Source organism: Rhinolophus hipposideros, assembly GCF_964194185.1.
Source record: "Rhinolophus hipposideros genome assembly, chromosome: 26".
Taxonomy (NCBI): Eukaryota; Metazoa; Chordata; class Mammalia; order Chiroptera; family Rhinolophidae; genus Rhinolophus; species Rhinolophus hipposideros.
Window position 1 is genome coordinate 25,917,433 of NC_138072.1, and position 70,797 is coordinate 25,988,229.

General features: G+C 52.7%; 1 protein-coding gene across 3 annotated transcripts; it reads right to left on the bottom strand.

Annotated features, from left to right (window-relative positions):
• Window positions 1-16,621: 16,621 nt before the first annotated feature.
• Window positions 16,622-57,456, bottom strand: CAPN9 (calpain 9; the record flags this gene model as incomplete). 3 transcript variants are annotated; one of them, XM_081039247.1, is made up of 20 exons in its annotated part: window positions 16,622-16,648; window positions 20,246-20,304; window positions 22,654-22,770; window positions 24,620-24,698; window positions 25,010-25,078; window positions 25,548-25,612; window positions 27,092-27,149; window positions 28,792-28,872; window positions 29,906-29,942; window positions 31,899-32,107; window positions 32,272-32,429; window positions 33,417-33,577; window positions 35,179-35,256; window positions 37,203-37,288; window positions 41,216-41,299; window positions 42,239-42,407; window positions 46,970-47,103; window positions 48,579-48,697; window positions 51,497-51,566; window positions 57,244-57,456. In XM_081039247.1, 20 exons carry the CDS (start codon window positions 57,454-57,456, stop codon window positions 16,622-16,624), a joined length of 2,073 nt encoding a protein of 690 aa, XP_080895373.1. The 3 variants fall into 3 exon arrangements, with proteins under 3 accessions (XP_080895373.1, XP_080895374.1, XP_080895375.1); XM_081039248.1 differs by lacking the exon at window positions 35,179-35,256; XM_081039249.1 differs by lacking the exons at window positions 48,579-48,697; window positions 51,497-51,566.
• Between the last annotated feature and the right edge of the window lie 13,341 nt (window positions 57,457-70,797).

Here is a 70,797-nt window from a genome sequence, read left to right on the forward strand (position 1 = left end):
TGATCTCACTTATATGTGGAAACTTAAAAATAAACTCGTAGTTACAGAGAGCAGATTGGTGGTTGCCAGAGGTGGGGTTGGGGTTTGGGCGAATTGGAGCATACTTCCAGGTATGAGATTTAAAGGAACAATTACATCTGAGGCTCACATTAAATTCCCGATGGGCAGCGTAGTGTAGCGTGAGCATCCCGCCATCCAGAGGGCCTCCTGGACGTTATTCTGGTCTCTCTGCACAACAGCTCACAGCTGTTATGTACGGGGCGCCCAGCAGCCACGGAGATGGAAGGCCGAGATCTCACCCGCTTATGATCCCTGTGACTTTGACCAAGTCTGCTTACTTCTCTGTAATGGGGATCCCTTGCAACCCCCACGTGGGTCTTGGGAAGCTCAGACTAGACAATGGACGAGACCCTAGGGTGTAGAATGGGTGTCATTCCCTGATCACGAGGTAAGAAGACCCACGCGGGCCTGAGCCCTACAGGGTTAAGTGTTCTTGCCTGTCTCCAGCAGGGAGCCCACTCAAGGCCACAGGCTTCCTCCGTACCCACTGGTCCAGCGAGTTGTCAGATTAATTTGACAGGAAAGGCCCCTGCAAAGGGCAGGTTTGCCTTTTGGCCCATCCTGACCTTTTGGGATTTTGTCAGGAAAATTAACAACACTGACCTCAAACAATTGTACCAAATGGGCCCTGTGTCAAGCAGCTCGTTTATGCAGCAGCGTTCCTTGCAAGTAAGCAAAGGGTTTTGACTTTATACCAGGTCATTCTTTCCAGTGAGCTCTTCACATCCCGAGGAAGGTGGTGATCGTTCTCTTTGTTTTCCAGTTGAAGAAATAGGACAACTTGGAGTTTGAGTGTCCAGTTCAAAGGCATCAACCAAACGAGGGCAGAGCTCAGAGCAGAATCCAGGGGCTGAAGGAGTAGGGAGAGCGAGGAAAGAAGCAGGGCTGTGTGTGGGGGGGTGGGGGAGAGGCAGCCTGTGGGGAGGGTGGCCGTGACATTCGTATTCTCTGAATGAGTTGTCTCTTAAGCACAAATAGGCTGGACAATTCTCTCTTGCAGACAAGAGTCAGTGGTTCTTTTCCTGGGTGACAGCGCTTCAGGCTTGGTGACAGGACAGCCCATGGTGGGGCCTGGGGGACCCGTCCAGGTGGCCTTCCCGGAGCTTCTGTGGCTTTTATTGGTGCTGGATAGCAGGGTGGAGCAACCCAGGGAGCAGCCACATTCTCTAAAACACAGCTTCTAAAGCATTCTTGGGTGTCAGTGTTGGGTGGGGGACATCCATGGATCACAGGAGAGGCCACCAGCCTGGGACAGTCGCATCCTGAATCTTAGAATTGAGCTCCAGCGACCTAGGGTACAGGATGTGCTCGCCCCACTCACTTTAGCTTTCCTTCCTTCTGGAGCACAAGGCTGACACCATGGTGTCTCTGACTTTAGTTCCTGGGGGCCCTACCCGATAGCACCTCTAGTCGGCATGGGGAGCTCCAGGTGAACAGAGACGGAACGGACTCGGGAGTCACAGCCCAGAGTCCTTCCCACTGTGTGAGCTGGTAGGTGACAGGACCCCCCACACGGCTGACATAGTACCTGTTCTGGTGTGCGGTAAGCTCTCTGCACATGGCGGCCCCCCCAGGACTCAGGGAGGCGCTGGAGGGAAGGGGCAGAGGAACTGGCTCCCCCTCCTGGTGCCTAAAAAGACTTGTGAGCAGCTAACCTTGTGCTTGTCCCTTCTCCTGGCCACCACCTCAAGGTGACGCCTATCGCCTCAACAGGGCATGATGCTATTTTGTGACTTTGTCCCGAATTCAGGCTCCTCTTGATGAGTGCTGACCTTCCGGGCAGGCTCCCTACTCTGCAGCGTTCCGACTCCCCAGGGCTGACTCCACAGGGGTGTCAGGTGCCCTGGGCCATGCGGGAGAGCCCAGGGCCAGGTGCCCCCTCCAGCCCCGCGCCCAGCTCTGCCCTCAGGTGCCTCCGTGTACAGCAGGCCCCGGGCCAGGCTGCTGGATGGGATGGTGGTAAGAAGCCTTGGGCTGCTGGCGGGTCCGCGCTGGCGATGGTGCCAGCGACTGGACCTGCAGACTCTGGTTTCTGTCTTCCAGCCCTTGGCTCTCCTCCCACTCGGGGTCTGCAGCAGTCGTGCACTGAGACAGACCACGCAGCTCCGAGGCCCTCTGAGGACACGGAGGACCGCGACTCCGGGAATTGCTCACCTTGCATCAGCCTGTGCCCCAAACCAGCTGAAGCAGACGCAGCGCGCCGGGCACCCGTGGGGCTTGGGAGGCCTGCTGGTCCTCACTGCAGGCACCCCCAGGCCCATGGGGCTCTGGTCCCAGCCACTCTGCAGTGCCATTCCGCAAATTACCTGCTTCCTACAACCAGACCACTCCGCAAAGGCCTGTTCCGTCCTGGGTTCTCCCGTCAGGCGCACAATGATGAACCGCCCCCGTGTGCTGTGCCAGTTTCTCAGCCGCCTTCTTGTTAGTACTCACATAAGACACGTTACCGCCTTTCGTACTCTCCAGCTTCCTCAGCTGTGACACGGGTAGGATGACAGTTCTCCAAGGACGACACGAGTGAAGGCGTAAAGCCCAGGGCCTGGCACACGGAAACACAGAGCACGCGGGGTTCATTACTACTAGTGAACTCATGGTTAAAGCACCTGACATCAGCTCTCCTACACTTCTGATGTCTGCTTTCTGTAGCTTCCGCAATTGCTCAATGTGGCTTCACTGAGTCAACACTGATCTTATCAGCAAATGCAAACGGGAACTAGAGGTCAGGTGTGATGCGCTCCTGGCACTAAGTGTCCTGTCGTGTCCTTCCTTTCTTCACAGCTGCCGCTCTTCACTCAGCTACCTGCCATCTCCCCTGAAACACGGTTCCAAAGGGAGCCTCGTTTTCGAATTTTCTGTATTCAATTTGAACAGTCTTTGCTCTCTGTGGCCTTAATAATCCAGTCACATTACAGAGCAAATTCACCTCCTGCTCCCAGTTGGCAGCACCCTTGACCTGCATGTCCCCTGGACCATGAGCTCCTGGGGCAGGGACTCTCGGTCTCGCTGAGTCTCCAGCCTCCAGAGCAGTGTCTGCAGGCAGCATGTCTGTTCTCCCTCTCTCTCTCTCTCTGCTGACGAGTCACTGCAGCTTTCACCGCTGCAGCTTTCCCCCCACTCAGTCCCCACAATGGTGGCATGCTGGCTGGGTGGCCTCTGCAGCAGGACCGAACGAGAGAGTAGCAGGAGCGGCCTCACCAGGGAAGCGCAAAGGGGCTTCCCCGGGCCCAGCGGGCCCTCAGGAGGCCCTCCGCTTCAGCTGGGATTAGTGCCGGAAAAGGATAACTACCTTAAGCAGGCCAGCCTCCAGTCTATTCAATGCGGAAGAGAGATTTGACATAGGAGGTAGCATTGAAGTTGAGAGTTAGAGAAAAGGCATCGTCTGGATTTGGGCTTGAGAACCATCCCTTCCCTCTCCCTGTGACTTCCGTGGGCCCCCAGGCCTGGGTGGGGAAGCCTGCTGCTCGCCAAGCCCAGCAGCAACCGGACAAGTGCTGACATGAAGCCCTGACCACCCCGAGTGCCCACCAGGGGCTTGGGACCTCAAGCCATGAATGCAAATCCTAAAGGTGGGAGGGGTGGCGGGGCCAACTGGACTTCCTGAGACAGGTGTGGTCAGCACAGGGACAGGGAAACTTCCAGTCCTCCGAGGAAGGACCACTGGACCTCAGAGGGCTCTGGGCCTTGAGTGCTGGGTCCAGCTGTGCTCCACAAGCGACCAGCTTCAACCTACAGCCCGAGAGAGACGCGGGGCGCCCCGGGAGACTTCTGAGAAGCTGAGAACCTTCAAAATAACGGGCATTTTGTGTGCACATGCGTCTTCCAGAGAAAAGGGCCCATGACTTGTTTTCTCAGATTCTCAGTGGGTTCCTGACCCAGAAAACTAATCAGCACTATACAGGTGATCCCGGGTTCTTTTCATCACATGCATTCCAGATGTCTAAATGACAGGCTTCTCAGTCCCCTCTGTGGGTCTCTAACACCACAGAGGTGTTGATAGAATCCAGCCCTGGGGTGTGACTCTGAAGGGAAGCGGGGCTGGGAGGGTCTGTTACATCGACTTGAGTTTCTTCCCTGTCTGTGGAAGAAAAGGCACTCTCCAAAGTGCTGTGTTCTTCCTGGGTAATTGGACACAGATGCCCTTGTTGGAACCATTTCCCTCTGTCCCTCATCCACAGACTCCGGGCGTCTCCTCAGGCAGGCAGCTGGCCCCGGCTCCCCTCCATCTCCTGCTTCGGAATGTGAGCTGGTGTGGGTGAGGGGGTGGTGGCTGCGCCCTGAGCCCCAGGCCCATTGCTGAAAGAAGAAAATGCCACCTGTGATATTTCACAGCCCCCCAAGTCACTCTGGCTTCTAGGTGTCCAAATATAGTTTTGTCGGTTTTCTCTACAAAACCCTATTTTCCCTGCTGTCTTTAGAACAGGACAGACATTCATAAATGGAGGCAGTGGGGCCTGAGGAATTTAGCAGCACAAAGTGGATGAGGTGTACGAGCAGTCTCTGAGGATGTGACACTTTTACTTCTCAGACTCTCTTGCCCTGCACCTCCAACCCTCTGTGGGGGGGACCCCTGGCCAGACCTCAATGCCCACTCAGCCACCAGGATATGGCGGCAGAAAAAGGAATTCCTGAATCTCTAGAGGCAAATGGTGTGAAGGGCGAGCTCCCCAGGCTTTTTCGGAGAGAATGTTCCTGCCTCACCACAGGCTGTTTCGGAGAGAAGGTCCAGGCCTCACCACAGGCTGTTTCTGGAAATCCAGGCCAAACCAGCCCTTAGGCCCCCGGCCCTTGGCCAGGCCCCCAGAACCTGCAGCTTCTGTTCACGTTCCTGCTATGGCAGCTCATTTGTTTTGGGGACACACTTTGCTTTTCCCGGCCAACTGTTCGCTTCCTTTTCAAACAGGCCTGCCAGTTTGCATGTCCTTTCGGCAGGAAAGGTGGGGACTTTTCTTTTTCCACCCAAAAAAGAAAGTTTCACGGTTAATACCCTGCCGAATGCTGGGCGGCCTCACCGGCTGGCCGGAACCCAGTTCTCCCGGAGAACAGGGTCAGACTCCTCCTTGGACAAGGTGAGCAAGAGGCTTTACCAGTGAGGCCCAAGCTCCTGAGCTTCCTGCCATGAGCGTCCCCTGTGTCTTGACACTGGCCATCCTGTCAGGCCGGCCTGGCCGGTGGCAGGGACACGAGGAGGAGAAGCCAGGCTTCAGAGGAAAAGCAGGGGGAGGGAGTCCTCCCACCACAAGGACACTATTAAGTTGGGCTGCTTTTTCTCATCTCCCTCCCTGCAAGAGCCCTTGTAAAGGTGTTGCCGAAACAAATCGCTAGTGTCCTGCTGCCCGGGTTCACCTGGCCCAGGGGAGTCATCAGCCAACTGCTGGTGGGGAGCCTTACAATGGGGAGCCTCACAGTGGGGGGGCTCACAGTGGGGTGCCTCACAGTGGGGAGCCTCACCGTGAGAGCACAGGTCCCTGTGACCTACACAGGGCTGACAGTGGGCGGGGCTTATCACTGCCCTCGGTGCAGGTGTCCCTTCCTTGTGGCCACATCCTCCTGGGTGGAGCTCACCCACTCAGCTCTGTGTGGGACTGTCTGGTTCACCGGTTTTCAGTGTGCCAGGTCCTCGGCTCTCTGCTGGATTTCCTGGTCTCCCCTCCCAGCATGTGTCTTCCCTTCACCTTCTATTTCTTGGCTGCCGGGTCTCCTGCAAAAGCCCCGGGCCCTGAATCTCCCCCGGCTTCCTGGCTCCTGCCACTGGGCTGCTGAGCAGAGCTGGAGCAGCCCCCTGCTCCTGTGAGGACAGACAGGGTCTGGCCAATAGTCACCTCTCTGTGAACCTTCGGGAGGGAGGCGTCTGTTCCAAGCATGTCTTCCCCTTCGTCTCAGCTTCTCCTGCCCACCCCTGAGAACTCCTTCTCCCCATCCCCACAGGCCCTTTTGCCGGCATGTCAGGCCCTTCACAGACACCCCCAGCCTCCTGCCTGAGCTCTGCCGCCCAAGAAGCTCCCTACCTCCACTCGATGTGCTTTTTGTCACCCATGTCACCACTTGTCACCATTTTGTCACCACTTGTGTGGCCTTGCATCCTTTCTCTTTTTTTTAATTCTTTTTTTTTTGTCATTCCCGCTATCCCAAACTAACCGAAATAATGCTCCGTTATTATCTGTTCAAATAGAGTATCAGTCACCTATTGCCACAAAAACTGCTGAAAACGCTCCCAGAATCCTGTGACTTAGAACAGTAGCTGTTTATTTCGCTCCTAAGTCTGTGGGCCAGGAAGTTGGGGGTCTCAGCAGGACGGCTCTGCTACCGAACTAGCTCACATGTCTGCAGTTGGTAGCTTTGGGGCGTCAGCGTGACGTGGCCACGTGTCTCTCCTATATCCCAGGTTAGCCCGGTTAGTCTTATGGTGGGTGGGGCAGAAAGCAAGCCCAAAGTGCCAGGCTTTTCAATCCTGTGGTTTCATCCCACTGACCAACACAAAGCAAGTGTCATGGCTGGTCCCAGAGTTAAAGGAGAGGCACTCTAAAACGACAGGGCTGAGAGCCTGGGTCAGGAGGGGTAGAGAGTGGGGCTGTGAGGCCATCGCTCCTCCCCAGGTAGCCTGTTTTGCCCATGGCCAGGAGAGCACTCACCTCTCTGTACCACAGTTGTTCGTTAGTGCACCGGCCCTCCCCCCACTGCCCCCCCTCCGCTGGTCCTGCCCCCTCCCCCGCAGCCCTCCCCTGCCTGCCCCCGCCCTCCAGCTCCTGAGAACCACATCTCAGTTGCGACTCCAGCACTTAGTACTGTGCTGGCCCACAGCAGGTACTCACAGGGGTGACTGAACTATTTGTCCTCCTGTGTCAATCTCAGTCTCACAGAGCTCATTAGGCTCCATTTTTAAGCAAATGTCCCCCCACCTTTAATCAAATGCCTGCTTTTGTCTCTGCTGCATACTCTGAGCTGCCCGCTGACCAATTTCACGCCCCTTGCGGTCCAGTTGCGTGATCATGGGGTCTGTGCCGTCATCGTTTCCCGCCCTCACCCACACAGCACAGGCAGAATCTTTAGCAGCATTTCAAAGCCTCTCTCACCTTTGAGTACGAAATGGTCTTCTCTTCTTCAAAACGTCTCCCTCTGGTGGCACAGGACTGTGGACCGAGCCTGGCCTCTCCCTCTGGAGACACCAGGGTGAACCCCAAATTCACACCTCCAGCTGTGCGACCTTGACCCGGGAGTGGAGTAGCTGCCAGCCTCGGAGCCTTAACTATTGGCCTGCGCCCCTTCTTGCTGTGACGCTGTGACCTGGACTCCAACTCTCTTTCTGAAGACCTGGAGGTTTGCTCCACTTCTAGAAGACTTTAGACCCCAGGAGGAGGAGAGGTTACATTTTGATCTGGAAGTTATGGTGGGGAAAGCACAGACTTTAGATTCGAACAGACCCGGATTCAAATCCCTCCCGTCTTCACCCCCAAGAACCTCATTTCTCTCTAACCGGCTCCTCTCTCTCTCTCTCTCTCTCTCTCTCTCTCTCTCTCTCTCTCTCTCTCTCTCTCTCTCTCTCTCTCTCATTTCTCTAGGCATTCTCTTTTTACACTCATCTCCTTATAAGTGCTTGACTTTTCAGTGGCTTGTGGGAATTGGTACCTCCGAAATTCAGGCCACCAGCTCTGTAATCTCACTGTGGATCCACTCCCACATTCCCATTTCCTGTCGGGTGTTTCCACATTTATATCCCATGATTACCTCAAATCGCAGAGGGAAACAAGCTCCTCATCCCAATGTACCCATTGTGTCAGCGGCACCACGTCCCTCTGACGTGCTGCTCGCACGTCAGCCACCTCTGCCCCCTCTGTCCTGTGATGACATGTACCGTTTTCCCATCTCCACCAAGCTCCAGGCTGGCCTGCCATGTTATTCCACATAGTTGTGGAGACACTAATAAGCCGTCCTTCTCTGGACGTTTCCCCCCGTTCCCAAAGACAGCATCCCGGTTCCTGGATGTAGGCAGTGGGACAATGGGGCATCGGTTGGTTTTCCTTCATCTGGGCTACATCATCAGCAAGACCCTGGGCAGTGGCCGGAGTGTCAGAATGCGAGAGGAGAGAGAGACGGAGGAATAAAGTCCCCTATGCTTCGCTTTCTTCCTCCCTGATGACGAAAAGCAACCCCACACCCTGGAGAATGTACTAGGAAACCTTGGCCTTGGCTTTTTAACATCTTCATGTGTTACTTTTAACTCCTCCACTCCTAGAGCTCTTTCCAAGAAAATGATCTCATTTATCTTGGTGAAAGGCTTATTTTTCAAGCGCACATTTCATTTTCCATGATTTAATAGACACATAATGTCTTGTAGCTTCTTTCTAACTTCTTTCACCGTGATTTCATACACGGTGGCTATAGTTATTGTTCCAATTCATATATGAGCCTCCACAAATCTCCACGTATTTCTTTCATCACCATGGCAACAAAAATACACTGGACAATGTGTGTCTGTGGTTCAGTTTGTTTTAGAAAATTTTTAGTCTGAAAAATAAATGCCCTGTGACTTAGGAGCAGGGGATGAAAGGCAGGGGGGAATCATGTTAAAGAGAAGTTACTTGTGACACTTGGTGATGACGCCCAGGCAGACCTTATTCAGGCCCATGGTGATAGGTGTACAGACACTACAGTAGGGGAGAGGGAATGGCTCAACTGAATACAACCAGAAAAGTGGGGATTTACAGCCAAGGAGCAGGTGGGGATCAGTGGATGGGACCTTCTAAGAGGAAACATCAGGGGGCAGGAAGGATTCTGGTTCAACTGACCCAACGGGATTCTTGCCTAAGGCAGGTGAGGTGATCAGACATCACCTGGCGGGTGGTAGGGGCTGAAATACCCAATCAGGTCTCAAAGGTGGGGAATTCTGGCTAAACTGACTTAGCAAGATTCTTGCTAAAATTGGACAATGCTGAGAAGAACACAGAAACCTGAAGCCAAAGCCTGGTTGGGAAGACCCAAGGAGCCTGATTAGAGTTTGGTCAAGGAGAGACTCTTGGTTAATAATGCCTCTCTGTGGCTCTGTTATTGACATTGTGGAAAGGATGTTTGCCAAAGCGTCAGAACCTTCGTCCAAAGTCCGAGACTTATTTCTAAGATGTCCTGGGATGCTTTCAGTCCCTGCATTCAGGGAAAAACACTGACAATTCTTAGAAGGAGTCTAAACAGTGAACCTCAGGAGGGTTTGGGAAAAAAACTCTACTCAGACTTGGTCTTGATTTCTAAAGGTTTGCAAATCTAGTGACATTCTTGCTGAAGTGCAAATGTTAGCCAGTTCCAGCTGTGTTTAAGCAAAGAAAGCCTGAGGGCTGGTGGCTTCTCAGCCTCCAAAATTTCTCAGTGACAGCGTGGGCACCTTCAAGAACAAAGGAGGCAAGAGCTGTTTGGAGAATCCCAATGGAGCTGCCATAGTGGGAAATCGAAGACTCCAGAAAACAGTGGTGGCAATTGTCTTGGAAATGGATTTCAATTTAAAAAGCAACAGGAAAAAAGTTGCAAGTAAGCTTTTATAAATACGAGAAAAATTGTTGATTAATTAAATTCCCTTGACTCAATCTCTCAGCAATTGTCCCTAAATCTTCACATCAGCTGGGATCGCTATCTTTAAAAAAATAAAAAAGGAACATCACAAGTGTTGGTGAGGACATGCAGAAATTGGAACCGTTGTGTGTTGGGAATGTAAATGGTGCAGCCGCTGTGGAAAACAGAACCCAGCGATTCCTCTCTGGGGACATACCCAACAGACCTGAAGGCAGGGAGCCAATCAGATATTTATGAGCATTTACAAAGGCCACAGATGGAAACAATCCAAGTCTCTGTCAACAGGAGAATGGATAAAGAAGATGTGGCACAATGGCATCTTGAACCACAAAAAGGAAAGACATTCTGACCCAGGACCACTTGGATGAACCTTGCAAACACAGTGCTAAGTGAAATAAGCCAGACACAAAAGCACAAAACTTATGTCGTTCCACTTCTCTGAGGTGCCTAGAACAAGGCAGTTCACAAAGACAGGAAGTGTAAGAGAGCATCCCGCGGCCGGGGCAAGGGCAGGGAGCCAGTGTTTAACGAGTGCCCCATTTCTGGTGGGGTGCTAGAGGAGCCCTGGAGGAGGTGGTGGGGGGGGGCCCTGCCCAACAGTGAGAATGCACTTAATGTCCTGACCTGCACACTTAGGAATGGTTAAAATGCTGAATTTTGTGTTTCATACATTTTATGTATGAAACACAGCTCTGCAAGGGCTGTGTGGATTACTGCTATGTGTACACTCGGTGACATGACGCCATCCACAGTCCTATGTAGCTCTGATTTCAGCTGAGGGAAGGTCTGTTTTTGCAGAAAAGTTTGTTTTTGTGACCAATTACCAGCAAAAAAAAATATTAGTTTTGCAAAAAATGAATTGATTTTTACGTATTCCTACAAAATGCACTAATACATGAATGTAAACATGATATAGGATTCCTGTGGGACTCTCAACCCCAGTTTCTGACTTTTCCAGCGACCTTCAACCAACCGAATGCTGCTTAGACAGGGTGATCTTTAATAAGTTCTGATTACTGAGTACAGTGGGCCTTTCCATGAACTGCTCTGAGACTCTTTTGTTTAGAATTCTTTGTTTCGTGCTGTTTTCTATCAGAGGTCCTCACCGTAGTGCTCTTACTTCTGAGAAGGAGGTGCATGCTCAGACCTTCCAGTGTGGGAGGCGTACGTCATCCTGGTGCCCAGTGAGCTGTGGCAGAGCCGTGTGGCCAGTCAGCAAACAGGGGTTCTGTGTGTGGCCTCCACGGATCCAACATAAGCCAAGCCTATTCTGACCCTTCCAGAGACCAAGCGCTCAGAAGGATGCGTGTCTGGGTCTGCTTCCTCATTCTCCACGCTCGTGCTCCACAGACATCAACTGGGCCTCTGCCCTGGGCCAAAAGCTGTGTGGGCACTTGGGACACACAGAGGTGGGTGTGACGACCTCGTCCTGCCATCAAGTTGCTCCCAGTCTACAGGGGACACCTGCAGTGGGGCAGGAGTAGAGCCCAGGGGAGGCAGTGCTGCGATTCCACAGGCCAACCGCTCTGGGCTACATTCTGAAGGGCAACAGACACACAGCCAAGAGCACGCTCAGGGCTGACCAGGGCTGCATGGAGCTCTGGGCATCTTCCTGGGAGCAGTGATGTGGCAGCACGGTGACATTTTAGCGGGAGGGTTACAGAGCACCCATCGCAGTGTGGCTGGGTGAGTGGTAATATTCGTAGATAGCAAAAAGGGAGGCGCTTGTGGGAGGCATGGGGCCGTGCACAGGCGGAGGCAGACAGTTCTCCACCATGTTGTCACGGAGCCCAGGAGGCCGGGAGCACAGGCAGGGAGTCAGTGACATAGAGGTGGCAACTGAAGCCACGAGTACGCAAATACAGGAGTGAATAGAGTGAGATGAGGGCCAGCAGAGGGAGAAGAGCATGAGAATGAGGCTGTGCAGGGTGGCAGGAAGGCAGGGGAAGAGCGCAGGAGGCCGGAGGGGGTGGGGGGCCAGGGCTGCAGAGACCTCCCGCTCCCGCGGGATGAGTGTCCCCGGGAGCTGGCACCTCCCCACAGAGGTGTCAGCACAGCAGTGGGGCGGGCGGGGGGCGGGGGGAGGATGCCAGTTCCTGTCGTGTGAGAAGTGTGTGGGGAGACTGTCTAGGTGGCCTTTTTTGAACCTAGCAGATCAAGAGTGAGGGATAAGAGAGAAAGCAAGGAGCATGTGTGTAAGCTGAGTTCTGGTGGGTGGAGCAGGAGGCGCAGCTGAGCTGTTGAGACGCTGAAAGGGGCGGAGAACCATTTCCTAGAGGCCAGGTCCTGGCGGCATCCAGAGAACCCGCTGGATGGCCTCATCCTCAGGACCCAGAGCTCAGGCAGGGCATCAGATCATGACTTCCCAGGTTGGCCGGCGCACGTCGGTCACCTGCCTAGTCCCTGCATCCAGCCCAGGGGAAACACCCGCGCCACACTTGACTGCCTTCTGGTCTCAGCGGTAGAGAAGGAATCCTAACTGCACAGCACAACACAGGCCAGAGAGGTCACGTGATATGGGTCAGGTCACACAGCTGGCCGGAAGTGAATTCCAAACCAGAATACAGGTCTCCAGACTCTAAGTCCAATGCCATTTCTGGTGAGTGATCAGTCATTTGCTCCATGTGGAGAGGGAGTGGCTACAGCAGAGTTCTGCTGTGATGAACAGCAAACTTCCCTCCTCAGGAGTGTCACTGGGCCCTGTCCTCCCATCCAGAGGTGACATTCGGGTACCAAGGAGAATCGCCTTTCCCCCTCTCAGTCCTGTCCCCTCTCCCTCATCTCTCCTCCCGCTCCCTTCCTCTCTTTCTCTCCCCTTTCTCCCCCAGCCCCTCCCCTTTCAGAAGGCCCTCTGGCACTGGGAAAGTGCCCCAGGTGGGTTTCAGTAGCAGCACAGCCTACTGTCACTTCACAGCTGCGGTACCACGACACTGGCACTTGGCAGTGGCTTGGCTCTCAGTAGAATGGTGCTTTGTTACTACCAACGATCCAGTGCACTGAACTGAACTAAGCTGGCACCAAGGACCTCGGAAACCTTGCCAGCCAGTCACATGCTCTGGTGCTTTCTGAAGTCCTGGGCCTCAGTGCACTGCATGGCTCTGCATAGGACAGGCGGGGAGGAGGGGGTGGGGCTGTGGGAAGGGGGAGGGGGTGTGGGGAGGGGGGTGGGGGAACAGAGGAAGGTGGGGACAAAGGGGGGTTGGGGGTGAAAAGGAGGGGGTGGGGGCTGTGGGGAGGGGGTGGGGGCTGTGGGGAAGGGGTGGGGGCTGTGGGGAGGGGGTGGGGGGAGGGGGTGTGGGGAGGAGGGTGGGCGCTGAGGGGAGGGGGGTGGGGGAACAGAGGAAGGTGGGGACAAAGGGGGGTTGGGGGTGAAAAGGAGGGGGTGGGGGCTGTGGGGAGGGGGTGGGGGCTGTGGGGAGGAGGGTGGGCGCTGAGGGGAGGGGGGTGGGGGAACAGAGGAGGGTGGGGACAAAGGGGGGTTGGGGGTGAAAAGGAGGGGGTGGGGGCTGTGGGGAGGGGGTGGGGGAAACGGAGGAGGGTGGGAACAAAGAGGGGTTGGGGGGTGAAAAGGAGGGGGTGGGGGCTGTGGGGAAGGGGTGGGGGCTGTGGGGAGGAGGGTGGGGGCTGAGGGGAGGGGGTGAGGGGAACAGAGGAGGGTGGGGACAAAGGGGGGTTGGGGGTGAATGGGAGGGGTGGGGGGCATGGAGGAGGGGAGTCAGGGGTCTCCACAGTTCAGATAAAGGTGCCTGTCAGCCTGTGGCCCCTCCTGGTAAGGCCTGGGGATTTGGTCTGAGGACTTGTGGGGAAGGTGGCCACTCCCTGGGTTGGGTGCAGGCTCTTAGATGTGACCACAGGGCTGTGACTGATGTCAGGCTCTAGATAGCCCTATGGGGAGAGATAGCGAAGGTGGGTCGTCTCTGCTGCCTGAGGTGATGGGGCTGGAGGAGTGGCTACTCCTGGCCCACAGGCTGCCCCACCCCGTTAGAGCTCAGGGCTCATGGATGTCTTCATTTAGAGAACTTTTCCCCTTTATATTGTCCTTCATTGAGGACTTACAATGTTACGTGTCAAAGCTGCCATCACATACACAAATTTCAATTGATCATTTATTGTACAGTTTGCATCTAGGAAAATTAGGAAAGTTAAGATACACAGATAGCTAATGGCCGCCCTTTGTTGCTAAGCTGGCTGGGCGAACAGTCAACCGCTGACCAAAAAGGACGTCCACACAGCACAATAATGTCCGTCCACTCCTCAGAACCTGAAGCCCACATAGGAACACCATTCCTTAAGCTCAAAGCTTTCCTCTCCCTTCAAAATGTATAGGGGAGGAGATTTTTTAAATGTGTCATTAGTTACCTAGACTATTGTAAGACTAGTTTTCAGTTCATTTTGCAGCATGATCGAATCTCAAATCGGGAAGGACGCCACTTCCTGGCTCTGTCCAGCTTTTGCTCCAACAGGAAGCAGCTGGCATTGTGTTCAAATCGCCTCAGTCTGGGTTGTTTTAAAATGTGTTTTATAGGAACTTGAAAGATTATCTGAATATCAAACAAACTATTTATAAAGTATAACTGATATTTTGAACAAGTAGGATAAAATCAGGAAGTGACCTTGTCTTCACTGTAATTCCCAGGAGAAGTTCTTGGCTGGGCCTGGATGAGAAGTCAGGTCTCTGGCCTCTGCTGGCCCTCCCTAGGTACAGACCCTGGAGGTCAAGAACATACTCTCAGTTCAGTAATTTCAATGTCCAGTCGCAGGTCAGGTGGGCAAATGAGGCTGGATCCACTGAACACAGTGGCCGGACCGAATGTCCACGTGGTTGTTAAATGTTTGAGTATCACCCCTGTGGTCAGGGACGGAGCACGGCCTGTCTAGTATGTACGTGTTCCACCCAATCAAGCTGATGTTTTTATTAGAAAATAATTGAAAATTGATAGAGCTACTTAGATGTTCTGAATCTCAGCTCAAATTGTGCTTTGTTGAATTGATGGCTCCCCCCTTAAATAAGAACTCTTGGCCCATAAGAAAGGTGGGAAGATAGCAATTAACTTTGAAACTAAGAAAAAACCATAAATGTGGATTATCAATTTGACTGATTTAACAAAAACCAGTTGCTAAGGTAGACATTGATTAATTCACTATTAGTTATCTACTTATTTTCTCTCTCATATTTCTACTTCTGCCTCTTATCTCATAGATCATGAGATCATGTACTTATTAATGGCTTTATTAAGGTATAATTTAAATACTCAAAACACACCCACTGTAAGTGTACAAATGCTTTTCATACCTTTTAGTAAATTTACAGAGTTGTGTAATCATCACCACAATCTATTTTTAGAACTTTCTATCCCCCCAAAAAGTTCCCTCATGCTGTTGGCAGGGAATCCCCACTCCTACTTCCATCCTAGGCAATCGCTGGTCTGCTTTTGGTTCTCTGTAGATTTCCCTTTTCTAGGAGTTTTATGTAAATTGAAAATGGAGTAAGCATATATCAGCAGTTTATTTTAGAATGTTTACAAAAAGGCCACTGGGAGGAATTTTGTTTATCCATTCCCCTAGAGGAGGGGGTATGCCACACCACACAAGGCCACAGGGGAGGCACCAGGGCAGGGTGGGTGGGGAGCCAGGGGACAATGTGGGCTAGAGCCTTTAGTGTGGTTTCCATGGTGAGGATAGGCGAGGCCGGCCGGCAGGCTGAGGGCAGGCTGGTGTGAATTACTTCAGGGCTCTGGGCCACAGGGCTGCCCTGGCTGTCTGGTATCTGCCCTGGTGACTTGGGTGGGGAGAGAGAAGCCCAGAGGTTGGGGACGATGGCAGAGGTGGTGTGAAAGTTGCACTTGCAAGCAAGGTGTTTCCTATCTCTAGGAATTGACAAGCCTGAGCGGGGCAGTTCCCCCAGGGTCAGCAAGGCCCCCAGATATCAATACAGAAATAGGCAAACTAGAAAACATGGTCATCACACAGAGCTACTATCATGCACCCATTGCTGAGTGAGCTCAGAGAAGGGCTGGGAAGTGAGGGAGGAGACCATGCTGCAGCGGCACCTTAGCTACGAGTCAGGGGACAGCGTTCTGGCGCAGCTCCACCTCTAACTTGACCTTCGTGACCACCATGGGCCCTCCTTCGCTCTCTGCACACCCCTCCCCGCCACTCATCTGTCACAGTATATTAATAAAAAAACGGGGCAGAGCAGTCATGGAGCCGACATCTTATGTTATTTCCCATCGTTCCAGTTGGGTGGGATTTCCTGTTCAGTGTCCGGGGGTGAGTGCACGGCCTCTCCCTGACCTCCGTTCCCATCGTGGTGGAGAGAAATGACATACGTCTGACCGGGATCTGGACTCCCTGGGGAGAACTAACCTTGCCTTGGCTTTTCTGTCCCCAACACTGGGCACAAAGACTGTCTGCGCTGGACAGAGACTGTCTGAGTTGCCAGCTCTCAGAGGAGGGAGTGGACAGTTTCATGCTTTCCCACTCTTACCAGTGAGCATCTGGGATTCCCTGATGTTTGTTCCAGTAAGGAGACATCCCACTGATGGAGAAAATGCTTTAATTATGACCCCCCACCCTTCCCTTATCATCTTGGGTCACAGCCACATTTATAAAACCACTGTTCTGTACAGGACGCTGGAGTACAACAATGGAAGCTACACAAGCCACAGTTCTGTGCACTAGAACTTGGAATAATAACTTGGAGTAATAGGAGGAGGTGGGGGAAGAAGAAGGACTTGCTCGAGATGCCTGGACCTAGACGTAAGACACAGGTGGTGGTATCAGCCATCTCAGGGCAGTGACTTGACAAAAAGTAGCGTAAAATCAGAGAGCACAGCTGAGCCCATTTCATTCTTCCAAGATCAGTGCGATGTGGGGGCTGGAGGGAGGAGAGGGCAGCAGAAGGGGCGAGAGCCTTGGGCATGCCGGCTCCACTCCAGGGGATGCTCTGAAGTTCACGGTCAGAAGTCAGCTCTCAGCTGGGCAGGCTGTGTCCCATCCGGAAACCTCAAATGTTCATTGTCAGGCTGATGAACTGGGAAGGGAGAGACAGAGAGAGAGAGAGAGGCTGATTTCCCCTCTACTTCCCTACTGACCTCAGGAATGGTCCCGGTTTATGTCTCAGGACTTATGCCATCTGATCATTTTGCCTGAAAACATGGACTTCTGCCTCAACATAAAATATTTTTAAAAAAATTCTCGACACTTGAAGTTTTCCGGACTTCCTGAACCCTTCCTGAGCAAGCACAAGTCAAGTGCGGATGGCAGAGAGAGAGAGGAAATGTGCTTTCTCCCTGCGGAAGTAGACAGCCTTCCCAAGGCACCACAGGCAGGGCGGCATACAGCGCCTTCTCCTCTTGATGAGGGGTCCCCTGGCCTTAAGGAAAGAGGTGACCCTCCATCACGCAGAGGCTGCTGGAGACAGAAACATGGAGAAGCAGCACAGAGCTCGTCCGGCTCTCGTCCGTCCTGTGCCCTCCTCCCTCAACACTCTCATCACATGGTGACTTCGGAGACCATGGTGATGGGAGATGGTTTTTCCTCTCCTCTCTGCCCTCCTGAGCACAGCCTAAGCCAAGGCCAGAGTTATGGCAGGCAGTTGGATGGAGGAAGACACACGGACTTGGAGTGTTTCCTACGTGGGGCTGGGGGGTGTTTAAAATAGTGGCTCTTGAACTTGGCCGCACACTGGACTTATGAGGGGAATTTTAAAAATATCAGTGTTTGGCTCCCTTTCCCCCCAAGATTTGGATTTAATTGGTCTGGGGCATGGCCAAGCCATTGGCGCTTAAAATCCCCCGAGGAGATGCTAACATGCAGCTGGAGTTAGGATGTCAGCAGGTTAAAGGGGAGAGGACTCATGTGTCCTGTTGTCTTAGGGGTGTTAGCCATGGGCCGGGGGCAAGCGCTTACACTGAGTGACTTGGATCTGTTGAGGCAAGGGGGGCAGGAGAAAACGCTCATTCCAGCCTCCACACCTGTGCACACTTGGGTGGGAAGTAACGCCTTGAACCAGAAGCAATGGGATGCTGTCTCCGGTTTCTGGTATTTTCGGCCTTTGGTGCAGAGTCTATTGACTACCAAGCCCACCCACTCTCCCCTTGCACTGTGGACAGACAGGTGGCACTGTCACACTTTTTTTCATTATTAGTGGCACAACCTTGAAGTAAATGAGAAATAAAGGTGGGTCCAGGGGTTCCTCTTGTTTCTGTAAGAAACTAGTTTGAATAGGCACGTCTTTCTTTGGAATCCTGGGGTGTTTTAGACAGTTACCAATCAGAGAAGTTATGTTAATGGGATGTGTGATCCATGCTAAAGGTGAAAGAGAATACTAGAAAAGGAATATGCCCAGTGTTGTTCTCAGTGTGATTATAATACACCCAGGGATCTGGGATACGCACATGGGAACATTAGTGATGACTCAACATAATAAATTGCCAAATTATATGATATTACTATAAACCAAACTTTTGATATAAGATTAAGACTTAGATCTCTATCTGCAAATGGTGAAACTGAGGCACAGAGCAGGTGGATTGACCAAACCAGAACACGGGGGGTGGAGGGAGCAGGGCCATTTGCTGTCTAAGACATGCTGTTATCAACCTCTTTATTTCAGAATAGTCAATAAGTGGTACCCAAATCCTAAGCTACTAATGACTGGAAATGAGACGTCGTGTGTGCTGTGAGCGTGGAAATGGGTGGGAGGTCAAAGAGCTCAGAGGTGGGGAAGGAGACGCTGTCCACCGGACTCTGTACCGCTGGGTCCCGGGAGAGCAGAGCTGGACAGAAAGACATATGGACAGAAAGGGAAACATGGGAAATAGAAATCACAGGAACTGTGAAAGGAAAGCGTCCCAAGTGACCACCTGCCTTCGGGCAGGACTCTGTCTCACCAGAGTCCTCAACCTTTAGGTGTTTAGGAACCACTGGGGATCCTGCTAACGTGAGACAGGACTCAGCAGGTCTGGAGTGGGCCTGGTACTCTGCACTTCTTTGTTCCTGTTTATTGAGAGAGATTGATATGTAACTGCTGAAGGTGGAGGTGCAGCCGGTTCATTTGATACATTTATATCCCGCAATGGGATTACCACTGTGGCACTAGCTAATATCATGTCACATGATTATCCATCATGTCACATGATTATCCATCATGTCACATGATTATCATTTCCTTTTTGTAGCAAGAGCAGTTAAGATCTAGTTTCTTAACTTTGAAATTTATCACAGTATTATTGCCTATAACCACCACAGGGCACTGCATTTCTAATGAACTCCCCTAGGTGGTGCCCATGTGCTGGTCCTGGGAACAGGCTGGGCAGGGGAGGGGGCTGTCCACACCTGGGCAGGAGAGGGGGCTGTCCACACCTGGGCACGGGAGGGGGCTGTCCACACCTGGGCAGGAGAGGGGGCTGTCCACACCTGGGCACGGGAGGGGGGCTGTCCTCACCTGGGCAGGGGAGGGGGCTGTCCACACCTGGGCAGGGGAGGGGGCTGTCCACACCTGGGCAGGGGAGGGGGCTGTCCACACCTGGGCAGGGGAGGGGGGCTGTCCACACCTGGGCAGGGGAGGGGGCTGTCCACACCTGGGCAGGGGAGGGGGCTGTCCACACCTGGGCAGGGGAGGGGGGCTGTCCACACCTGGGCAGGGGAGGGGGCTGTCCACACCTGGGCAGGGGAGGGGGCTGTCCACACCTGGGCAGGGGAGGGGGCTGTCCACACCTGGGCAGGGGAGGGGGGCTGTCCACACCTGGGCAGGGGAGGGGGCTGTCCACACCTGGGCAGGGGAGGGGGCTGTCCACACCTGGGCAGGGGAGGGGGCTGTCCACACCTGGGCAGGGGAGGGGGGCTGTCCACACCTGGGCAGGGGAGGGGGCTGTCCACACCTGGGCAGGGGAGGGGGGCTGTCCACACCTGGGCAGGGGAGGGGGCTGTCCACACCTGGGCAGGGGAGGGGGGCTGTCCACACCTGGGCAGGGGAGGGGGCTGTCCTCACCTGGGCAGGGGAGGGGGCTGTCCTCACCTGGGCAGGGGAGGGGGCTGTCCACACCTGAGTAGCCTCTTCCAAGCCTCTGGAACTTGGACCATACTCTCCCCTCCATCAATTTTGCTGTGATCAGCTAGCTCTCTGTTAAAAGTTGTGTATTTCTCAGGATTTTTGAGGTGTGTGCATGGATATGTGCACATACGCGTGCGCGCACGCACGCGCGCGTACCCCCCCCCACACACACACACCAAGAATCTTGAGTTCCAGAGGACAGCGTGAGCGAGAGGCAGTGAACAAATTAGAACCCAGCAGGCAGGTAGGTTGAGGAGCCCATATGGCAGAAAGAGAAGGAGAAGAAGGCAAGGTTTGCTTGCTCTCTCAGTTCCAGGTGGTTAATCTGCCTGTGCCTCAGTTTTCACCTCTGCAAGATGGGGATACTGTTAGTCCCCAGCTCATAAGATGATTATAAGGATTATATACTGACTGCTAGTGCATGCTACACAAAAAATATTAGCAATTTTACTGTTGTCAGCCCACGGCTAAATGTTAGCCTCGCATGTAGTCATGTGTTCAGTAGACGTTCATGGGCGTGGATTCGCCTAGCCCTGGCTGGGTCCCTGCGGGGAGGGTCTGGCTTGGTCATACCTCGTTTATGTTGAGATGAATGAACTCCTTGTTCTTCGTACTGAGAGCCTGGAACACCCCTGAGAGGAGACACAAGACAATGGCGTCACTGCAGAGACAGCTCCTCCACAGGCTCAGCTAGTTCCCCACGACCCAGGGGCCTTCCTTGAGGCCTGTGGGGGTGCTGCTCCACCTGGTGGCCAGCAAGGACCTTCTGGGGCACCGGCCACATTCACTGGGGTTCCCCGCAATGGGTGGAAGCTCTTAAATTCCTGTGATGGTGGAAGCCAGTGTCCTGAGCACAGGGTGGCACATGTCATCGACAATATCCAGCCAGCTCCTGGATCCAAAACATCTCCCCACCTTAGCTCTTTTGGTCTATAGGTCCCTTGCAACCCACGGCCCTGCTTCCCAGAGGAAAAGCACAGGTGCATAGCCTCTGTGTGAGTCTTGAAAGCGTACTGGTCCCTTATGAGGAGGTGAGCACTGCTGGTGACTGAGAGGGACGCAGGGTCTACGCCCCGAATAACCTGAGAAAGTGACCATTCTCTCCAATCTCAGTCGAATGGTCAAGCCAGTCAACCCTGGCTTCCCCTGAACGCCCCTGTGCCAGCGTTAGCAATACAACAGAAGGGGGGAGGGGCTGCCATAGAACAAAGGAGACAGAACCAGCAGTGAAGCCCAGAGGGATCTGACCCAGCCAATGTGGGAAGAGGGCCTGCAGGTCCTGGCCTGGGCCAGGGCTTAGACGAAATGGAGGACCTGCCGAGGATTCTGTGTGCTGTGGAAAGGGATGATGATTATGCGAAAAACAAGTCTATCTGTTAGAGGTGTTTACAGACGAAAGGACTGAATTTCTGAGATCTCTTACTAAATAATTCAGGGGGAAAATGTGTCTGTCAGGGGAACATATGAAAAAAATTACAAGTCGTAATTGTGGAGGCTGGAGCTACCTGGGAATGTTTCTCACTACTGACGCTGTGTGGCCCCCTCTCCCCTTGGTTCTAATTTAGTCATCTATTGAGCAGCCTGGTCATCAAATTTTGAAGCTCCCCCAGGGATTGTAAGATGTGGCAAAGTTTGAGATGCACTGGCGAAGGGCGCGTGGGGACGGATTATTATTCTTCATGCTTCAGAATATGACTACAACTTTCTGGAAGAAAAAGTTAAAACAATCCTGGGGCAAAGCCCTAGCCCTGGTATTTTTAAAAGTTCTCCAGGTGGTGAATCTAACATGAGGATCCCAGGTAAGTGAAGCCTAAAGCACCTTCTCCCCAGTGTTCCTGGGTTATGAGAACAAGCTGAATGCCCCAGGAAAGCTTGCGCCTCAGGGGATTTAGAAAGGAAAAGGGCAGTTGGGAGAGAAGCTGTCACATCTCCTAATTTCTAGGCCAGCTTTGACCACGGTAGGTCTCATAACTTTCCGGAGGGTCTTTGTAAAACGCGTGTCTAACTGCTGGCAACCCCTGGAGGAAGCCCAGCCTCCCGGCTGGACACCCAGGGCCCTTCAGGCCTGCTGGCTTCTCCCAGATCAGCAGTGGCAGTGGACATGTGTGGCCCACTGCCCACTAAGGATGGCTCTCCCGGAGCTTCCAGTCCATGAAGACCTGCTGCCAGGAAATGACGACATGGGTCCCTAGGGAACGCTAGCACCTCGGAACCCCAAAGCACAGACCCTGCCTGGGCTTAGCAAGTGCCAGAGGTTCCCCAGCCAACATACCTGAGGAAATGCCCACAGGACTGGCTCCATAATTTGCAGGGCCCCATACAAAATGGAATACAGGCCCCTTATTCAAAAGTTATGAAGACTCCAGGTGGTGACACCAAGGTGTTACAGCAAGCACGGGCCCCCTCAGGGGCATGGGGCACTGTCTCCTGCACAGACAGTACCCCATGGTGCTGAGTGACAGGCCCCCCGGACACACTTCATTCAGTTTCAGCTTTGGGACAATATGACAGTAAACTTCAAACTCTAAGGACCACCTACACATAATCTCTCTGCTTTGTCAGGGTAACAAATCTTGCTCAAGGTAACCAGGTCAGTGTCCAGGGCTTACAGGACACACATAGGCGGGTGCAGAGGGCGTGGGGAGAGACCCCTCTGACTCTGAGTGCTGTGAGGGGATTTGACTGGCAATCCATCCTATCTCAGATATGAGGCAGGGGCTCTGTCACCCTCCCACCAAGACACTGGGTGTCTGTGTAGAGAACGACTATTATAACTGAGGCAGTGCTGAGAAGATGCACACATTCCCGCCCCTCAGCTACCCACACTCATCACACACATCTGACGACGGCTCTCCGTGGCCTGCCTTTGCCAAAACTTTGGCAGGTTGTTTCTTACACACTCCCGGAAGGTGGCTGGGGGAGGAGGATTCTCCCCCGGGGCTGAGGGCATGCACCCCACCGCAGCCCCACCCAGCACTCACTGCTGGCGTTCTCCAGCCGGACCAGGCAGTTGAGGAAGTCATCAAAGCACAGTTGGAGCTCCTCGTCTGCAAACCTGAGGACGACCAGCTGCAGGAGGTGCCTGCTCAGCTGAAAGCCTGGGGGGAAGCGAGAGGAGACAGCATGGCTGAGTCCCAAGGGGCCCCTCGGGAGAGCACCAGCCAGCTGAGGGGCAAAGCAATGAAAAGGAGCTCCCAGACCCAGAGGGGGCTCTGTCCTCAGTTTGAATGAGGTGTGACAGTGTGTCTGTGTTGGGCGTGGTGGTGCAGGTAAATTCACAGCTGTGGCTGCTGCGTTTAATGAGCTCACTCATGACCTTGGTTGTGACGCCCACATCACCCGTCGCGTGTCAGGGACTTTTCAGGGAGCCTCACTTGGGGGAACTTAACAGTGGACACTGTCCGAGTGCCACTCCTTTCCTCACTAGCCTCCCCTTTACTTCCATGTCCGAGCCCACTTTCGGCTCCTGCCGGGCCCGGGAGGGCTCCAGCCTTGACACCTGCAGTAAGTGGATATGTCTCAAGGGTGTTTCAATCTAAAGGTGTTGGGGGCTCTAGAAGCCGTGCTTCTCAGCAGGCGTGCTGCTGCCCACAGTGGGTGACAGAGACCGAGAACGCCAGGCCAGGGTGGGATCTGGGTTTGAGCCTGGAGCTGCTCGGGCCACATGCGGTTTTCTTCCCTTCTCCAGCCTTCGGTTTCCCCATCGGTTGAATGAAGGTTGAGATGAGGTACAGTTCCTTTCTGATCCAATATTTAATGCTTTGCGTTCTAACCAGCATCCTCAGGATGACTTTGCTCCCCTTTCATTCAGGCTACATGCTCACTTTCCAGAGAATGTTGGAAGTATTGCTACCAAGTCCACTAGGGTCTTCCCGCCTCCTCAGCCCTGCTCCAGATAGGAGGCCAACCAGAGGCAGAGCAGCTTCTGGAGCCTGCACGGAATGGTGTGGGGGGGCAGGGGGCTGGCTGCTGGCGATGCCCAGGATCTTGGCACCAGCTCTCCTCCCCTTTTCCCCAAGTTAGGATGGAAAAGACTTGGTCACACCCCTTCCCCCAAAGGGCTCCCTTTGTCCCCTGCTCTGTCCTCCTGGCCTGGAAACAAGGTCTCCAGCCCCTAAGAAAATATCATCTGTGGCACTCATTTATAGCTAGTCTGGTTTCCTCCTCCCTCACATCAGACCCCAGATAGTCCTGATTTTATGTACTTTGTTCCTTTATGAGACCATGAAGCTGACAGTGTCTCCACATACTTGCTTTCCCTGGGAGGGAACCAGATTACAACCCTTGGCAGGGCCTGGGCATGTTTATGAAGCTACAGTGGCCGTCCAATCCACAGCTACATGTAGAGTGCAGCTGAGCCCCAGAGACTCGGCTTGCCACGGCAATGACTGCTGGGGAGCTCGGAACGCCACCTGGAACCTACCCTTCGTGCAGGGAGACAGGTATAAACATGACTGAATCATCTGGTTTGGATTGAGCCTGGTAGTGACAAAGCCAGTGACAAAGCCACAGGTAGCAGAGGGGACGAGAGCTCTGGGAGCTCCTCCCAACCGAGAACCCAGGATGGGCTTGCTCTGCCCGGTCGGTGAGCATCGCCACCTGAAAGCAGAAGCTGCAGGTTGGAAGCGCAGCGGCTCTTGCCACCACGGGCTCTCACGTAACTCTGCTTGGCCAGAGGCTGGGAAGACTCAGGGTCGGGCTAGTTTCATCCTTGGTGGATGTGTTCTGAGGATTCCTGCCAATATTGCTCCATGGTTCAAAACGGGCCTGGCATGCGTGAGAGTCCTGAGTCTGAGGCCTGGCTCTGTCACTAAAGGTTCTGGGCCCTGAAGAAGACTCAAGTCAAAGACCCACCACCAACTTGGGCATGAGAAGCGAGGGGAGGGCCGCCCAGACAGCAGCTGGCACACAGTCGGCCCGAGCCTGACATTCCAGGCTCTTCTTTACCTGCGGCTTTCAGTGCGGACCGCAGCTCGTAGGAAGACATGGTGCCAGATTTGTCGACATCGAACTTCCGGAAAAGGTCCTGTGGGAGGAGAGCCAAGGAAGTGGGGACCAGCAGCTCACCGACAGACATAACTGGGGGACCACCAGCATGGGGGTGGGGGAGGGGAGGAGGGGACCAGAGATTCCCCCAAGTCGTCCCAAGGGCCCAGAGGCAGTGCTTGGGGCAGGCCCTCCGTAAGCACCAGAAGTGAGTTCCCGGATTCCACCATGACCCCCCTGCTTTGCCCTTCCTAAACAAATCCTCCAGCTGGCAGCACTTGGGCCTTTTAAAGCCCCTTCTGTCCTGGGCTTGTCCGAGCCCCCAGAGGCATGCGCTGGCCAGGTACATACTATCCACGTCTTCAGTTTGTCCCAGAACACTTTGAATTCATCAAACTCTAGCTTCCCGTTGCCACTGGTCTGTGCCCAGCGCATTAAGGAAGATATGAGTACGTTTCAGCCAAAGGCTCCTCACGGGACCTCCTGCCTGGGACTTGGGAGGGGAGAGGCAGTGGGCTGGCGTGGGGTCATGGGGAACAAGTTCTGGGCTCCGAGGGAGGGGTTTCATTATTGGCCCGTGAATCTCTGAAGAGGGGCCGTGGCAGAGGTGAGATGGCGGTGGCACCAAAAGGTTAAAAAAAAATGCACAACTTCTTCATTCTCTTGGACAGGACCCCAGAGTTCCCCAAGTCCCTTCAGAAATATTCCCCAAGCCACCCCGGACAGTCCGGGCCTCTTGCCTCTGTTCCAATCCCAGAGGCAGGTGTCTCCCAGGCTTTGTTTATTCCCCGAGAAAAAGACCTTCTGCTGGGTAAGAGTGCCACGTTCTAGGAAGGTGTGCACTACAAACACTTAGCAGCTATTTCTGCCCATGTATTTGGAAGGATACGTCCATTAGAGAAATGATGTTTTTACAGGAAATCAGGCTCAGCTTCTCGAATTTGATGTCCTTTTCTGAAATCACACATGAATGCAGAATTCAGTTGACCCTGACAAAGTAAGCCTACTCCCATCTGCTAAAAGCCCCACAGTGTGGTTAGATCTGGGCTGGTGAGGGTGGTGACGTGGTCACTCTCTTAGGAGGCTGATGAGAGTAGAAATTGACATGGCCTTTTGGGAGGAAAATTTGCAAAGTAGGAAAAAAAGCCTTAAAAATGAGAATATCCTTCCATCCATTTGTCCTAATTTATGAATCCTAACCAAAGAATTACCAATTAAGATTTTTTATCATCAGATTATTTATAATGGCAAAAACTTAGAAATGATATAAATGACCAGTGGAAGGGTATGGACACTAAGCTAGGTTACGTTATGTCATAATCCTTAAGGATCATGGTTTTGAAGCATATTTAATGATCTGGGGAAATGCTCATAAAAACTGAGTTTAAAAGGGAGGATTTAAAATCATCGGAGAATTTGAACACTCAGACACTGGGAGTGGAAATGCAAAAGTGACTTGGGAAAGTAGTCGGGAAGCTCTTTAAAACATTAGATGTACAGTTACCATGTAGCCCAGCAGTTCTCTTGGCTATATACCCAAGAGAAATGAAAACATGTCCACACAGATAACTCTGCTCCAATGCTCACGGCAGCATTATTCATAACGGCCCGCACCGACGCCCCCCAGCGGAGGAGTGGAAGGGCAAAGCGTGCTGTGTTCATACAATGGACTATCATCCAGCCAGAAAGAGACGTGAAGCAGCACTGACAGGCTGCCCCGTTAGTGAACCTTGAACACATTCTGCGAAGTCAAAGAAGCCAATCACAAAGGGACCACATCTTATGTGGTCCCTTTTGTATGAAAAGTTGAGAACAAGGAAACCTATACAGACAGAAAATAGATGAGTGGTGGCCAAGGGCCGGGGGAAACGGGGAGCGACTGGGCACAGAGTTTCCTTCTGTAGAGATAAAATGTCCTAAAGTTGGTTGTGGTGATGGTTGCACACCTCTGTGAACATACGAGAACCCACTGAATTCTGTACTTTAAACGAGTGAATTGTATCGTATGTGAATTACATCTCAAAGTTGTATTTAAACATAAAATTGTATCTCTAATTTAATACCGATTATGTGTGGGTACATACACACATATACACACAGATGACACATACTACACGCATACATGAAGACACACACACGTTAGCAGAGGTTACTCATGGGTAGTGGGTCATTTTTCTCTTTGTCACTAGGTTTTTCTGCAGTTTTTACTATTTCCTACCACAGACCTGCCTCATTTTTGTGACCGGGAAAGAAGTAACGGAAGCTATTTTAAAGTCTACCTAATGTCAGTCCTGGGAAGCAGGTCTGCGACTCTGAGGAGCAGGGAGGGGGAGGCAGGGAGCTGGAGGGGACCCAGGCGGGGAGCGTCCCTGTCAGGTGCCCGTCCTGGGAGCCCTGGGGTCCCTGACAGCGGCCGGGCGGGTGAGCACTTACTCTTTCGAAGCACTGCATTTAAAACATATTCAAGTTCCTCTGCGGCCACCTCCATGTCCTGTGCAAATGGAGACAATTGCTTTGTATGGCCCCCAGCACCTTCTTGGTGAGTTTTTTTCAGTTCTGAGGTTGATTTGACTCAAGTCACACATGGGCCCTCAGGAGCCTGCTACAGCCCCACTCGCATGTCAGGGACTTGGCCAAGAAAACTGGGCGGCCAGGCATGCTTCCCAGCCCCCGAGCTAAAACACCCCGATGATTCTTGGGACCTTAGGGTCCAAGTCCCCCAGCCCCTGCACAGCAGCACCACCTGGAGAACTTTAAAAATGCCACAAGGGGTTTACCTTGGGCACCATCTCAGTCAGAAGACCTGGGAGTATGGCTCTTATTTTCAAAATCTCTAGGGGTGAATTTCAGAACCATTAGCCTAAGAATTTCCACTAAACCTCACTAACTCCCACCATCCACTGCACTTAGATGCCTATTAAAAATGCAGTCTCAGGCCCCAACCCAGGCCTCTCGATGAGGAAATTTGCATTTTCCTGGATGCCTGAACAAGCAAACCGGCAGATAGCCTGTGGAGGTATTTTCACATATGTCTGTCCAGGTCCCACCCCTGGGGCTTCTGAGGCCTGGGGGTTGGGGTTTGGGGTGTTTGGCCCCAGTGAAGAATCACTGACACAGCATGCCCCCACTGAACGGAGGAAGCAAGAGAGATGGGGCCAAATGTGCAAGCCGCCCAGCTGGTCGGAAGAAGAGCAGGACTGGACTGGAGCTATTAACAAAGGCTGAATGACTTTCACCTTCCAAACCCAGATCTCCATTTCCAGCAACGTCTACTCCCTCCACCCCCCATGTCCCTCGTGACCCAGGCCAGCCCTCCAGGTGGCCCCCGAGGCTGGGAGCCAACTTTTCTCTTCCACCGCCACCTGCTTGCCTGCCCAAGGCTGCAGTCGGCCACTGCTAGTTGGGACAAAGCCCCATGGGTCCACACTTTTCTCCACCCCAGACCATCCCCAAGCTTCCCTGACCTGCCTGATTATTACAGTGCCTGGAACCGCACCATTAGGGCTGCATGTCTAGGTCGAGGTGTCTTCCTCTTTTACTTTCAGGAGCCTGGTCAGGGGTGGGAAGCTAATGCAGTCATCAGCATCTTGCCATGAATCTGTTTACTGGGCTAATTTTAGTTATGGCAGCCAATGGAAGGCTTCCAGGGCGCACGGATGGGGCAGCTTCTCGGAGAACTAAGGCCTGAACAAGGCAGGAAAAGCCAGGAGGGGTTGGGGGCCCCCATCAAGCAAACAGAGGCAGAGAGATGGGAATGGGGCCTCTCTGGGGACAAAGGGACACACTGTCCTTCCCTGGCATCAGCCCCACGGCCCTGGTGTTCATGGCAGGCTCTCCGAACAGCAGCACGGCCGGCTGGAGAAGAGAGCATGAGGAGGACAGTGATTTCTGGCCAGAGTTCAAAGGAGCCTCCTGGACAAGGCCTTAGGTGCCCATGCCCATCACTGGGCAGGCTGGGGGCTGTCGGTAGGACCTCCCCGTGACCAAGGCCTCCCCGTGACCAGGGCTGCTCTCAATCTGCTGCCAGCTGCACCACACCTCTGGGAGGGTCGCTGACATGCCCTCCTGTGGCCCTGGGTGGCAGCAGCCCTCAGCACAGGGCCTCAGGCCTGGCAGACACAGTGGCACCTCACCTCCCCAGCGACTCGTGCAAACAGGGCCCGGAACTGCTGCTCGTCCTCTGTCTCCTGGCCTGGCGGACTCGGCTTCAGAGGCTGAGGATAGACCAGAGGAGCTCGCATTGGACCCACAGAAAAGACACGTGACATTTGCTTTCCCAAAGAAACTGCAAGAAAGAGGCCCAGCCAGAGGGGGGTGCCACCGAGGGAGAAGCTGGGACCCCTCAGTCAGGTGGCATATGTGCGGTCTGATGAGCTCGGAGGTGGCCCGGCCTGTGGCATCAGCAGTGCCGTCCCCGGTCCTTGGAAGGAGCGTCTGGAAGGCCTGTCAGGGGACTCGCTGAGCCCTGCTCACCTTTCAGAGGCAGGTGCTCAAGGCTGTCCCCATCCTCTCCTACCACTCACCACCCTTGACTGTAATAAGTTGCTCAGCGATCTGTGTCCCTAGGTGGCACTGTCTTTGAGGACGGGAGCCTGTTTCTAGCTTGGAGCACTGGGCCTGGTGTGTGCACAGGGCTCAGCAAACATCTCGGGTGTTTGTCCTGTTTTGCTTTGGCTTGGTCTTGGCTCTATTAATAAGCCGCGAGCTGGACAGGCCAGTGACGAGCCGCAAGTGCCCTTCTACAAGACGATCACCGCTGACTTGGGATGTGTCATGCTGCCCAGCTGGAAAGTTGCACAGCCCCCCCACAAGTCTAAAGCGCCCCCTGCTCCCACAACACAGCACAGGGGAGAAGTGATGTGTGTCCCCACCCCCGCTCCACCGAGTCCATGGTGGGAGAATCTACCAGCCTCTCTCATTTTCTTTCATCAATTTCTTTTAAATCGAACACATTTTAAAGATATTCCAGCCCTCCGGAAGCAGCAGCTGCTCTCTTGGGACAGAGCCAGTCAGTAGCACAGAGATCCCTCCAGCGTTTTCTACCCAGCACCCATCTGGTTCCCCGCTGGGTGCTGTTGGGCCCTGAAGGGTTGAAGGAGGTCTTGTTCTCCAGGAGGTCAAGGTGCTTACCTGATCGCAGGTAACCATTCCCTGAACTTCCGAGTTTTATGTCACGCTATGGTTAGAAGGACAGGTTCCAGGACAGTCACCGAGTCCCGCCCGCCCCAGCCACATGAGAAGGCTCACCTGGGGAAGGTCAATGCCTATGTCTCCGTCCAGGTCCCTGTGGGGGCAGAAAACATGCTGCCAGTTGTGGATTAACTTCCTCATTCGGCTTTGCGGTGCGAAAGGGCCGAGAGGTACTGGACAGGTGTGTCACATTGAAGCCCTTCTTTTGCAGTGATGACTGCATTTCACAGGGTCTGCAGACCCACACGCTGACCTCCCTGTCCCTTCATCACTCAGACCTTGACCGAAATGAAAATAAGAGGGGGCAGCTTGGCCATCGCCCACAGAGAACTTGTACAATCTGAACTTCGAGAAGTAGAAAGATAAATGGCAGTCATCCTGCGTTCTGGATGCGTGTTACCAAGGGGCCTTGCAGCGTTATGTAGGACGCAGAGTCTCTGAGGAACCACAAGCCGAAAAGTTTCCTCACACACCCCACCCTCCAAAAGCTGCCCATCTCCAAAGGAGATTATGGTCACCGGAGGCACTCGTTCAGCTACAGAGGGTTAATCATTCGTGGGGGAATTTTAAAGATTATGGAGCAACTTGGGTTTGATCCAAAAAGAGTGTCCCTGACACGGCCCCTTCCTGGGGACATCAATCCCTGACTGCAGGTGGAGACCGCGTGTTTATGTGCCTGTGTTTGAGGAAAAGAGGGAAAATACTAGGAAAAGGTTTAAACCTGCTAAAAACTCAAGGAAAACACAGATAAGCAAATATTAGGATAGAGCCAGGGTCGTCCTCCCTTTCCTCCTCACCCCCCGGGGCTCACACAACAGAGCCTTTCAGAGGATTTCTCTTGTTATTTCGGACCCTCTCACGAGAAGAAAACCAGTGGAAATAGAGTGCAGTGTGACATCTGTCCCGGAGCCACGGTGACTCTGCTGCTCGATGTCACCGCAGATGGAAGTGTCTTGTTCAGGGCAGGCCTGAGTGGAGTGAACTGTCTGTAAATGCTGAGATTTCTGACCACACCCACGAAAGGGACAAGTACAGCAAAGGCAGGGTAGGCACAGCCTGGCAGTCACTCTCTCCCATTCCTGCTGCCCACGGGAGCGGCCAATCTGCAGGGGTCTCTTGGGGTGTCTCATGGGGTGTTTTTGTGTGAATAGATCCTGGGAAATCAACTCAGCTTGTACTAGTATCTGGGAGAAGACTGGCGGACAGATTTCCAGCAGAGTTTTTAAAATTAAAGATTCAATTGCTTTCATTCAGCTGACGATAAAGAAGCATGCCTTTTATAATCCACTTGGGAAGGCGGAGCAGACTTGGGGGGTTTAGACCGGTCTGTATGCATGCCACCAGTCGGTTCTGTGCCACCAAACGCAAGACAGAACCCGAGCGGGCCACTCAGCATGACTGTCTCTACCTGTTATCTCAGGGGTAACTCTGTTGGGGATTGATGTGGCTTAAGCAAAGAATTAGCCATTCTCTGTGATCCCTACAATGTTTCCACTGGAAAAAGAAATGGACTCTTGTATCCTGAACCATTTTTCACCCTCTGCCACAGAGCAACCAATGGTGAGTGGGTGGTAATGGGAAATTTTTCCACAGAAGTAACTGATACAAAATAAGTTTGCTAAGACATTGCAAAGAAGAGGTGGAGAATGCCAGGTATGTCCAATGGGAGGCAGACTCACCAGCATTTCTTTAAATGAGCTGAAAGGACATGTCATTCTTGATACATGCCATAGCCACCCGCTTTGTTGTACACGGAGGAGTGTAGCGTCCCTAAATGTGGCCCCCACTCCAGAAGCTTCTTGGTAATAGGATCTGGGACCTGAAGAGCCCCACCCAAGAGGATCTTGTGAACACGATTTAATGGTTTGTTAGAGGGAGGGGAGGGGCGGAACTCAAATGGAGATGCATCTACTGTGCAGGTAGGTTAGGAAACCCTCCTGCCTGGTTTCTCAGGAAACCGGGACAGTGGGGTCCTGGCTCCAACACTCCCCCAGTGACTCCTCTGTGAATGAGCCTCTGAATGAAGAGGGCTCTTGAACCTGCTACTCACCGGGTGATGGCTTTCTTCTCTGAAAAGATCCTCAGGCAGAAATCTGCTTCCTGATGGGGCTCAAAAGTGCTGGGGATCAAGATGTATTCGCCCGGGGGCAGCCTGAAGCGGTCAGACACCTCCCGCAGGTTGATGAACGTTCTGCTCCTGGCCTGGGAGGCGTGGTACCGGAAGAAGTCTTTGTCCAGGTGTTCCTGTCTGTCCGGGCACTGCAGTGGGAGGAAGGGGGTGGGTTCTCAGGGATGGCTGTTGCTTTGGGCTGTTTAGACACAGTTTGGTGACTGGCCATTGAGTCTCAGGCATGGGGCTGGAGAGGAACCAAGAACATAGGACCCAGAGGGTGGGTTCTGAGGAGCAGCCGACCCCCATGCACCTGGTAAATGGCGTAGCCAATGGTCAGCACGTTGGCGCCGAACCTCTTGAGTTTCCTTCGATCTTTCTGCATCAGGGCCACAAGGAAAGTGCAGTTCTCCTGCCCCTCATCCGTCTCAGTCAGGGACAGCTTTATTTGTGGGTTGGTCCAAAAGGTGTCTGCCATTTGAAAGAGGCAGATCATTCCCCCTTCTTCTAAAAAACCATGAAGGGGCACACACACACTCACACACACACACACACACCCACCACGCACCCACCACATCCTCCCAAACCTGAGAAAATGTCTTCCCTGTTCCGATCACCCTCTTGTCCCATGATCTAGAATCTCCTGTGAGAATGCAATGTTGTCCTGTTTGTTTCCACTTTCTTTGGAACCATTTCCCATGCAGCTTTTAAAACACATTCTTCTGGGTCTGGTCACCTACAGTTTGTTCCGTCTTATGTTTTCCATTTGGCATCTCAAAGGGGACAGTGGGGCACCTGTGGCTGTGCCCGGTATCCGGATAATGGTGGTGCCATTTGAGCAGAATCAACCTCCCACCCAGCTCCAAGGGTGAACCCCGATTAATTTACGGAGTTCCCTGTCGCCATGAGGAATTGGGATAAAGCCAGTCAGCCCACAGTGTTCACCAGGTACATTAGCTGGTTCAAGGAATTCCCGATTAGAGGGAAGCTGAGGACTTCTGTCTGAGGCAATCAGGTGCTTTCGCTGTGCCTATGAGTGAGGAACAGCGATGCGCTGAGGGCAGCCCCCCTGGGAGTCAAGGAGGCCGGACTGAGGACACCGCGACTGAGGAAAGAGGGCAGAGCACACGACTACAAATGAACGGGTCCACCCTACTTCTCTGAATTTTTCAGTTACGTAGGACAATAAACCCTTTCTATTGCTGAGCTAGTGTGGGTTGTGTTTTCTGCTACTTGTAATGGAAAATAACCTAAGTGGTAAAACAAGGGCGTTTCCCTGAGCAATTTATACCCAGCTTCCTGCTCAGCCTGCTCAGCGCTGTCCCGGTTATCCCTGAAAGCCTAGTGTCTAACCCACGGTTCAGGCTTTCCCTAGGGTCCTGGCCCTGATCCACTGACATCCCCGGGCGGGACTGGACACTTGGAAATGATAGAGAGAGTGACAGGCAGACTACCAACCGAGGAAATTGCGGCAGCCCCCAGCTGTGGAGCCCCGCACCCAGCTTCCTTGGTGGACTGTCACCTCCCATCTGTGGACACTGTCCTCCTCCAGGGCATCAGGCGTGAGGTTGCAGACCTCTACTTTGTCAAAATGAGCCTTAAAGTCACTAAATGCCATCCTGCAACAAAATGGAAGGACATAGGAGGTGTAGGTGCTGGTGGTGGTGGCATGACCCGTTCGCTCGTTCACTCATTCACTCATTCACTCATCCAACAAATGGCGATCGAGTGCCTGCCCCGTACTCAGGGAGTGGGGAGTCCTCAGGTGTGGGGAGGCAGAAAATACAGAAAGGGTAAAGAAAAAGAACAGGATTACGAAGGTAAAAGGGAATCAAAGGTAAACACGTAGGTTGATTGTATGTAAGTGCTACAAAGAAAACAAAGTCTGGTGAAGAAGGACGGGTAGGGCGGGCGCTATTCCAACAGGAAGCTCAGGGAGGTCCTCAGTGTCGGGGGTGGAGACCCAGAGGCATGTTCTCTGCTGGGCCTCCCCCTGATTTCCGCACTTCCTCTGCTTCATTTCTCCCCCATTTAGGAAATGGGGATGTCTTCTCCAATCTTTCCTTTTCTTCCCTCTTCTGTTGGCATCCTGCAGATGACCGTGTGGCCCCAGGGGGTATTGGAGCCACATAATGAAGGAGCTTGGGTCCCCGAATCACTCATGGACAGAGCCACCCACAGGGGAGGGGTATCCTCGTGGACTGTTACGAGTGAGAAATAAATGTTATTGCATTTGAGTCTTTATACAGTTAAGTATTAGTCACAGCAGGTGGTGTTACCCTAAGCCATTGGTCCTTGAGGTACTGACCCACCATAACAGAATTCTAAAACATGTGACATCAGCGTAGCAGCTGGGCAGGATGTTGCAAGGAAATACTGGAGTTGGAAAATAGATATCCATGCTATGAATAGCAAAGCATTTGCTAAAACTGTTGTCTGCGAAAATATGGAAAACAGAACAAATAAATGCTTACTGAGGCTGTGCTCTAGGGGAAAAGAACAGGGAAAGCTGGAGTAGTGTGTCTGCTGGGTTTTGCTTGTATTTAATATGGTGTCAGGAGAGCGGAGCTCGGGCCAGGACCGACTGGTTCAAGCACACAAAAGGGCAGAGCGCCAGACATCGAAAGCTGTGGTCTTTCAGGGTTGGAAGAGCCAGATGTGTCTGCATCCCACAGGAACAAATAAGACTGACAAAAGCTTCTAGAGATGAAGACCCATTAAAATTTTCAGTTGAATAAAGAGAGCCAGCCATGTGGAAAGCCAGATTAGGCATGTTCCCTTCCCACTTAGGTCTACAGCTTTAGATGCTCTCAAGGTAACTGCCTTCAAGGGTCTCTGTCACTAAGATGAGCCCTGTGAGCAGCAGGCTGCTTGTCCTCAAATTTGCCATGCAAACCTGGATACAGAGAGCTCAGAGGAGGGATGCTGGGCTGGAGACTAACCTACGTCTAACTCCCCTGAGACGCACACTAACCTGGAGATGGGGCAAGTCCCCAAAACATAAAAGATTAATTTCTCTGCCAACCTGGTGTATAGAAGGAGTTTCAGACAGAAATATTTGATTTACAAAAGAAAGGACAGGAGGGAGGAAGGGAAGAAGGAAGGAAGGAAAGGAGGTTGGGAGGAAGGACAAAGAAAGGTGATGCTCCTTGCATCCAGGGCCGCAGGGCACATTCACACCTGTGCTTAATACAGAAGAGAAAACAGACAAACACGGTACCAGAACTCCCCATCATCCAGAGCCGTGTGACACAGGCGCTGCTGCTCAGCTGGGCCAACGGAACGCCACTCGGAAGAACTTGGGGGAAGCAAAGTCAGGGTTAGGCTGAGGGTCATGAGCAGCAGCAGAAACCACAGTGGCCCTGGATGGGGCAGCCCCTCCCAGAAAGCGGGGTGTGCAGTGCAATTCTACTCATGATGTGAAGCGTCTCATTAATTCTGATGTTAATATTTCTGTTCTTGGGCTGGCTCCGTGGCTCCGGTGGAGGGAGAGCGGGGCTCCTAACGCCAAGGTCGCTGGTTCGATTCCCACATGGGCCAGTGAGCTGCGCCCTCTACAGCTAAGATGGTGAACAACAGCGCTGCCTGGAGTCGGGCTGCCCTGAGCAGCCAGAGGTTGGCGTGAGCTGCCGCAGGGCTGCTGAGTGCCGCTGCGGTCTGCTGTGTGCTGCCAGGAGTGGACCGTGGCCGGTGGTCAGTGTGAGTTGCCAGCAACCACTGTGAGCTGCTGTGTGCTGCCGTGGGCTACCATGTGCTGCCATGAGTGGCCAGTGGTCAGTGTGAGCGGCCAGCAGCCAGTGTGAGTGGCCGGCAGCAGGCACGAGCTGCCGTGAGCTGCTGTGAGCGGCCGACGGACAGCTGGTGACCTACGGCCTCAGCCAGGGGAGCACAAGGCTCATAACACCAGCATGGGCCAGGGAGCTGTGTCCTACACAACTAGACTGAGAAACAACCGCTTGAACCAGAGTGGGGGGGAAGGCGGAAGAAGGGGGGGAATTTCTGCTCTTTCCATCTCCCAGGAGAGGGAGGCGGAGCTCTTCCGTCCTTTGATGTTGGTCTGGTCTGAGTCATCTCCCGCCAATTCTGAGAAGGCGGAAGCTAAGGAAGGAGAGGGCAGGAGGCAGAGACAAGAGCAGCGGTGGGGACCACAGCCGTCCTGGGGGTGTGCGCTGTGCCCGCCAGCTGGAGCCTGGTTGATAAGACCACCCAGACACCAGTGGTTGGTGAGTTGGTGCCTTTGAGCTGAGGACAACCACCGGAGCAGTGTTAGTCCAGTTCTACACTTACTGCAGGCTCCCAGAGCCCCATAAGCTGTGGGTGGGAGGGCGGGGGCGCAGCAGAGGACCCAGCAGAGGGGGAGGGAGTCGGGGACGGACAGCTCAGGGTGGGTCCCTCCGGAGCACACCAAAACATGCCCGATCTCAGGCACCTGGGCCACTCCAAGGGACGAGGAGGGAACACACCGCAAAGGCAGACCTTTCTTGACAATTGGAGGCCAAATAAATAAACCTGGTTAACTGCTCTGTAATGGGTGAATTTTCTAGTCCACTTCCTCTTTCTCTCTACTGGGCCACTGGGACGGCCAATGGTCAGTGGTCATTACAGAGAACCCTCTAGTGACCTACCTGGCAATGTTTCAGGGATTCTCACACCAAAAATATTCATTGCCACCCCTCCCCCACCCAAAGTGCGCATGAGCATACATACACATACATGTAGAGACACACACATACGTACACACACATGCAAGCACACTCCACACACACACTCACATACACCATACACACACACCACACAAATTCCACACACACACAGACACACACAGACACACTCACAGCACACACACACAGACACACACAGACACACACTCACAGCACACACACGCAGACACACACAGACACACACACACACACACACAGCCCACCGGAGCTATTCAGGACTGGATACCAAGCCTTTCGCCATGCTGTGGGGATGCGCTAATACAATACACTCACTGACATAAACATGATTATATGGAAGTTGAAGAGCAGCTGTAAGACTCTCCTTTGAGAACCAAGTTTGACTGCAAGGCAGGCCCGGGGGCTGAAGTGAGGTGCTCAGAGCAGGATAGGACCCTGAATAAGAGCCAGCGGACAATCGAGACGAACTGCTCCTCCTCCCCATGTGTGCACAAGTCAACCTGGCTCCTCTCACCCCACGAACAGTAAGAAGGAGGGTGGTCCAGAGAGATGGGTGGGGACTGACCTGTCGCTCCAGGACCCATTCCACTCGACCTGGCCCCATGGGTTCCGGACTCTGATGAGTCTGATTTTCTGGCCTCGGAAGCTTACCTGGAAAGGAAAAGCAATGGGGAAATGTGAAATGATAAATGCATCTATAAGCTCCAGCCATGAGCGGGCTTTACTGAAAGCCTCTTGACTATAAGAAACTACAGACATGCCGAAACTCATCAGCTCTTTCCTAGCCCTTGGAACTTCCTAATTCCTGTTGAACATAATGGCTAGCATTGCCAGTGATGGGTTATGAATCACCCCAGAACAGGTATGCTGAGTCTGGGAAATAAAGTAGAATTGTGAAATAAAGTAGAATTGCGATGCATAAAAAATTAGTCCACATGAATCTTTTGTTTTTTAGTTTTATTTTATTTTATTTTATTTTATTTTTACATCCCTCACACCGTGAACCCCCCTCCCCCCCTCCCCCACCACCCCGACCTCACACCAAGCCATCACATTATACACATAAAATTATAGTTGGCATTCATTAATGTCCAGTCTCTGGTGTACAATGCCATGACCAGGCATCCACAGCATCCCTGAGGTGGTCTCCCAAACAGGACACATGTCCATCGGACAACCAACAAAATCCCCAAACACTATTGAAAAGTTCCCCAAAGTAATTCTCAAAAAACCCTGAGGCCATCCTGTGGTCACCAGCCGCCCCCCAATCCCTTCACCCTTCCCCCATCCCCCACCCCCTCCCCCCCGCCCATCTAACAACTCTCGGTTTTTTGTGTCCCCAAAACTGTTTCTGATTAGTTCATACACATATTCTTTTCTTTAGATTCCGCATATAAGTGAGATCATATGGTACTTGTCTTTCTCTTTCTGACTTATTTCACTTAACATAATGTTCTCTAGATCCATCCATGTTGTTGCAAATGATAAGATTTCTTTTTTCTTTATGGCTGCGTAATACTCCATTGTATAAATGTACCACAGCTTCTTAATCCAGTCATCTACCGATGGGCATTTTGGTTGTTTCCATATCTTGGCTATTGTGTAAAGTGCTGCAATAAACATAGGAGTGCATACAGATTTTTGAATTGGAGTTTTGGATTTCTCCGGGTAGATGCCTAGGAGTGGAATTACTGGATCATAGGGTAGTTCTATCTTCAGATTCCTGAGATACCTCCATACTGTTTTCCATAGTGGCTGCACTAATCTGCAATCCCACCAACAGTGCACTAGCGTTCCCTTTTCTCCACAACCGCGCCAGCATTTGTTGTTTGTTGATTTATTGATAATAGCCATTTTGACTGGAGTGAGATGGTATCTCATTGTGTTTTTATTTGCATTTCTCTGATGGTTAGTGAGGTTGAGCATTTCTTCATATGTCTTCTTGCCTTCTGTATGTCCTTTTTAGAAAAATGTCTCCTCAAGTCCTCTGCCCATTTTTTAATTGGGTTATTTGTTTTTTTGGAGTTGAGTTGAGTAAGTTTTTTATAGATTTGTGATATTAATCCCTTATCAGATATATCATTGGCAAATATCTTTTCCCATTCAGTAGGATCCCTTTTTGTTTTATTGATGGTTTCCTTTGCTGTGAAAAAACTTTTTAGTTTGATGTAATCCCACATGTTTATTTTTTCTCTTACTTCCCTCACGCGAGGGGATATATCAGTGAAAATCTTACTCTGGGTAATGTCCATGAAGTTTCTTCCTATATTTTCTTCAAGATATTTTATGGTTTCAGATCTTACATTTAAGTCTTTAAGCCATTTTGAATTTATTTTTGTATATGGTGTGAGGAGGTGGTCCAGCTTCATTTTCTTGCATGTGTCTCTCCAGGTTTCCCAACAGCACTTATTGAACAGACTGTCTTTACCCCATCGTACATTCTTGCTTCCATTGTCGTAGATTAGATGGGCATATAGGCATGGATTTACTTCTGGACTCTCTATTCTGTTCCATTGATCTATGTGTCTATTTTTATGCCAGTACCATGCTGTTTTGATTACTGTAGCCTTGTAGTATGTCCACATGAACCTTCACATGACTGAGCTCTCTCTAGAGTGGATTCTCCGAGGCAGGGCCAGGTGTTACCCGTCTGTGTGCACCCAGCACAGCGACTGGTAGGGTTCTCAGCGTGCTCGTGAAACTGCCGAGTCACGTGCCCATAAGGACATTCCTGTCAATGCCGGCCGCATGGACAATGGTGACATACCACGCAACCAAGGTGTGTAGGAGGCTGAACATGTCGGTGTGTAAGTGCCTCTGTCATGTTCACACGACAACTCGCCTAATGACACACTTCTCAGACGTTGCCCCGTCGTTAGGGGGTACATGGCTGTATTGCGTTTTCTTCACCTTTAGCATTTTACTCACAGATGAATGATATGAAAATAAGCACACGCTGGGAATTTAAACAACAATAAGCAAAAACTCTTCTAAGTATTCTAAATCCCATGTTCTCCCCTCAGTCCATTTTAGAAAGAGCGTGGAGGAAAAGAGTGGAAATAAAATACCTCTATCCATCAGCGAACCAGAAATCTTAGCTCTCAGAATATTTTATCCTCATGCACTTAACACAAATTGTATTTTTGATGTGTAAAAATAATTTAAGTTGGTATAACTTCTCCGGACTTCAAGATGTGGCTTGCCCCTCACCATGTAATATGTTCCCTGACTGAAACGTGCAAGGAAAGGAAAGTCTTTGCCGGAGGACAGAAAGCAAAAGCAACTGACCAGATTCATAGGAGATGGAACGTTTCTGTTGTTACTTGGAATAATATTTAGATCTAAAATTAAAAATCACATGCCTACTCAGGTGAGTGATCGGCAGGGCATGTGAGGAAGGTGGAAAGTAGCCAATGCAAGTACCTACAAATCTGAGATCCACATACCTTTCCCCCATGACTGCTCTGTTCATGGCCCCGGTGAGCAAGGGGGCAGGTGCTTTCTTCTGCACTCTTCACTCCTATGGAGTGTGTTACCCGAAGCGTGGGCAGCAATAGGAGGACACCAGAGGTGCTTGTGTCCGCTACAAACCATGCTTCAGACCCGCCTCAGGGTCAAGCCAGGCTGTTGCAGTTCATTGGACTTGAATGTGAGCGAGTCTAGTCCTGGGCTTCTTGTCTTCCTCGTTCATCATCCTCTTCCCTTCTCCTTCCTACGCACCCCTCAGGGAGCCCCCACCCACGCCAAGTCCTCCCTCCCTGGCAGTCAGAGTACTGCCATGTGGGGCTAGGTGGGTCCCCAGGGTCAGTTCCACCCTGGACCACAGCTGCAGACAAGAGGCCTTGTGATGGCTGATTTTATGGGTCCACTTCACTGGGTCACAGGGGTCCAGATATTTGGTTCTACATTATTCTGGGTGTGTCTGTGAAGGTGTTTCCAGAGGAGATTAGCATTTGAATCAGTGTACGGAGTAAAGCAGATGGCCCTCCCCAATGTCGGTGGCCTCCATCTAATCAGATGAAGGTCTAAATAGAATGAAGAGGCCACGGAAGGATCAATTCCCTCCCTGCAAGACTGTGAGCTGGGACTTTGGGTTCCTTCTGCTCTAGGACTAGGCCTTGTATCATTGGTTCTCTGGCTTTTACACTTGGACTAGAACTGCCACCAGCTGTCCTGAGTCTCCCGCTTACAGATGCGATCATAGGACTTCTCAGCCTCCGTCATCACGTGAACCAATTCCTCATAATAATAAACCTCCCTCCCTCCCTCCCTCCCTCCCTCTGTGACTATCTCTCTCTCTACATATTGCTTCTGTTCTCTGGAGAACCCTGACCATCACAGGACTGGATTTAGGGAGGACCCGGTTCTCACACCCACTAAACAAGTTTGGTACTGTGCTGGAATCACATGCTTCTGTCTTTCCTGCTTGGCTGTTTTGAATTCCAGCCTGCCTCTTTAGATGAGACATTGTCTGAATGTCTGAAAGTAAGGTTTGAACTGTGGTGCTAAACAAGCAGAAGGGACTATGGTTGCTGAGCCTGTCCTTGTGCCCTGGCAGCAGGGGGTTATGTCACCCACCTGGTCAATTCCTGTCACAGTGTAGGCATGACCCTTAATAAGACCGAAAGGCGTCCGGGCTTCGGATTCTGCAGCATTTCTGATCTGAAATATGAAAGGAGCAGCGTTGGACCCACTGTGTGAGTCAAGCCTTTGTTACCTGGCCAGACTGAGCTCTGCGCCTGGCCTGGTCCCTTCTGCTCCTCCAGGTGAGGGCCATGTGCCTGGGGCATATAAAATGGGTACACAGGACGCCCTAAGAACGTTGCAGTGACATTCAGCAATTCCCAGTATCTTCCGGTGAGGAGACACTCATTCGCAGCTCGGACTCCAGCGATGACTTCACTTTTTTGCCCCCAAACAGAACAACTTGACGGTCCCATCATGCAGCAGCATGAGAGAGAAGCACAGGCACACACATGGAAGAAGCATGTAACAGTGTCACGTACAACTCCATGTCACAAATTGGAAAACTCAAAGGAGGGGGATAATTTACAAACAAAGAATGAAGTCTCAAGGTTAGTCGAACAGGAAATCGAAAATTTGAATATGTTTCAAAAATAGAAGAGGTAAAATTCTGTGTGTGTGCTTGTACTCACAAGAAAAAACTGTAAATGCTGTTAGATTTCTATCTACTGATTATTTTTTCATGATATATGAAGCGAAATAAACAACTTTCAGAAAAAAGTCCGTGGTAAGATTCCATTTAGTGAAATGCAACCTGCCCCGTGCTCGTGTACCTGTGCGCGTGCCTGTTGTACGAGCGTGGAGAGTGTGAGGCGCACAGGCCAGGCGTCACAGGCCTGGTGCTGAGGGAGGGAGGCGGATGTGTGCCTTTAGGTATCTCAGGACTGTTCATACACCTGGTACAGCAAGTGTGTCTTACCTTTCAACTTGAAAAACATTAAACAGAAACTCTTGCTTTAATTAAAATAAACACTGACCCCCGCCCCCCCCCAAAAGTCATGCCCCTCCTTGGGTGTGGCCAGGGCACTGGCTCAGACCCCCGGCCCCAGCGCAGCACCTGGAACGCGAGCGACTTACATCGATGGAGCAGCCCACCAGACAGCCCCTCTTCAAGGCCTTCTCTAGAATCTCGTACAAGTTCTCCGGAGCCTCCTTAGTCACGAAGGTCTCTGCTACGCCCCTGGTGAAGTCCTCCATGGCCTCCAGGGCGCTACCTCCCTTCAGCGCCTCATAGCTCCCGTTCAGCCTGCAAGAAAGTGGGAGACGGCTGCAGGGGACGAGGAAGGCCACCACGTGGCGCTCTCGGCCAGTTGTCTAACTTCCAACCACGTGAGCATCACCTCTCAGGGCTTCCCTGGCTGGCGGCTGTGGAAGGAGGACGGGAAGTGCCACAGGGTTTGCTTGGAGCTCGGAGGAAACAAAAACCCTCCGTGAGAGGCAGCGGACCCAGTGGTGTGGACCCTGGTCCCCAACTGGCTGCAGGTTCAAAGGCCAGTCTGCAGTGATCTTGGGACAACTCATTGTTATGCAGGGTGGCCTGCGGGGGTCACTGGTCCCGCTCCCCACATAAGAATGCAGGATGTGGTGAGGCCAAAAAGGAACACCCACGGAGCCATAGGTAGGGGAGTCACGCCACTATATTCTCACTGGAGGCTGGGTTGGAGACACAGGGAGCAGGAGCCACACGATCCGTGACCTGCCGTCCACTTCTCTGCAATCCGCAATCCACACTCCGCTCTTGCTAGCTCAGCCACCATCTTCTCGCTAGCCCCCCATTTGCTGCTAGCGTAGCCACAGCAGTTATATTAGTGGCCAATGGCTCACTGGTTACAGCGGACGGCCAACTAGCCACAGCTGCTGGCCATCCAATCACAGTTGATGGCCATTTACTACCTGAGCCAGCACCTTTCTATGTGAGGCCGAGCCTGGAAAACTGCACTCCTGGCTCTGTCCCCACACTCATTTAGTGCTTTAGTTTCCTAATTTGCAGAACGCGCTGGTTGTACTCTGCCTCTAGGGCTGCTGTGAGGGTTCAGTGAGTCTCTCTCCGCAGGCGCACAGGGCCTGACCACAAAGCTGTTAGCTGTACGTAGACTGCGAGAGAGTTGAGGTCCTTTCTCTTTCTTTCTGGCCTCATGTACTCCCAAACATTTTTCTTATAGTCATGTGTTTATTAGTATGAGTTTGTTGACATATATACACAAACTCCACTTCATTTGTAAAGTAAACTTTCCATTTGGAAGCCTTAGATAATAGAAAAATTCTTGACTGGCACACAGAGTTCCCACGTGCCTTCACCTGTGTCCCGCTACTGAGCACCTACTGAGCGCTACTGAGGCACATTTGTCAGTGACTGAACCAACTCATCATCATTCTTTAAAGTCTGTACGTCACGCAGCTTTCCTTAGTTTTTACCTAATATGTTTTCTGTCCCATGATCCCGTCTAGGGTTCCACCTGGCATTGAGCCCTCAGGTCTCCTCAGCAACTTGTGGCTGTGACAGCTTCCCAGACTCGCCTTGTTGTGATAACTGGGACAGTTCTGAGGAGGACCATCTGCTGTTTTTTCTCATGATTAGACAGGGGTCCTGGGTTTTGGGGAGAAAGACCACAGAGCTAAAGTGCCCTTCTCATGACATCATATCAGGGTACATACTGACGTCATGGCTTATCGCTGTGATGTTGACCTTGATCACCTGGACAAGGTCGTGTCTGTCAGGTTTCTCCACTGTCAATTCCTCTCCATCTCCCCTCCACACTGTCCTCTTTGGAAGCGTGTCACTATGTGCAGCCCGCACTTAAGGAGTGGGGGGCTAGGCTACCCTCCCTAAGGCCAGAGAGTCTACATAAATTACATGGAATTCTTCTACTGGGAGGTTTGTCTCTTCTCCCCCATTCATTTATTCGTCACTTATTTATATCAGCACGGACTCGTGGGTTTATCTTATACTTTGGTTTATAGCCCAGTACTACCTCACTTATTTTGTTGCTCAGCTTGTTCCAGCTTTGGCTATTTTCATGTCCTTTTGTTGGCTTCTGTGTCCCTTTGAAATGACCCCATCAGTGCATGTGTATGTGTGCACGTGTGCACATGAGAGAGAGAGAGTGTGCGTGTGTGTGTGTTTAAAGCATGTTACACTTTCTGGTACTACAAGATACTGTGGGCCCCTCTTATAGATTTCCTGCCCCAGAATCAGCCTTATCTCCAAGGAGCTCTGGTTCCTTTATTGGAGGATGGTGTTAGAGCCCAAGACCGAGAGGTGGGAGTGCTTGTGGCTTTAGTTTGTCATGGCTTCTAGGTCCTGCCAGCTGACAAAGCAAGGACATATATGTGTGTATACTAATCCATGTGTGTATACACATATCTGTATGTAACCATTTCTGTTAAACTGAACATGAGTTCAGGCTGATGTCTCCACGTCTAACGCATGACCACAAGCATTGTTCTAGTCTCCTCCCTTTGCTTCTCTGTTACCCTTCACTCCAACAGTGAGACACGTGGTTCCCACCAGCCGCCAACCATTGACTTCCTTGTTCAATTCAGCGTATCTGTATGGTGGTGTCAGAATTGTTGTCCTGTACCCGTACGGGGAACAACTTCACCTACGAAAGCACAGTGCTTATGGACAATTTCTCCTGCTTTTGTTTTTACAGCCTGAGTTCATTTCCACAGTCACCTAGGACAGCACCTTCACTCCTGCCCTTCAGTGAGTTGGTCCCACAGGTTTGTAATACAGTTAGATTATTTCGTCACAGACTGCATTTCGTCCTGGATTCCCCGTCCTCCAAAACGACTTCTTAAATTTGCATGTAAGGAGATTCACTCTTTGTGCTGTAAAGTTCTGTGGGTTTGGGACCTGCATGGTGTCATGTATTCACCATTGCAGTGTCATACAGAGTAGTTCCACGGCCCTAAAAAAGTCCCCTGTGCTCCACCTACACCCCCGCCCCCTCATCTCAACCCCTGCAACCACTAATCTTTTACTGTCTCCATTGTTTTGCCTCTTCCAGAATGCATCATAGTTGGAAACACACAGTGTATAGCTTTCCCATTGGCTCTTTTCATTTAGCAATGTGCATTAAGATTCATCCATGTCTTTTCAAGCCTTGGTAGTTCATTTCTCTTTATTACTGAACAATAGGCCATCGTCTGGATGTAGCACAGTTTTGTTCATCAATTCATCTTGACTGCTTCCAGTTTGGGGCAATCATGAATAAAGCTGCTATAAGCATTTGTGTGCAGGTTTTTGTGTGGACATGAGTTTTTACCAAACTCATTCACCAAGGGGAGCAATTGCTAGATCACTCGGGAAGACCATATTTAGTTTTGAAAGAAGCAGTCAAGCTATCTTCCATTATGGCTGCATCACTTTGCATTCCCATCAGCAATGAATGCAGGTCCCTGTTACTCCACGTCCTTGTGAACAATTGGTACTACACTGTGTAGTAATGTCTCATTCTTCTTGAATTTGCAATGTCCTAATGACCAATGGCGTGGGCTCATCTGTCATCTGTACATCAATTTTGGTGGGGTGTCCCCTCAACTATTGTTGGCCTCTCTTAATGACTAAGAAATAAACAAAGACTTTCTTTTTAGAAAACCTATTCTTTACTCTTCTCTCCTAGGGAAAGGCTTAACCCTTCACATGCCATTGAATCCCGCTGGCTGAATTTCTTGGCCCAAGCCTTTCCCACAATTGCAGGGGAGTGTTTCCTTGTGCTGTACTCACTGAGAATGAAGCCACCCCCCGCCCAGCACAGGGGTAGCCCTAGAGAGGGTCCTGCCGAGGTCCCCTTTTGGGGGGTGACTCCCCACAGGGCAGAGATGGGGCTGGTTTTCCCTGCTGTGCCTGGAAGGAGTGGCCCTTTGCCCACCTCCAGCCTGTCCACAGAGCTGGGTGGGCAAGGGGTGCACCCTTGGGTCTTCTTTTATGGCTTGAGTCCCATCCTACTGATTTTGGGGTCAGCTGAATCCCAGTTGGCCTTCATTTTATTTTGTTACTTGGACGCCCCACGTGGAGGTCCCTGGTCCCTGCCTCTGAGGACAAGATTCCCACAGCTTGAAGATCCAAGTTGAGCCTGAGAAGAACTCTCGGGTCATCTCTGCAGCTACCAGAGCACAGGACTCCAGCCATTGTGGCCTTTTACTGACAAGCCAATGGGCTGGAAATCAAGATGCCCAGGGACCTGAGGACAAAAATGTCTGTCTTGGTTCTACCCACATGAGGTTCCTAGACTTGCCAAACTCATGGGGACAGAAAGTAGAAGGTGGGAGCCAGGCGCTGGATGGGGGCTTAGTGGTTAATGGGGACAGAGTTCAGTTTCTCCAGATGAAGAGTCCTGGAGGTGATGGAGGGGATGGTAGCACAACAGTGTGAATGCACTTAATGCCACTGAGCTGTCCACTTAAAAATGGTTAAGATGGTACATTTTACCACAATTTTTTTTAAGTGAAAAAAGGAGCATTCTGAAAGGAAAAAAATTGATGTTACTATCCAGGTGGCATAGCCCTGATGTTTGAACTGTGACAGTGTTTGGCGGGAAGTCGGGAGAACCAGGTGTTCTCAACACACCTAGTGTTTCCCTCTGCTTACCCTCCCAGCAATTCCAAAAGCCAGTTTCCTGACGCAGGGCTAGCAGGGCCATGGTGACCACTAGGCCCTGACAGGAACCTGTTCTGGTGGCTCATGCCCATGCTGCCGTGCCCATCTGGGAACCCTGAGCCCCGCCGTGGACCCACAGAAGCTGCATGGAAAGGCCCCAGGATGGAGCCGGGCCCCAGCAGGGCCTGCCACCGTGCGACACTCACTTGGCGTAGGCTTTCTCCAGCAGGGCGCTCCAGAACTCGTTGTGGTCGGCTGAGTGCAGGAAGACCAGGCGGTCCCTGAAGGTGGGCAGTCGGTCATCGATCACCACGTCCAGCCACTCGCTGTGCTGCCAGAACTGTTGCCGGGGCGGAGACGGAAACAAGGGGTGAGTCCCACGGGAGCCCCATCAGTTGCTTTTCCTCCTTCTGGTCTGGAGGCACATCACATATGGCTTCCCCCACGGGGCCACCAGGACTCTGTGCCAAGCAGCCAACCCAACCCCTGACATCAGCTCGAAGACTTAGTGTCACCCCAGTGGCCAGGGGAGCAGGACAGGGCCACATGTGGACACTCGCGGGCGCCCTGAATGGGCCCTTCTCCCACGCGCACCGGGTGGCTGGGCGGGCCTCTGCTCCTGTCTCCCACCCAGATTCCAGCTCTCTCTCGGCTGCTTCTTCACCTTGCGTCCTCTCTTCACCCGGAGGGAGGAGAAACGTCAAGCGTCTAAGACTGATTTTTCAGCCATTCACACAGAGAGGCTGTAGTGAGGCAGTGCAGGTGTGAGGGGAGTGTGTGTGCACGTATGTTTGTGCTCATGTATGCATATGTGCGCATGTGTGAGCATGGGCATGTGTTTGCACGAGTGTGTGTGTGCATGTGAGCACATGCGTGTGTGTGCACAAGTATATATGTGTATTCCTGCTCTTTCAGCCGGCCCGAGCAAGCTAAGGTAAGAAGAGTCAGAGGAGGAGCTGGCGCATTTACTGGCAACCTTGCTGGGGCGTCCTGAGTGTCTGTGTCAGCAATCAACCCCGGTCAGACGGGCCAGCTGGGCCCTGGTAGGGGTTGTGTGTGTTTTAAGAACTAGAGCCCCCAGCTGTGGGTGACGAGCCACAGTGGCATGTGTGTGGGGGGAGCACAGTGTGGGGATGCTGTCACCTGCCCTAGCTGGGCTTCCCAGCGGGGCTTCACCCTTCCAACACCTGTCACCTCATGCCTTCTTGGGGGCAGGTGTTTAAAGGCCAGACCTGGGTCTCAGATCTTCCTGAAGCAGGAGCAGCCTTGGGGGCGCTCAGGGCTGGCCTTCGAGTGGCTGGCTTGGAGGGCCAGGGTGAAGGAAAGAGTGGATAAGGGAGGGGAGAAGGGAGACCAAGAAGCAGAAGGAAGCAGGGCAGCCCTCGCCCCACGTGGCTCTGTCCTGTGTCCTCCAAGGGGTCCCAGGATCTGATGTCTCTGTACTTCGCTCAGTTTTTATTTTTTACACACACTCATGTCTCCAAATCTATATTTCTTCAGTTTATGAGATATAATCCAGTTCCTGAGAGGAATAAATCATTTTAGGCCATGTATGCTTAAAGCACCCTTAACAAATGGACCTCCAGGTTTGCCCAAACATCACTTGTTTTACTCTGTACTTTCCGAGAGGGCCCGCCTTACAATGCCTGCTCTGCCCCAGGACTTCTGGCGGTCATCCACGGTAGAGCGAAGTGTGGCACACGGCTGGGACGCCGCTCCCACACAGGTAGGGCCGCGTTCTCTCCGGGGTTACCTAGAGGCTGGCATCACGCTGGGCCCCAGGGAGGCAAGTCCACTGGTCGGGCTCCCGCTTACCTGGAAATGGAATATCCCAGCATAACCTGGGCCGAAGCTCTGGTCCTGGGGGACGACTCTAGCGAGTGCTTTCTGGTTCAGCGTAAGGGAGGCGATGGCAGCCAGCAGCCAGCAGTCGCCTGCAACATGGAAGCCATAAATCACGCTTTCCATCACTTACTCACAGCAAACGGGGAACACATAAGCCAGAAGGACATGAGGGGCACCCCCTATGGCCACATCTTTTCTGTTTCACGGACAGCCTACCGACAAATACCTGCGTCCTGAGCTCTGCCTCCCTTTGCACCTCTTCTGCCCAGTTTGTCAGAAAGAGCTGTCCCCGTGTTGGCAGTGCTACAGGACGAGCTGACTCGGCTGTCAGACAGGCTCCGGATGCGTCAGCTCTGGGAAGTCCCAGCGACTTCCCGCCCAGGGAACCGAGGCTGCAGTGTCAGTGACAGTGTGGCCAGGTGAGCTCTGTCCCCTGCACTGCCTTTCTGGGACTGACACCTCCCAACCCAGTCTTGCTTTAGGGGCAGGTCATGGTGTCACTGAGGGCGTTTGTGTCCAATTATCTTGGATTTTAGAGATTGGCCGACTAATGTACCTATCTCCCCAGTGTGTCTCCATGTAAACACACATTAGAAAAAAACTAAAAAGTAAAGTTGAGTATCATCGTTTTGTGTGTGTTGTCGAGACCTCCGGATGCAGCCATGGGCACTCAGCGAGGGTGGGAGGAGGCCCGCAGGTGGCCCGGCAGCGTTTCCGGTGCTGCCCCTGAGGTCGGTGTGAGAAGGTCATTGGAGCGTCCACGTAAGGGACAGGACCGCACCACGTACCCCAGACCTCCTGCGTGAAGAGACCACACCACCATCGTTGGAACTAGAGGCCCCATCGCCCTCACTTGGCTGCCTCAGAAAGTACCGTGTGCCACTGCATGGGGACACTGTTACTCGACTTCTTCCCGGTGGTCGTGCATTGACAACAGAGACTCAGGTGGGTCCAGCAGCAGGAAAGCTACCCAGAGTCACTCCACTTTCCCTAGGGTGTCACCAGCAACCGTGTGACACTGGTTCCTAGCTGGAGGCCGGGTTTGGGGAGACGGGGATAGGAAGGGACAATGGCAGGAGACTTTGGGACCACGTGTTTAGCGAGCCTTACCGAGCGCCTCCCTACTGCTGGTCCCTGCTTTGAGCTGCAGGGTGGCCAGGCCCCGGCCCCGCTGTGGGCTGGCCTCCTCCACTAGCTTCTTCCACTCACAGTGTTGCCACATGCAGGAAAGTGTTTCTGTCCCTGACCTGAGAGTGCAGCAGTCATGTCTACTCAGACAGGATGCTCTGAGCTGGTGAAGGGCGGAGTTCAGAGGCTGTGTTATGTACACGATGGAAACCAAAGGAAAACCTCAGCAACAAAACAAGATTGCTGTTGATGGGGGCTGATGGGTGGGACTGGCCAGCCCACGCCCAGCGCTGTGCAGCGGAGGGGACGGCCTGAAGTTCAGTTTGTTGGACAACTGGGTGTGGATGCTAGCCTGCAGGGGACCACTATCGGGGACAGACCCGCACGGTGTGTGTCGCTTTGTAGTTCTTATTTTGGGTGGCAGGCTCACGGCTGTCCATTTCATTCTTATCTTTCAAAATGTATACTTCTGTTACTACAGTATTGGGATGTAATAAATTTTGAGTTACAAAATAATATTTATAAGCAGCCACCAACTAAGGTAAAATATAAGGCTGTCATTCCAAATAAATGTTTCACCAATGTAAAACCTACCCAAACTAAACTGCAAAACGAAGGACCGGTACAACGGTTTCCCATTAAATAGCAATGTAGAGATGGGGGTGTGAGGGAAGGCAGAAGAAGAGGGGAGTTGTAGGGTGAGTGGGGGAGAATCTCAGGAAGTAAAGACCAATCTGAATGTCAATTTTTTTAAAAAGTCAAAGTTATTCTAGAATTATAATTCTATCATCTGTGTGTCTATCGTCTAGCCTGCTCTTTGTCTATCAATGGTTGTTACTGTAGGTTTGTGCCTTTTGGGTTCGTGTTTAGGGCAGCACAGTCAGTGGGCATGGAGGTAGCAGCATGGCCCATGTAGGTAGCAGCCGTAAGCAGCTCGTAAGCAGCCGTAAGCAGCCGTAAGCAGCCGTAAGCAGCTCGTAAGCAGCCGTAAGCAGCTCGGGGTCTGCACAGACTTGCAGGGGTCCATTCCCTCTGGTTGGTTCCACTGGAATTTTTTTAGGTCTCTCTCTCTCTCTCTCTCTCTCTCTCTGTCTCTCTCTCTCTCTCCCTTCATAGATAGAATGAAGGTAAACCCGGCCCAGCGTTGGACTGAATCCTGAAATGCAGGACCCAACTTAACTGTCTTGGGGGCACCCTCAGGCTGATTGCACAAAGGAGATTGGGTTCTGAGAGTTCCCCCAAAGTATGAGCCCCTGAGAGGCAGCGTGGCAGAGCAGTGAAGAGCCAGTTTGGATCCTCACTCTGTCTATCACTCCGAACCTCTGGACCAAGCCCTCAGAGCTCCTCAGTTTCGGTTTCTCATCTGTAAAATTGGGAGGGTAGCTAGGTAGATGGAACATGGCATTGTGCTGATGGTGCCGAGCTGGTGGCTGCACTGGTATAGCCGATATTCGCTGTGTTGTGTTGTAGGGGAGCCGGGCCAGCACTGCTCGGTGTCTCCGTTCCCCGCAAACTTCTGGGCTGTGAGCCCCAAGCACAGGCCCATCCACTGCCAGGGAACTGGCTGGATATTACCGGGCCCCATTCCACCAGAGTAGACAGGTGGACTGGGGGTTGGGGTGTGGGAGGGACGGAGGGAGGAGCAGAGGGGGATAGCAGGGAAGGTCCCCAGCCCCAGGGGTCCTGTGTGTTGCCCCTCGCCCCGGGCCGGTCTGCTCCGTCCAACCCAGCCACCCCATGCTCTCTCCACTCACACTTACCCAGCTCCCCCTGGCAGATATCAGTCCTGGTGGCCCCTCCAAGAATGAACTCTGGGTTTTTCACTATTTCCTAGAAGAACAAGAGTATTAATGCAGTGGACCCATTGCTTCATGGGCCAGCAGGATGGGGCAGGCTCAGGGTCTCTCTCCTTTCTTGGAGCACAGGGCTGCTTTCCTGTGTTTGATTTGGTCCTCATGGAGGGATATGAGGAGGTGAAAGGTGACCGTGGCTGTGCCCATAATCCTGGGCCTTGTGTGGTAGACCACGGCCCCTGGGGAGAGGTCCTGCCTTCTGAGCAGCCCTTTGGTGCCGCGCTCTAGCCTGAGTTCCTCCACAGCTGGCTGCAGATTGGATGTCAGCCAGGCCCTGGGCTTGGAGTCGGGGGTCCCGGCTTCTGGTTCTGGCTCCCCACTCCTGGGCGTTGTGCCTCGGGGGGCTTCAAAGCCCTCGTCTCAAACTGAGGTGACACACACAGCCTGGTACCCAGGATAAGGACAAATTCCCACTCGGGCCACCCAGCTTCTTCCTTTTTTCAAAACATGCATTTAGGTCCAATTTTATATATATATATATATATATATATATATATATATACTATATAGTAAGAGACGGGTGTATATGTATCTCACATAATTTCACAAAAGTGCGTTATATATAGTCATATATATTATAGGTACATGATACAATCATCGGTATAGATTAATATATTATAATATGAAAGGATAAGTCTAAAACATTAACAAAAAAGTATTTGAAAGTGATTATACAAAATCCATGTAATCTTTCCATTGTTTGGAGGCACCAGGCTCCGTTCCTGACACATTTCTGACACAGACCACAGCAAAGAACGAGACAGAAGCGCACCCCTGCCGAGTGCCTGGCCATAACCAGGGAACAGACACACGAGTTCCGGAGGAGACGTGCTGGGACAGAGTGATGGCATGGGGCTGCTGCTTTAGCCAGCGTGGTCAGGGAGGGCCTGGGGGAGAAGACAGTTGAGCAGGGTGTCGTGTGAAGGTCCACGGAGAGAAAGCAGTAAAGCATGAGATGTAGAGAGAGTTCTGGCACACGGCAGACACCTGACCATTTCAACTGGACCTGAGTGCAGGGCAAGGGAAGGGCTTGCCCACCTACTTCCAGAAACTCCCCACAGGGCACTCCCCACGGCTGCGCCCTGAACTGTGTCCTCAAGCTCAGCAGGCCCCGCTTGCGCCCTGGTCTGTGCCCCAGAGAATCAGGGAGGATAGTGAGTTCTTGAAGGGTGGGGGCGGGGGGCCTTCCCAGGCCCAGAGCTTCAGTGTGAGATGATGGTGCTGTGTTTGGGGCCTCCAGGGAGAGCAGCCCCGTGGAGGGTGGACCCGGAAGCATCTGCCCAGACAGCACTGGTGGGGCTGTTAGCGTTTAATGGATTCCAGCAAACTCAGCCAGGAGCATTCTGGGTGCGCACAGAGCCAGGCTTGGCAGAGGTCCGACCGACACCCTGAGTGTGGCCCCTGGCATTCCCACCCTCGGTGCCGGGAGCCTGGGTGTCTTAATGAGGTCATCCTAGTCCCTAACATGAGGGGATGTCGGCTGAAGGTCAGGGCACAGGGAGTCCCCACAGCCCTCCCTGCATGGCCCAGCCCCGCGCTAGGGCCCTAACGAGCAATGCTCCTGGGGCCATGGCTACTCGTCCCTACCTGGGATGTGAAATACACTCTGAAGGCCGGCAGATCCCTGCCCAGCAGGCTGTGCCAGTGGCATGGGCTGTGGGCGAGGCGGCCGCCTCCTCGCCCCTCGCTGTCCATCCCCTCCCACACCCTCACCAACTGCGCGGCAGCTGCCTCCGCCGCCCCGCTCCCATCTGCCTATTGGTTGTTTTTGTCCAGGAGAGTTTTATGAAATTGCATCAAACTGTGGATTGATGGAGAAAAAGGAGAAAACTCAGTAATCATCACCAAGTGAACACAAATTCGCCATCAGGTATAATCTGGCGATAGCCTCGGATATGTGACTGACGCCCCATCTGTCTAGCATTTTTGTGAGTTGGTGCGTCTGTGCACCAATAATGGGCGTTCGTGTACGTGTGTGCTGAGGGGGCAGCTGTGCAGTGGTGAGGGTTACACACCCGTGTGCCACGTAGCAGTGCACACTGACACATGTGGGCCCCCCATGCTAAATGCGTGTGACTTGCGTAGTGGCACATGCGTGCCCACATGCATGACCCATGTGTATGCTGGTTGTATATGTACTCTGGGTGCACTGCGTTCGTCCCTGGGGGTCCTGCACACGCGTGTGGGGCCTGGAGGAATGTTTGTTCATGTGAAATGCTGTTTGGGGGCTTGAGGGCGAGGGTTACCTGAAACTACAGCCTTATGACAAGAAGATCAGAGGGGCCTCGACAAACCTGAAGTGAACCCAGCCCGCCCCTTGTCGACCGGGAGGAAGGGGGCCTGGGCACCACCAGGTGGCTCTCCTGGAGGACGGAGGACCCACCCTCTGCTCCTGGGTGCTGGCTTTCAGGGCCTGTTCTGTTCAGCGTGCACAGCCAGGCTGAGCCCATCTCGGAGTTTTCTCTACTAAGTAATTAATATCAAAAGGGAAAAGCCATATTTCTAACAAGGTTGGAGAGGCTGGGCCCAGCCATCAATAGCTGTGTGCTTATCCCAGTGTCCCCAGGGCTATTGCGTCACATGGGGACACAGTGCGTGTCCCGCAGCAGCCAGCAGCCTCTGGGGGACTGGTGGAGCCACACAGAGCCAAGCCCCCAGCGTACCCCCCTCAGTGCACTCCTGCCCTGGGATCCCTGGAGGGCCCGGCTGGCTGTGCCCCGCCCTGTGACACCCCCTGACTCCTGCTCTTGAGCCTCTCCCCGCCCTCAAGCACAGCTGTGTTTGACAAGAAGGTGGTGCTAGGAGGGCACCCCACCCCATGGTCCCACTGGGCAGTTGGCACTTGCTGCCGGAACAAGCACACGGACGTGGGGCCAGCCATGCAGACAGCACCAGAGCCCCAGGGGCCTTGAGGGACACCGGCACGCTGACACTTCCCTGTGGCAAGCGAACCTCAGTGCCCGCCCCCACACCTTGCCCCGATTTCCCAGTCTGTAAGACACAATATAAAGCCTCGAGCCCCCAGTAGGAAAGAGATGGAGGTGTGTGTCTGGGAACAGGGTGGAGGGGACAAGTGCAGCTGCAGGCAAAGCAAAGGGCAGAACAGATTCTGAAAGCATGTCCACAAGGACGGCAGGCTGCCCTGTAGACCTGAGTCATGACACATGAGCCTCAGTGGAGGGAGGAGGGTGGAGACCTAGTGTACCATGGGCCTCACCCACCATTTGTGGTCTCATTGAGAGGAGATGGAGAGTAAGGATGACCACCTCCCAGAGCTGAGAGTTGGGACCCTGGACTCCCTTGGGGGCCCTGGGGGCCCTCGTTCCAGGAGAAAGACCTCAGGGAATGGGGACAAAGCTGTTCTCCACCATGGCCTATGTGTGTCGAGCTTTGGTCTTGGAGAAACTCCAGTTTTGGCAAAGAGGAAGGGAGCTGGGGGCTGCAGGATGAACTGGAAGCCAGGAGCTGGCCGTGTAGAATGCAACGTGAGGTGCCTTCCTGCCTTGGAAAGCGGGAGGCCTGTCACGCCAACACAGAGGACTCTCAGGGACCATCCCAGCTGCAGAGTGCACCGTGCGCTGGCTGAGGCCTTCCTGGGGCCATGCCACAACCCACAGCTCCTTCTGTCCAATCGTGCCCTCCCATCCGCAGGTGTTGGTCCTCCGAGCACCCCAGTACGTGATCACATGCTGCAGGTTGAAGAGGGGGTGGTGGGGAGAAGGTCAGTTAGTTGTAAGAGGCATGGTCTCCAGGCGGGTGGAGGTGCCGTTTTCTGCCTGCAGGATGAGGCAGAGGGCCGGGTAGGGCTGCCCAAGGTGGGCTCAGCCCCTGCGTGCCCTGCTAAGAAGCACACTTTGCTTTCAGGGCAATGAGAGCAACGCCCCCATCAGCCCTCCAGAGGCAGGGGAGAACCCCGGCACCCCCATGCCCTAGTCATGTGACAGTGACCTCCAGGGAGAATGGGATATAACAATGCCCCTCTCTTAGGGTCATTTGGGATTGACATAATCCTGGTTGAAAGCTAATGTCACCTGGGCCATAGTAACTGTTGGCTGTCCCCACTGATTTGGACGCACCAGATGGTGTATGAAGCTGAGGGCACAGTGGACTACAGGATAAATGAGCTGTGGCTCCAAAACACGGCTCTAAGGCAGGACTCAGGAGCCACACAGACTGTTGTAGAAAAACCACCTCCATGGTAAAATAGAACCCCTGAGGGCTCTTGGGGGATAAGGTAGGCTCCACGCAGAGGCCACTGAGCAGGGTCCAAGTGTCCCAGCGAGGGCCTCCCAGAGGGACAAAGCATGCAGGTGGAAGGGGCCAGGGACGGGGTGCTGAGGGAGCAGGGCCCTGAGGATGGGGCACAGGGTGAGGGGTGGCTGAGCAGGGCGCCCTGGAGGGGTGAGGGGTGGTTCATGGGCTAAGACTGGAGGCAGTGAGACCAGTTAGGAGGGAAGAAGCTATTGGAATTCCTCAGAAGGAAGGCTTAGTGTCCGTGATGGCCTTGTGAAACTCAGGAAAACACTGGAGAGCCAGAAGCACAGGAGCCAGGGCAGTGTGGCATGGAGGGGAGCGCATGCACTCGGCCTACAACAGGAACTAGCAATGAAGAGCTCACACTGCATGGATAACGGTGTGTGCTGTGGGCTCAACCCTGAAGAGTCCAGAGGTTTCTGTGTTTGTTTTTAAAAATAGACATGCTGCCTTTTAAAACACTGACAGTATTTGAATGTAGAGAGACAGAGAGGAGGTAGAGATGATGAACCTGGGTCGCTTGTATGTAAGATGAGTCTCGGAGCTAATGACGAGGATGGTGATGATCGTGCCAGTAAGAGTGATAGTGACAGTAGCTGTCATTTATGGAAAACGTCTGTGCACGTGACATGGGACCCATATTGGTTATTACTGACCCATTTGACAGGCGAGGAGACTGAGGCATGGGGCGGTTACGTGATGTGACCACAGTCATGGGTTACATTAGTGGCAGAGTGGGGCCAGCACTCTTTGCTGTCCCCTCCTTGCCCATAGCCACCTGTCCCCAAAGGAGCCGCTCCCTGGCCAATACCCACCCTGAGGGAGTGAGAGCCGGTGGTGCCCGGTCAGAGGCCAGGAGCTGACTAATGCCGCGTGGCTACTACTGACTGGTGTCCCAGGCTGCAGCTGGTGACTGATGGAGCCCCTCCGGGAAGGGGACACGTGGTGTGGGAAGCGAACCCTGCTTCACACATGTGCTGAGCACCTGCTGAGTGAGCATGCCACCCCAGGGGGCAGCCAGAGCTCGGCCAGAAGCCGCCGAGTGCTTTACATGCGTCACCTTGGTGTTAGCACACAGGGGCTGCTGTTCTGACCGCTTCCCAGCATGTCTGCAGGTTTGCCCCTGGCTTCCACCAGGGAGTATCTGCTGAGACTCATCCTGCACAAAGCTGTGACCCACTCGCTGCCTCCTGACGAAAGCCTCTCTGACTCCGGTCTGGCCCTGGTGGGACTCAGAGCTGGGGTGGGGTGCAGCCAGTTGCCCTGCGTACACCCGGTCCCCTTCCCACGCTGCTGGTGTGGCCCTGTGGGCCATTCCCACCTTCAAACTGCGCAGCCTCTCCACAGCGCCCACCCTCCCAGCCCCTCCTCTCCTTGCACACCCCTCCCGCTGCACTCACCCCTGGCCGCTTCCACTCAAAAGGGATCTGGGGCCTCTCGCTGTAGAAGAGAGAGGTGTTATTAGCCGGGAAGTCGGCATCCTGGAAGAGGATCCCCTTTTGCAGGCAGTCCTGCCTCAGCTGCTCGAAGCTCTGGCCTGAGGAGTGGATGCCTCGGGCGTGTCCGGGAGCCGGCTGCTTCTGGGGTCCTGGGGCCCTGTGGAGGTAAGGCATGGCGGCTCCCTGGCCAGCGGCTGAGGGTGGCAACAGGTGTGAGGAGCGATGCCTGTGTCAGTTAGGAAGGAACCACTCAGGGGCCCTTGGGCCCCGAGCTGTTTGCCTGGGAACCTCCCTTTAGATTGACGTGGAACACACCCTGATGTCAAACTGTAGACAGCCTCTGCCCTCCCAGGGCTCCTGCAGACTCAGAGGAGGCTGTGAGGCTGGGCCAGCTCCAAGAGGCAGCGTCCCTGCTCAGCGCACTGGGAGGGAGGATTGCTTGTGGGAAGAAAACATGAAGCCACAGTGGTCCAGGAGGTGGCAGCCAGCCTTTGTTCTGTGCTGGGAGAGTGCTCGTCTTAGGTGAAGGGGCTGCAGGTGGGCAGTTGGAAGGGAGGGTTGTCACAGCACATATGACAGGAACACAGCTCTCTCACAGGCCAATCCCCCTGTGATTTAGAGCAGGGCTCAGCTAACCTTTTCTGTAAGGAGCCAGAGAGTAAATATTTCCAGCTTTGTGGGCCACACGATCGGGTCCTGAGGACTCGACTATTTGTGCTGTGAAAGCAGGTCTGGGAGCCCCGGCGTGTGTGTGTGCGTGTGTGTGTGTGTGTGTGTGTGTGTGTGTGTGTGTGCACGCGCGCATGCATGCATGCGCTCCAGTGGGCTGATTTGGTGACTGGCCCCCCGAGACGGGTGGATGCAGAGGACTCCCGCTCCTCCTGGGCGCAGGTCTCTTTTCCAACATTTCTGGCAACTGGTCTTGGGAGACATTTGCAAAAACAGACTTTACATTAATCAAATTCCTTGCCTGTACAACTTTGCAAATAGAATCTCACATTTGAGAAGAAATGAAGTTCGGAGCGCGGAGCCAGTTTAATAAAAGTATTAGTGGCTGCGTGTAGGCCGCTAATGTTCTAGCAGTTTACAGGGACTTCTGTGCGATTCTCCAACTGGTCACAGTTGGCACTTGGAGACAAGTGGTCTTGAGTTCCCAGGAACCTTCACTTAGTTCCACCACTTCTGTTGGGTGGATCCTGTGTCCTGGAAGGTGTGATGACATCTGGGCTGAACTCCCAGGTTTGCCTGGTGACCTTGGGCCGGGCCCGTTGCACCTGCCCTCAGTGTGAGTCAGAACCCTGCAGACCTCGAGGGTCCAGGAACAAAGCTCAGAGCCCGGAGAGGGCAAGGGCAGCTGGGAGAGGGCAAGGGCAGCTGTTGATTCTTCTGCTCCCCGTCTGGTCTGCCCCTGTCCTGTCCCCCCTACCCCCAGCGGCTCTTATGAGCCACCTCTGAGCCTCATTTGCTGTCACTTCCAAAGGCTGTCTTGTGTCTCTTTCTGTGCACAATAAGGGATTTCCTGCCTAAAATGGTGGAGCTGCCAGTGTCCTGTGTCCCCCGCCCTGTCAAACAGCTCTGTTTCCGAGTGATTAAGGAGAACAGCTAGGCCGACAGGTGGGGTGACGTGAGGGCCATCCATGGTTGGTGACACCTCAGTCAGAATTTCCCCTTCAAACAGCCCAGCGATTGGGAGAAGGACCTTGATGTGAAATTCAGCACTGTGGGGAGAGTCCTAAAGGGCTGGCTGAGTGCCTGGCCCTCTCCAGCTCAGGCTTTGCCGTCCTCCTTCCATGCGCAGTACAAACACCTGTCCAGGCAGGGGTCTGTGCTTCCACTCCGTCTCTCCTGTGGACTAGGAGAGCCAGTCTTTCCGTTTAAAGCCTGGTAATCGGAGAACTGCACTGCTCCTTGTGACTAAAGCACAGATGCCTCAGAGCAGGAAACACACAAAGTTGACCTTGCGTCCCTGCTCTCCAGGGCGCCTCCTGGGACCCTGCCTGAGGTCACCCACCTGCTCCGCAAAGATCTGCAGGAACGAGGGCACCTGGGCAGCCTTCGGGACACTAGCCCCCAAGTCCCCTGCCTTTGGCAGTGTCATGATCCCAGCTCGGGGCCCAGGGCGCCGTCCTTGCCAGCAGACCTCATGGCCCTGGACTCAGGGCTGCCTCCTGACAGGGCTGCCCCAGCTCAGCCCAGAGCCAGAGGAGGAACCAACAGGTCAGGAGAACAGACGCCATCCTGAGTCTGTTTAATCCCCAAACCTGCGCTTCTCCTCTGGAGGGAGAGCCGGCAGAGAGACCGCAGCCACACCATCTGGAGGCCTGGCAGGCCCGCGAGCCTCCTCCGGGGCAGCCCTCACGCACTGGGAGACCTCTGAACGCCGCCAACGGGAGGTCCACGGATTGCTCCCGAAACGTGTCCTTGTCCTGTAACAAGCTCGGCCCACCTGTCACCAGCCCTGAGACATGAGTGGCTGCCATTCATCATCCTAGCTGTGTCTTCCTCCCCTTAGCAGAGCAGTGGTCCCCTGGCCCTGCGGCCTCCCTGCCCTTCCTGTCCCCTCCACACCCTTGGCGCACAGTGGGTGTGCTGGGTGCAGAAGTGGCCGCCTGCGCCAGGTGCGTCGTCTTCCTGGGCAGAGAGAAGCCAGAATCACATGGGGCGCGTGGTCCATGACGTTTTGGGCAAAACTCGGGAATGAGCTTTCACTTGGCGCGGTGACTCTCCTGGTGACTCTCCACATGACTGCAGAGCAGCGGCCTCTCAGGTTTGATGAACCTGCAAGACAGACTCGCTCCTGCGCTAGAATTGCTCTGTTCTCCAAGCCTGTGAGAGGTGGAAAACGCACCCCTTCTGCAGTGGTGGGTGAGGCCAGTGGCTGCCCTGCTGTATGGAGAATGGCTTGGGCGGGCCAGTCAGGTGTCACCTGCACAGGTGTCCAGGTGAGAGGGGCCATGGCTTACAGCAGGTGTGGTAGGAGAGAGGGCAAGAAGGGACAGCCGCTTTTGGGAGAATTACTGTCAGGACCGCCTGTTGGGGTGTAGGATGGGGTCTCCTGCTTTTGAACCTGAGCAAACTAACGGAGGAGGGCAGACCCTGAAGAAAAGGTCAGAGCTTGGGAAATGTTGACAGGAAAATTCTCCTTAACCGTGGTGGTAGTGTAAACTGGCCCAGCCCTTTTGGATTGTACTTCATTAACATCTATTGAAATTGCAAAAGCACAGACTCTGCTCCCACTATTTCTTTCTAGTAACTTATTCTGCAAGGAACCTGAACCCCTGAAAAGGGGAAGACGTACAAGCTCATGCGTTTCATCACAACATCAGTTCCTTTAGAAACAGGCTGGAGAGCACTCTATCCACTGTGAGGGCAACGGTCAGAAATTAGGGCACAGTGAGCCAGGAAACAGAGCCCGTACAGCTCGGGGACAGAGCAAGAAAGCCACACGGGTGGGCGTGCAAGGCAACTGGGCCGTGCTGCTCGATGGGGGAGGGGTCCAGGTGGAGCCCGGATGTGCGCAGAGTATGCCTGTTTGTGCAGAAAGGGGAAAACGGACTATGCATTCATGGCCGTATAAGAATCTCTTGGGAATTGCACAAGGTGCTGGTGAGGCGGTCCCTCTTGGGGGCGGGGGCGCTGAGTAGACAGGGGTGGGTGCTGGAGAGACTTCCCTATATGGCTTTTTATACTTTCTTTCCTTGTAACCCTACACTTGCCTGGTTGGATTGCTTTGTAAGTTTGGGATGCCCATGAACTGGTCAAAGGGCGACATCGAGGGGGCAGCGTGGCAGTGTGGCAGGGCTCAGAAGAACAGGCCGTCCTCTCCTGCACAAGTCCCTGGGCCGGAGGACCCGGTGTGCTGCCTTCCCTCGGCCTGCAGTACCCTGCCCTTCCCCTGTCCTGGCTGTCCTCACCACCTCCCTCCTATTTAACCTCCGTGTCCCAGTAAACGTCACCCACAGTGCGTGCGAAGGGACTCTGCACTCTCAGGAGTGACAAACTGGGGCAGCGTCTCAGAAGTCACATGCTGCGTCCCACCTGTGCAGAAATGTGATTCCTTCTTTTCTGGCACCTACTTCCCCGTGGCCCGTGAGTCCTCAAAGAGCACACAGCTCCTCCCGTCCTTCGCAGGGTGTTGAGTCCAATGCAGTCAGTTTTCAGGCAGTTTTAGGATTGTCCCAGTCACTCCTCGGGCCAAAGCTGAGTCTCCTTGGGTACCCCCTGTCTTCAGTGTCTCTGCCCCCACCGTTTCCTCCCAGTGGCATGTGGGCAAGGAGAGAGGCCTCAGGTCAGCATGCCCTCCTGGGGAGCAGCTGTCATCCTCCCGTGATGTCAGAACCAGAGCAGAAGTTTCCCGTCTCCCGGCCTGTGGGGGGCCCAGCCCTCCTCTCCCTGGCCCCAGATGGCTTTCTCTCTAAGGTGGTAGTGACCCTTACACAAACTACTGTCCCCCTGGCAATTTGCTTTATGATTTACTCTCCAGGTACTCCAAGCTTTGATCTTGACTTTTAAAACTCTCATTTTGCGGATTCTGAGAAAATCCTTTGCTCACACTTGAAAGCCCAGCCTTCCAAAGTTTCACCATAGACTTAAAAGTCTAGCTTGAAGCTTGAAGCCGAGTGCTCGTGCCTGAGTTCTAGGTGGGCTCTGCCTTCCATTCCCTCTGTCTCACCCCCCAGAAGTCTGTGTGCTTGCAAAGTGTGGTCAGCAGCGGTCCTGAGTGCACCCCCATTTCCTAGAAGGTGAGACTAGTGCAACATCTGCCACCTCCCGGCTCTTATGAGTAAGCCTGGGACCTTCCCTGGCACACCCCCATTCCACTGCCCGGCTGTCCACTCCTCCTCCAGCGGGAGCCCAGCATCACCTCCAAGGGACGAGACTTGCGTGGGCCTCACGTCACTGGGGTGAGGGGTCATGTTGAGACACCAGCCTGGACCTCCCTTATCTGACCACAGAGAGATCCCAGCTTGGATACAGGCTCGTGAACCATCAGGTGGTCCCCTCGGGTTCCCCAGGACTGCTGGAGCGGCCACCGCTCCCACAGCTGCGTTTCTAACACATTTGGTTGTGGAATAAAAACAGTTTCCCCCAAGGCTTAATCTCCCCAAATAAGCTCTGGGCAGCTGCCCCTATGGCCACAATGACACTGCTGAAATTGTCCTTGCGTCCCAATGTCAAGATCGTTGACATTGTGGAAGAAAGAGGAACCTTCTGGCTTCCTTCTGCCCATGGGGCACGTCTCCCCTGCAAGTTGACCTGTCACTAGGACCACTTGACTCTGGGGACAGGAGTCTGGGAACTCACTCTGCTGTTTAGGACACAAACGAGTGCAACTCCATTTTTTAAAAAACTATATAGTTTACCCCCTTTTGCGCTGGAGCCCCACTCTAAGGTGCGTCTCCCCATTCAGGTCCTCTTCCTCTCCTTTCCTCCTCCAGTCTTGCACCTGGTGCAGGGGCCCCACTAATCCGGGGGCGTTGGCCGTCTGGGCTCTCTGGGAACTCGCCTCTTTCCTCACAGCTGATATAGCTGGTGCTCCAGTTTTTATGGGGACAACGCATTGTTATTCCCTTGGAGCTCAGCAGGCTCCAACATTTTCCCCAGTGAGGAGCCCGCCACCTGGGCTGTTGGCTCTGCAGCCCCGCCATAGCCTGACCAGCCTTGCTCAGGGGAGCGCCCCGTAGAAAGGGTGACTCTTGGTCCTCAGGCCCCGCTTCCCCCACAATGAGTGGTCAGGTCGGGACTCCCAGCAATGTCTATCTGCGCACCTCTTCCAACCAGAGCTTTTCCGTTTGATGAGCCATTTCACAGGGATGAAAGCAGCACTTTCTCCCGGTCTTCCTGGCTGCTGGGCAGCATGACTCAGGTGACTCAGGAGTACTCATCAGCTGCCCCCACGAGACACTGGTTCAAGTGACAAGCAGAAGCAGAAGAAAAGAACCTCACTTGGTGCAAAATGCAGTGGGGGCGATCAGGTCTTTGTGGTCTGTGTGGCAAGCTTCTGGCGTCCACCCCTCAGGGTCCCCTGCAAGCTTCAGCACGCGGGCTGAGGAGCAAGGTACCAGTGATGATGGCAGTTCTCTAGAGCAGACTCAAGGTGGGGCTGAGTACCGCTTCTGACCCTGGGTCTCTAGCTTCCCTAGAAACCGTCAGCTGAGAGATAAGGCTTTTGCTACTGGAGGTCAAAGCTTGTGGAGTTTTTCTAAAGCAGAAGCAGATGTAATTTAAAAATCCTTTCATTATAGACACTTTATGTGCAAAATTATTAAATTATTAATTTAATTTTAAAAACTCATTTGTGCTCTCTCCTGTATCTACAGTTTCATATTTAGGCATGTGACATAGATCTTATTTAGTTCCTATCTTTTTTGTGGTAAAGGTTTATCTTCAGCCTTTCTCCGTGCGTCTCGTCTTTTGTCACTCTCCGTTTTCTCTTTTTGACACCCTCGTTTCAGATTCTCATAAAGGATGCCTTCTCCCACTTTGGGAAGGCGGCATCACGCAGCAAACACACCATGTTTGCGTGGGTCGGAGGCTCAGGGAAAGAACTGTTTGTCTCTTTGGAGCTAATGGCTTTCGTAAAATCTCATAGCATCAAAAGGAATTTATTAGCTTAGGTTCCTATGAAAATGTAATTTATAAAGCCACTGTCAGTCGTGACTGCGAGGTTATAAAGTAACATGGTAATGACTTCTTTTTGATATGACTTGTTTTCATCAGAGTGCCAGGGAATGAACTACTACGGAAACAAGTTCAATGGCTATGACTGATTTATAAATATAAATTTCTGTTTTAATTTAGGTAATTAAAAATGTATGAGCTGGTGGGCATGTAAAATAGTGCAGATAGGGACAGTCTGGCAGTTCCTCAAATGGTTAGACAGAGTTAAGACACAACCCAGCAATTCCACTCCTAGGCACATACCCCAGAAGAAATAAAAACATTTGTCTACATAAAAATTCATTCACAGAGGTGTATAGCAACATTTCTCGTAATAGCCAAGACATGGAAACAACCCGTGTCTACCAACTGATGAACAGATAGATTAAAAATTGTGGTCTATCCACAGTTTGGTGGATAGAGTATTAGTCAGTCGGATAAAGGAACAAAGCACTGGTGCTGCTACAGCACGGAGGAACGTTGAAAACATTATGCTGAGTGAAAGAAGCCAGGCACGAAGCCCACGCATTACTGTCAGTCCAGCTGTTGGCTGAATGTTTGTGTCCCCAAAATTTATGTGTTGAAACCTATTGCCCAATGGGGTAGTATTTGAAGGCGGGGCTTTGGGAGGTGGTGAAGTCACCAGGGTGGAGTCCCCATGAGAGGGATTAGTGCCCTTACAAAAGAGACTCAAGAAAGTTCGCTTGTCCCCTTCGCTAAGTGAGGACACAGCGAGAAGATGGCCATCTGTGAACCAAGAAACAGATCCTCGCCAGACACCAGATCAGTAGGCTTTGATCTCGACTTCCAGCTTCCGGAACTGTAAGAAATTAACGTTTGCTGTTTAAGCCCCCCAGTCTGTGGTATTTTTGTTATAACAACTGCAATGGACTAAGATATTACACAATTCCATTCATATGAAGTCCAGAATAGGAAAATCTCTAGAGAAAGCAGATTAGTGGCTGCCTAGGGCTGGGGGAAGGTGGGAAGATGGGGTTTCTTTCTGAGGTGATGTAAATGTTCTAAAATTAACTGTGGAGATGGTCATGCATATCTGTGAATGCACGAAATACCACTGAATTGTACGCTTGAAATAGGTGAATTGTGGGGTGTGCATTGTATCTCAATAAAGCTGTTTATAAAAAAAGATGTGTGAATTATGCGTTTAATCACCCTCCCCCAGTGTTTCGTAAATCTTGTGGTGCTGTGAACGTGATTGAGGTTTCCGTAATAAACGGTCTCCATATATGGTTCTTAGCTGTCACCACACCGTGTCCTGTGCAGCTGACCCTGTGACCCTGTGTGCCTTGGGGTTCTCCTTCAAGCCCTGCAGATGGATCTGCGTAAATTAGGCACCCAGGTGCTCACTGAAAGAGCTCGGGGAGCACAGGAAATGGACTGGAGGACTAAGACGCAGGGGTGGGAATGCGTGGGAGCTTGGGGCCATCCAGAAGCAGGGCGCAGGATGAATGGGAGTCACTGTCCCCAGCGTCTGCACGTCTGTGCCCCCACGCCAGGCTGCCGCTCAGTCCCCGAGGAGGACACAGCTTCCCCACTAATAGCCTGTATAGACTCGACCTGAGAACCACAGGGGCCAGGTGCCGAAAACAGGCAGATGTGGCCACCATGGTCTGTGGTGTCTGGGGGACTTTCCGGTGTGTTCAGGTTCAGTGCCGTAGCCCATCAGGAAACGGAGCCTCTGGACTTTGCCACTTGACCCCAAAGTGCTGCTCAGAGAATTACAGTAGGTGGGACAGCAGCAGTGGCTACTTAGGGGGGAGAACTCAGGGGTGGGAAAACCATTTAATAAAACGCTGACCATCCGAGGAACATAATTGTTCTGTGCTCACTCCCATTTGTGTTTGAGTGCTGTGTTCATGCCTCAGATGTTGCGAGAATACTGACCGAAATGACAAGCCATCAATCGAGTGGAAACAACGACCTTGCCCTTTAGAAGCGGGATTCTATTGAGCACCCCGTGTTTTCCCAGTGGCACCACGGGGTGGAGGCAAACTCCCTGGATTCAGGGTGTCTTCCTTTGAGTTCTGATACTCGTTTCCAAACTAAATGTACGTGGGACATTTTTCTTCTAAATAGCAAAGGATCAGGGTCCTGGGAGGAGAGAGCCAGTGTACTAGCCGGGCCCTGGAGAAGGGTTCACCAAGGTGCAGGCAGGAAAGGCCAGTTAGAAAGGCAGCATCCTGGCGCCTGGAGCCGCAGGGCGCTTTCACAGCTTCCACATGTCCAGAAAGGGGGATGTTGGGAGGGATGGAAGAGGGGGCAGTTGCCCAGAGGGAGCCCTATGAGGGTGGGGCTGTGGAGTGGTGGGTGGGACAGATATGATAATCCCCTGCTAATGCTCCCCAGTGTTAGGGGCCAACTGGAAACCCTAGGACACCATCCATGTAAATCAGCCTCCCAGGGGACAGAGCAGGGTGGAGCCAGCTGGAAAGTCCATCTAAAGGGACAAGCAGATTAGCCAGCGCAGGACACCACCACCCCCCCCCCCCCCCCCCCCCCCCCCCCCCCCCCGTAACAGGGGCTGCAGGCCTCCTGCTGGGAGCCGGGTGTGGGGTGGGAGGAGAGGAACAGAAAGGCACTAACTTTGTGTAACTTCTGTACTGACATTTTCAAGAAGGTTGTGAATAAATACATTTGAATATAATTATAAAATAACAAGTGGAAAATGTTAAACAGCTTGGAAACCATTTAGTTTGAGGTAAGTAAGGCCACCTTGGTCTGTGACGGCAGGAGAGGAAGAGAGACAGCCTGTGGCCCCAAAGTCAGTGAGTGGGTCCCCGTCCCCTCGGGGTGGTGGTGGGGGCCTTTCGGGAGCTGTTTGTGCTGAAGGCCAGTGGTGACATGGCAGGAGGCCCCGAGGACACCACACAGGCCTCCAGCAGCAGCGCACTGAGGAAACGGTTATTGATGAGCCATCTGATTATCCGCCCTGCCCTACAGAGTAGAGTGCCTCTGGCTCTGGCTTTGTCAAGAGGAGGCACACAGCCAATTATTTCAGGGGTTTTCAGTTAAATTCTTCACTGGGAGTAGTTGAAAGTATATTAGTGTTTCCCACCTTGCGGAGCCACAGGGTTTTCCCTGATATAAATGATGATAAAATACACATAGAAGCTACCACCCTAACCAACTGTAAGTGTGCAGCTCAGCAGCATTAAGCACACAGTGTCAGCAGCCGCCACCGCTGTCCACCTCAGAACTCTTCATCTTCTCAAAGTGACACTGTCCTCACTGAACACTAACTCCCCGTCCCCTCCTCCGGCTCCAGGCAGCCACCTTCTACTTTCTGTCTCCATGAATGTGGCGACTCTAGAAACCTCATAATTGGAATCATATAGCATTTGTCCTCTTGTCACTGGTTTATTTCACTCAGCATTATGCTCTCAAGGTCCATCCTTGTTGTAGCCTGTGTCAGAGTTCTCTCTTTTTTAAGGTTGAGTAATGTTCCCATGTGTGTGGATGGACCACATTTCTTTATCCATTCACCCATCACTGGACACTGGGGTTGTTTCCATCTTCCCACTATTGTGAACTAAGCATAGGGACTTAAAACAAATATAATGCATATACATTCACATACAAACTCCAGTGTGCGCCAGGGTCCACTTGTTAGAAGATCATCATAAAAGACAAATAGAAAAAACACATGCCACATTTAAAAGAGTGCATGAGAAGCTTCAAGATGCCTGAGTTCTGCTCCTTGTGCCGTCACAAAAGTGGAACCCACGCCGCTGTCTGAGCCCTGCCTGACCTTGTACACGGGGGCAGAGGTCCCTGAAAGCCCGACCGGCAGAACACGTCTGTTATGTGGTCTCGGGTAGAAGAAAGGGGCACAGAAGTGGCTCAGTGAGCAGCCAGCCGAGATGAAGAGGGCTCCAGTCCTCTCCCCAGCTGTCCATCAAACCAGATGTCACAACCGGGCAGAGCCTGGGTGATGCCGTCGTGGAAATCCATTTGTGGGTAACACGTGATTGGGTGATTCACCCCATCTGAACTTCATTGCCAAGTTCTCCCAAGGAAAAGTCAGTCCTTCAGATGCTTCCTATTTTCACATAAGCCAAGAAGACTTTTTGCATGAGTTGGGTGTATTAAATTATAGCAAATTAGATGCCTTTGGGGTTTAGGTCATGTAAACAAATCCCATGGTAAGAAAAGCAGCTTCATGACCAAGGCCTTCCAAAGGGGCTCCTGCTGACGTTTTCCCAGGTACTTGCTTTCACAAAAGTGTGTTTGGAGACAACTAGTAAAGAGTTGAGTTTAGGAGTGGATAGTAATATTCTCTCCTTTCAATCTAAGGGAATTTTCACAAAAAGGGGCTGACTTTAATGAACCAATTATTTGTTTGAGCCCGGGATGGTTTTAGTTGCCTCTCCAAATTCTTTGTGCTGATTCGGGGGTCTCCTAAGTTCTTCACCAAGAAAGGTGGGACTGCTCTGCCCCAGTCTGCCCCACTCTGCCCCACTTCTTGGTGGGCACAGTGATTTCTGAGACCTACCTCTGGCCAGGCAAGTTCTAAATGTGGGAATACTGCAATGAACAGAACCAACCCCCATCCATAAATAATTTCATGTGATAATGGTTATAAAGATGAGGGGGTGTCATGGGGTACGGTGTGAAGGGAGGGGTGGTCACAACAGGCCTCTGAAGGGTGAAATTCGAAATGAGATCTGAGTGATGAGGGATCACTGCTCAAAGATCCAGGAAGAAATCATGCTGTGTCCGGGAACTGGGCAGCACTGAGCGTCTGGGTTCCAGGGACAGACATGAAACAGTGTGCCTGGAGCCCAGAGGGCTAGGAGTGCAGTGTGAGGGCCTGGCCAGGAGGCAGCAGAAAGCGTGTAAAAGGCTGTATGTGGCAAACATTCTGGATTTTTCTCTACCTGTAATGGGCCATCTCTGCAGAGTCTCACTCCAAGAGGGAATACGTGTCATTTGCACTGAAGAAGGAACTCACTTCGTGCCGCCTGAGGAATGGATTGCAGGGAGCAGGAGGGGCGTAATTCCCAGTTAGGCCGCCTGCGTGCATCTGCGGGAGCTGCGCCTGTGTTAGGCAAACAGTTATGGGGCACTGCTGGGGACTTTGAACTTAAAACAAAGTCTCACCAACCCAGAAATCCTGTCCATGAGTCAGGAAAGGAAGGACACATGTTTATCACCGAACAAGCATTCAGGCAGAATGTGATGGTGTGTCCGACACTCCGCTGAGAGATTGCAAAGATAGAAAGCAGCCTCACCCTCTATGTAGCCGAGCACAGACAACCCATCACACACGTCCCATGGCAAACAGTAACTCGCCCTGCAGTAAGGGGACTTGACCACACTTTACCTGGGAACTGGGTGGCTTTCTGTGTTAGCTCACCGGCCTTCTCTGGAGGAGAAACAAACTTCCCACTTCTATGACAGGAGAGGGTGTTGCAGCTTGGAGCCAGGCGCCCGCTGAAGGCAGGCTCCCAGTGTCCCACAGGGGCTGGGACAGGGGTGCTACTCCCCTTCATGTTTATAGTTCAGAAAGAAGAGGAAGTATTTACAGTGATGAGTTTTCTATGGTAAATGCTCTGAGAAAAAGGATGGGAAGGGTTCTCTTGCCCAGTTTTCAAGAGGGAGAATGAAGCCTCTTCTTTTCAATTTGAATGTGTCCCTCCAAGGCCCATCACGTGCTGGAGAGCAGTTACAGCTGAAGACCACTTGGGCACCGTCATGCTCTGGCTTAGTGTGGATGAAAGTCCAGGGAGAGAGTGGAGAGTGGAGGCCCAAGGGCAGTGGGGCAGCCCTGAGAGACAGGTGTGGAGCAAACACCCGAGGCACAGGCCTCAGGCTCCGGGTCAGGGTGCCTTCGCTTTTCTGTTCACTGTTAGCCCCGATCAGTGACCTGCATGGGCACCTAATCTCTTTCCCTAACCCACTGGCGGAAAAGCCCGTCACCATCAGACCTTTTAGGAGTGACAGCAGCTCATGATCACACTGAGCTCACAGCATGCCAGGCTGTTCCAGACACTTGCAAAGGTTGAGCAATTTAATCCTCACAACAACGCCAGGAAAGAAATTTCTTTTACTGGGGATTGCAGGAAATAAAAAATGTGCCAGATATGTTCCCTGACCTTAATTAAAGAGAATATGATGCATGAGAAAGAAGAATGCCGGTGCTGAAAGCTGTGGTGACAACAGGAGCTGCTGCCCTCACTACATAGGACCCGTTAGGGAGCACCAACACTCAGAAGTAGGCCACCTGCACGTCGCACGTGCTAGGAAGGGGCAGCATCTTACAGTTGCCGCTCTTAGGCTGCTGGTTATACCTTCATGTGGCTAAATATCACCTCTCCCGTGTGACATGAGACGTGTGAGGGCTGGAGAGCTCCCTGCATTTTGTCTCCCAGCACCACTCGCTCAGGGCCTTCTACAGAGTCGGTGCTCACTTATTATTCACAAAAGATGAGAGTTTTGGTCCTTAGAAGAGGATAGGACCTGTCATTTTCCCACTCAGGCATGGTGTCTCTGGGGGAAGAACTTGACCTTCCAATGTCCTCCTCAGTAGGTACTCAGGGTTTCTGTTTCTTCTCGAGCCTGTACTGATCACTTGCATTTCACTAGAGAACTGTCATGTCACTTCGGTTTTCACACTCCTGGCATAGTATGTTGTCCTCTCTGTTTTCTAATCTCCTCTGTAACTGTAGTCAGGTATGCTCCGTAAATACCTGTTGAAAGGTTATGATAGGGGCATAACCCAGCGAGCGCAGTTGGGCGTTTGCCTCCTGAGGAAGAGCCTGGGATACAGTTGGACATTTGCTGTTGAGACAGTCTCTCGGCTCTGGCCTGGGGCCACCCAGGGGGCTCCTTAAT